Source organism: Bidens hawaiensis, unplaced genomic scaffold, assembly GCF_021521415.1.
Source record: "Bidens hawaiensis isolate Kalapana, Puna unplaced genomic scaffold, B.hawaiensis_p1.1 tig00009343_1, whole genome shotgun sequence".
NCBI lineage: Eukaryota > Viridiplantae > Streptophyta > Magnoliopsida > Asterales > Asteraceae > Bidens > Bidens hawaiensis.
The window spans coordinates 680,276-752,364 of NW_027491689.1; the positions used below are offsets into that span (position 1 = coordinate 680,276).

Below are 72,089 nucleotides of genomic sequence, written 5' to 3' on the forward strand. Positions count from 1 at the left end.
TCATTAATCTAATAAACAAAAACTTACTTGTGCAAAGTGACACCTATTTGGTTATATTGCGCCACTTGGCACTATTATTGTTCAAGTTTAAAAATGTTGATATATATGTAACCAGTTTGAGGCCCATGTATTACACAGTTAATTGAGTAAAATTTTAAACTTTAGTCATGAAATGAAATACAATCAACAAATGATCATATATTGTTAATATAATTATAATTCACATTAAAATTACATTAATTACATAATAAATATTACACAAATATGTTATAAATAAGTAAAACTTTCATTGTACACTACATTTGTGACTGTATTGGTCAGTATACATTGTTTATCAAAAATCAAAATCTTTAGTCCATGTTTACTTGTTACTCTAGATAAATAAAATATACAGGTCTGCTTATAACTCTTCCATGTGACAATAAGGTTCTTCATGTATATACCAACTCTAGATAAATAATAATGTATTCATGAAACTAACAAAAAAAAATATACATGTACATAAAAGTATATTAAAAAGTCAAAAAAAATTTTCAAAATAAGCCAAAACTTATTATAGAATCTTGGCGCAAAACAGAAATTAACCAACAAATACGAATGTCGTGTTCAGTTCATGTGTACGATATAATTTGGTTTCAGGTTGTGTTTGGGTTAGCTGGACCTACCAACCCAAGAACGCGAGTACACGAACCGTGAAACAATTTAAAAAAACATTCAAAACAATATTTTGTCGGCTATTGAATCTGAAAATATAATAAGGGTCTGGGTCGTCTTTGGGTTAGCTGGACCTCCAGGAACACGATTACACGAACCATGCTGCAATATTTTTTAAAAATCAAAAGAAAATAAAGAAAACAAAAGAAATCCAAGTGATATCTTGGTGCCGGTTGTGCTTTAGTTTTGAAATGTTGATATAGTAAAGTTGCATCAATTACCACCATCTGGTGTTATTTGGTCATCTTTTCGGAACCGTAATACATCTTACGCGGCTACTAAATCTGAAAAATATAAAAAAATCAAAACTTTTGTTCAAAAGAAGCCAAAACTTGTTATAGAATCTTGGTGCAAAACAGAAAAATAACCAACAAATACGAATGTCGTGTTCAGTTCATGTGTACGATATAATTTGGTTTCGGGTCGTGTTCGGGTTAGCTGGACCTACCAACCCAAGAACACAAGAAACAATTTTAAACAAAAAAAACATTCAAAACAATAATTTGTCGACTATTGAATCTGAATATATTAATAAGGTTTCACGTCGTCTTTGGGTTAGCTGGACCTACCAACCCAAGAACACGAGTACACGAACCGTGCTGCAATATTTTTTAATCACAAAAAAATAAAGAAAACAAAAGAAATCCAAGTGATACCTTGGTGCCGGTTGTGCTTTAGTTTTGAAAGGTTGATATAGTAAAGTTGCATCAATTACCACCATATGGTGTTATTTGGTCATAATTTTGGAATCGTAATACATCTTACGCAGCTATTGAATCTGAAAATATATTAAAAAGTCAAAACTTTTGTTCAAAAGAAGCCAAAACTTGTTATAGAATCTTGGTGCAAAACAGAAAATAACCAACAAATACGAATGTCGTGCTCAGTTCATGTGTACGATATAATTTGGTTTTGGGTCGTGTTCGGGTTAGCTGGACCTACCAACCCAAGAACACGAGTACACGAACCATGAAACAATTAAAAAAAACATTCAAAACAATAATTTGTCGGCTATTGAATCTGAATATATATTGAGGTTTCGGGTCGTCTTTGGGTTAGCGAAGTAATGGCAGATTGGCAGCGAATGGGAGAGGCGCCTAATTGAGTGTCTGCAACGTATGGTTTTTTTATTTGGAAGGGGGAACCAAATGGATTGAATAATATACGGATCTAGATAACATTAGTTTGGGCGGGTAGATCCGAAATAATAACATTTTAATGAATATGAGTTAAAAAGGGTGAGGAATGATGAGAGGTTGACAAGTGGCAATATACAGTAGTCTTTTATTAAGGTAGTAAGATTAATTAATTAATTAATATAATCATAAAATTTATAGCATCCTTAATATATAGTAACCTACCATAATATCCCAAACATTTCCATTGTAGTGGTAACCTACAAATTCAAAGAATCATTGCAAGAATTTGAGAACTTTGTAAGGCAATAATTTGTGACTTATGATTTCAAAATGCGAAACTAGTAATATATTTATGGTCAAGTTAATAATTTAACTGAGCGGGAAATCCGAATACAAGACAAGAGTTTCGGTGCACGAGTTTAGCTTTAATGACGAGTAGATCTTCTAGAATGTCTGGTGTTTGACTATAGATAGAGACTTGTTGTCTTTGTTTATGTGTGTGTTCTTATGGTGTAAATCACCCACTCAAGGGAAGCGTGGGATCGGTTCGTTTAATATGATAAAATTTTTATCCGATAACGAGATTGTTTATCATTATATTATTCATTTATTATGTATTCGATCGTTTGATTTCACCGCACCCGTCTCATCGTTTATCAAGAACAAAATCTGTTCGGTGTCGAATCCAGTTTCGGGACCTACAAACTTTATATTTGATTGTCCCCTATTTATGTTATGTTGTTTAGAAATCTTTACATGGTATATAGGCAATTGTTGTAGGGTTTGCATATATATTCGACTTTTGTGGTTTATTTTTACTCCCAACAAACCTACCATAAGATCCTTTAGTTATACTTCGTGTGCAATTGTATATGTTATTTAGGTGTAACATCCTACTTTTGATAACTGATGATAATAAATAAAAGAATTTTGTTTACTTAATGGTGTTATTATTTAGTTAATTGAAATAAAAATAATAGAGTGTGGGCTTAGACATAAAAGATGAAATAAGGGATGGTGATGGGCCTTAGGTTCATGGGCTTAGGGGTATATAAACACCCTAAAACCCCAAAACCTTCATTTCTTACATCTTGCCTCCATAACACACTAAAACACACACAAACACTCCTCTTTCATTCCGGCTCAGATCCGAATCCGAACCAAGAAGAGTTTGTGTTAGATCTTCGTCATACAAGCAATAAACACGTCTAGATTCACGTGTTGAATCAAACCCGAAGCTAGAAGTAAATCAAAAAGGTACGTTTTGGGTTAAGGTAAAGTTTTTGAGGTCGGTTTGCCATAGAATTTGATACTAAGGCAAATTGGGGCCTTATTAGGTAAAAAAAAATGTAAACATGAACGTAAACTAGATGTTTGGAAGGAAATGGGACGAACGAGTGACGTTTGAACCGTGTTAGAATGAGTAAATGAAGACGTTATGGCTAGAAACACGTTTTATCATTAAATCGGGCATATTGGGATCTAAGGATATGATTAGAAAGAAAAGACACGAAAAACCATGTTTGAATCGAGTTCTATAGAAACTCGATTCGTTTGGAGATAAAACGAATCAAATCAAATGGAAACGAATCGGATCGAACTGAAACTCGGTCCGATTGGAATTCAGACTCGATTCGATTGGAATTGACTTTACTCAGAATCTTGGAAAGTCAGTTTTCTGATGAACTTTAAGTAAATGACTATTAATGAAAATTAAAATTTTCTAAGCTGATGTGACAACTTAACACCTGCTAGGATTTGATACTAAGGCAAATCGGGGCCTTATTAGGTAAAAAAAATATAAACCTGAACGTAAACTAGATGTTTGGAAGGAAACGGGACGAACGAGTGACGTTTGGACCGTGTTAAAATAAGTAAATGAAGACATTATGGCCAGAAACACGTTTTATCATTAAATCGGGCATATTGGGATGTAAGGATATGATTAGAAAGAAAAGACACGAAAAACCATGTTTGAATCGAGTTCTAGAGAAACTCGATTCGTTTGGAGATAAAATGAATCAAATCAAATGGAAACGAATCGGATCGAATTGAAACTCGGTTCGATTGGAATTCAGACTCGATTCGATTGGAATAGACTTGACTCAGAATCTTGGAAAGTCAGTTTTCTGATGAACTTTTAGTAAATGACTATTAATGAAAATTAATTTTTTCTAAGCTGATATGACAACTTAACACCTGCTAGGGGCTCTGCCCCTGGACCCTGCTATGCAACCCTTCAATTAGGCGTATAGTGATCGTGCATGGCCGTTCTTCTTTGAGTAATCATGAGGGCCATTGGGACCCTCTAGGCTTTAATACATTTGTTGTTTACACCATTAAGACGGACACTTAGCGTGAGATTGCTTCTCGGCATGTTACTTAAATTGGTTATCCAAAATCATGTTAATGTCTTTTCAATGGCGTAATGTATTGGGCGTTAAATTGTATCCTCCGATTGGTGAAGAATGTCATTATTATTATTATATATTGGCATTCGATTTGAGCTCTAAGGTTTTCTCTACGATTGAGGTGCCATAGCCAAGTTGGGAAACCAGTCAAGTGGCAATCGTCAATGGTTATTTAGCTGCTGTGATTTTGTCTAAACATGATGACGTTTGTTGGATTTGGGTGAGGGGGATAAATGACACTAACACTTGGTCTGATGCTTTTAAATTGAGAATTATGCAAAATTATATCTATACCTTCATAACAAAGGAAACAATCACGAAGACGACGGCGATGACACGACATTGGTTTTTTTAATTGTGTGTTTTTGGTTGTGGAAATAGAAGGGAGGATGGTGGATGTATATATATGTATATATATTTCATGTTAATGGATGTAATAAATGTTGTATTCATAGTGCTAATTCAAGCATATTAATTGAAATTGATTTCTTATTATAATTAAGATTTTCTTTTATTTCGTTTCCAACAACATTTAATTTAATATACTGTGAATTTTTCTGAAATGATATGTCAATCGTTTATACTGATATTGACGATTTTGAACCGACTCACTCAGAAAGTTATTATTGAGAAAACTCATCACTATGTGAAAACGATCATTCAGGTTAGATTTTGAACATAAAACCATAAGATAATAAGGCTCAACTATCACTGTCATTTACCAATTACTAGTTAGTAATGACATTGAAATTTTCTTCTGGTTTATCAGTTTATGTATATTGCAAGTTTGGTCTCGAATTTTGTAAAATGACATAGATGGTTCAAATAATTTGTTTTTATAACACTCGTGGGTTCTAAACATAAATGGTTGTTAACTTTTCTAGTTAAGTGGACCAATTTTATTTAATTATTATTTATTTGTTTATTTTAAAAGACTAAATATATTTAAAAAAGAAGAGTAGAAGAAGAGAAAGAAGCGGTAATCTTCTAGCCGATAGCACTACGGACCACTAGACCACTTGGTTGTAAACATATAATGCATTATTGGGGACATTAATCACCTGGTCTTCGTCTAAACGGGTAAGATATTTGTCATTAAGAGGTGCTTATCGAATCAATTGATTTTCGGTTATTCAGATTATTTGAATCTTGTTTCTTGAATTTTGAATTTTTTAAAGTGAATTCAAATTAGATGGAATTCAAGTTTGAACTAGAGTTAAAATTGGCGAACTTAAGAGTTAAATATACGTTCAACTCGAAACAAAGTAAATAAAGAGAAAAATGACAACAATTCTAGTTGTATGTTAAGGGAAATCCGACCTTATATATAATATTGTTATTATGTAACAACAACCTTAAATCTAATAAAAAAAATTTAGTTATTCCAAGTGGCACCTATTTGATTATACTTGTGCCACTTGACCCTATTATAATTCAAATTTTAAAATGTTAATTATTTATGCAATTAATTAATATAATTGTAAAAATTTATAGCATCCTTAATATATAATAACCTACCATAATATCCCTAACATTTCTATTCTATATATGGTAACCTACAAAGTCAAAGAACCCTTGCAAGAATTTGAGAACTTTGTAATAACACTAATTATGACTTGTGATCAAAATGCGAAACTCATAATATATTTATGGTCAAGTTTATAATTTAAGTGAGCGGAAAATCCGAATACGATACGAGAGTTTCGGTGCACAAGTTTAGCTTTAACGGGGTAGTAGATTTTCTAGGATGTTTATTGTTTGACTACAAACAGAGACTTGTTGTCTTTGTTTATGTGTGTGTTCTTATGGTGTAAATCACCCACTTAATGGGAGCTCGCCTTGGGTGGGATCGGTTTGTTGAATGTATTAATCTTTTGACCGATTATGGAGTCGTTCACTATACTTATTATCTTTATTTTGTTGTTCGATCGTTTGATTTCCGCACCCGTCTCAAATTTTTATCAACAACAAAATCCGTTCGTGGCTGAATCCGGTTTCGATACCTACAATTGGTATCATAACGGGTTTGAATCAACTGATTCAACTTTGTTCTTGAAATTGGGTTCTATTTCCCGTGATTACCTGAACCGAGACGTTAATTTCTTGAAGACCCGTTGAAGTTTTGAAAATAAAGTTTGAAGATCTTGGAAATAAAGTTGTAAATAGTCGAGCTAGAAGTTCTCCGTCGTAATGAACATCAAGAAAACTGACCGAACGTCGATTTTGTTTTTTTTTAATGTTTTAGTTCCGGTACCGTAACGAATGTGTTGGAAACTTACCTAATTTGCTTAGACTCATCTCCCGGTATTGACAACGATTGAGTTTACCAACTGACACTACCTCGTTGGTCCACCTCACTTTTTATAATTTTTTTGTTTTATTTTTGTTTTTAGTTCTGGTACAATAATGTATGTAATCGACACTGACCGAATTCGCATCGACTTACCATACTAACACTTAGGTCCGACAACATTTGAGTTTGGCCACTGTATGTATTTTACCAACATGTCCCGGGTAAAACTCTAGTTTAAGATAAGATAAATCTTTTTAATTTAGTTAATAAAATAATATAATTAAAAAAGAAAACTTATGTTAGGTATATATTTAAGTATAAATATAAATCGTAACAGGCTGGCAGGATACCTAGCTAGAAGAACCTTAATTTCTTTCTGTCGTCTTCTTCTTCTTCGCCAACGTTTTCTTAATTACTTGTGGTGAGTTATTTTCTTTCTATTAATCGTTTTCTTATTGAACTCTTAATTCCATGCATGTTTGTATTATATTTACTTGTGGTTAGTTATTGTTTATTTAGTTAGATTATTTGTTTCGAGGCCTAGGTTTGATTTGGAGTTGTATATATTATATATATATGTTTATTAATCGTTGGTTGATTTTTAATTTTCCTTATGTTATTCGTTTAGGATTAATTAAATACCATAACAATCATGTCCTCCTCGCATGATGATCTATGTGAAGAGCTGATTGAGGAAATCTTGACAAGACTGCCAACGAAATCGCTTTTGCGTTTTCGAACGGTCTCCAAATCCCTATGTGCATGTATTAGCAGCCCCGGTTTCATCCGACTCCATACTCTTCGGTCTTCTGAAAAACTCATGCTCGTACACGACATTTTTAAATACCAAGGAAGAGAAAGACCAAGCGAGCTAAACAATATATACACATTACATTCACGAAGCCAGCTATCATATGATGATACCACCTGCATGGGCTCGATGACATCAGTCGAGTATCCTTTCCGAGGTTTCTTTGTCGTTGGTTCATGCGATGGAATTGTTTGCCTTTACAAATACAGAACCGGTATTAATCTGTGGAACCCTTCAATTAGGCGCATAGTGACGGTGCATGATCGTCCTTCTTTGAGTGATCATGAAAGGCATTGGGACGCTCTAGGCTTTGGTTTCGACCCAGTCGTTGATGATTATAAGATTCTGATGAGAGCTAGATGCAATACCGAAGAAAATACATTTCTTGTTTACACCCTTAAGACGGACACTTGGCGTGAGATTGCTTCTCGGCCTGTTACTCCGATTAATCATATAAAATCATGTCAATGTCTTTTCAACGGCGTACTTTATTGGGCATTAAAATGGTATCCTCCAATTGATGAAGAATTTCGTTTTTATTATTATATATTGACATTCGATTTGAGCTCTGAGGTTTTCTCTACGATTGAGGTGCCAGAGCCAAGCTGGGAAACCAATCAACTGGCAATCATCAATGGTTCTCTGGCTGCTGCCATTTCGTCTAAGCATGATGATGTCTGTCGGGTTTGGGTGAGGAGGAACGACACTAACACTTGGTCCGTTGCTTTTAAGTTGAATAATAATAAGCATGAGTTAGGTGATTTCCTCTTGAACCATTTCCCGATTGGGGCTGTAGTTTATAAACCTGGGACAAGAAGATTTGCGGGTTTGTGTGGCTCTTGTGGCGTGTTTATCATGATTCCATGTGTCGAAAGCCTCCAACTCTTAGATATCGGGACTTCATGTGTTAGGAAAAGAATTATCCCTTTCAAGCTTCAAACACTTCTCGATTTCAAGTTACTTATTTCATAAACTATGGACTTGACAGATTTGTTATTGATAATACACACACACATATATATATAGAGGATGGATCATGCGAGAAGTAATGTTATAATGAGAAGTGCGAGAAGTGGATCTCAACCATTGATTATCTCCTAGTTGTTCAAAACATTAATTACCCTAATTACTCCTAAATTATTTTTCATATTAAATCTTGTAAAAAGTTACAAATTTTAGAAAAGATATCGACTTTTATATAAAAAATCCTCTATAATAACTTTAATGAAATATAATCAAGAGAAAACTTTTTATATTCATGGTTTCATAAGATTTATTTGAATTTTCTTTTACGTGCCTACATATGAAAATAAATGTATATGTAGGTGAATTGTAATTAATTGATCACGTACACAAGTAACACAATAATCTACATATAGCTCATGTTTAATTATGAAAATTGTTAGTTATTTTTATTTTTATCAAAATATAACTCGTATTACAAACACGACTTATTTTCATCTACACAAATTTTGTTTCTTTTGTTTTCGATCTTTCATCAACACATAACTAATAGTCACCAACACATAACTCGTATTCACCTACACAGATTGTTAATTCATTTTATTTTCACCTACTTATAAATAATATTCACCTACACATAATTCTTATTGCCTACATATAAAAGATAGATTATAGAATAATTAAAATAAAAATAAAAAAACATGATGTGTTCCTACGTTGTGAATATTTTACAAGTTTAGGTTAATACTATTAATTGTATGTGATATCATGAACAAGTTTTGCTTGTGTACGTTACTTTTGTGATCTGTGTAGGTAAATACAAATTGGTAGGCTATAACATGAAGTAATTAAATTTGTATATATAGGTTAATATTATGATTTGTATGGGTTACAATAACTAGTTATGTGCATGTATATTAATATTGTGACATGCATAAATGATAACATGAACTAGTTTTTTTATACATTACTTAATTACTTGATAATGCATAATCTAGCTTATTGTGGTTGTCATGACATTAAAGTTGATATTAGTAGCTTCACCTGTGTGTTTTATTTGATACAAGTTACCTATATCTTATATTATTCCATTAGCTTTTGAACCCGTGTATTATACGGGATTCGTCAAATGATAAAAAATAAATAAATAAAATCCGGTATTCAGTTGTGATTCTCAAAATACTTATTAATTAAATTAATGTAGACCTAATGAAAAATAAACTGTAAATAAAAAGTACTAAAATAGCATATTTAGAAACTTCAGGTATTGATATGCAAGAAATTATAAAAAATGTACTAAAGTTGTGTGGTTGATTTATAACTTAATTATGTATGAAAATAACATTTAATTCAATAATGTACAATATCCACACTATGTTATAACCCACATGACAAAATATTTTGACTCATGACCCATGGATAGCTTAAATGAATAAAATAAGAGATTAGGATAATATGAGAAATGTACACCTAAGTTTTAATATTTTCTTTTTAGTTTAAATATTTTCTTTTATTAATATAGTAAGATAAGATTTATAGCTATTAAAGTTCTAAGCCTAGGCGGCTTGTTTCATATATCTATATTCTATCATAACCATATATGCTAAAACTTTTGGTGGTATTAATGCATTTGTAGATAAAAGTTTTAAGCAAACAAAAAAATATTATAATATTATTATGTTCTAAAAATCAAAAGAATAAAAAACCATTTCAAAATTATTTTGAATACCAAACAAAGAGTGTATTTATGTAGCTCAAAAAAAATAGACAAAAATATAATCATCAGTCAGCAAGCATACTATTACTATAGTCAAAAAAACTATACACATACACCATGTTGATACCAACAACAAGCCAAACACTATCAGTATTACAATCACTATCACTATCACTATCTACGAGCTCCACAAAGTGACCTCGCCACTAGTTGATGCAACTAAACCCGGAGAACATGCAAATGAGTTTACAAGCGTCGGATTTTGCATAGAAAATACTCTACTCGCCGTGCGATGAGCAAAGTCCCAAAAATGTATAACCTGCAACACATTTACACACCTAAGTAAATAATAATCTTTAAACAAACCAATATTATATTATTTTAATGTCTATCTATAATATACATACAACGACAGAACCAATTATCAGGAGTTGCGGGTGTGTCGGATGAAAGATGCAAGCCTCAAACGGGCGGCTGCCCGTCGGCATTTCGCCACTCAGCAACTCGTAATATGATGTCTTCTTGTTGTGTGCCAAGTCCCATACCCGAGCACGGTCACGGCTCACCGAAGCAAGTGGGGCCCCAGTTGGGTCCCAACAAACAGATTTCACATCCATATTATGTCCCTTAATTAACAAACAAACAAATAAGTAATAATAATAATAATAATAAATGCATAATAATACATACATACATAATAAGTATTAATAATACCAAGTACCAAGTACTAGTAAGTAATAATAACTACATACATACATAACATAACATAACATAACATAACATAACAAAACAAGTAATAACAATACTAAGTACTAGTAAGTAATAATAACAACTACATACATACATAACATAACATAACAAGTAATATAATACTAAGTACTAGTAAGTGATAATAATAACAACATACATACATACATAACATAACATAACAAGTAATAATAATACTAAGTACTAGTAAGTAATAATAACAACTACATACATACATACATAACATAACGTAACGTAACAAAACAAGTAATAATAATACTAAGTACTAGTAAGTAATAATAACAACTACATACATACATAACATAACATAACATAACATAACAAGTAATAATAATACTAAGTACTAGTAAGTAATAATACATACATACATACATACATAACATAACATAGCATAGCATAACAAGTAATAACAATACTAAGTACTAATAAAATAGCATAACAAACATTAACATTAACATTACCATTACCATTACCATTAAACATTAACATTATTAACATTAACCATTAACCTTAACATTAACATTAACAATTAAACATTAACATTAACTATTAACCTTAACGTTAACATTAACCATTAACCTTAACATTAAACATTAAACATTAAACTTAACCTTAACATTAACAATTAGCAATTAAAAAAAAACAAGTAACATTAACATTAACGTTAACGTTAGCGTTAACGCTAACATTAACAATAACATAACATAACACATAACACATAACATAACATAACAACATAACATAACATAAGATACATAGGGTAAAGATCCTAAGAGAACCATTTGATAATTGAGAACTTTGAGAACTAATTTGGACCACTAAAACACCTTTAAAAAATATTTAAAAAAATCATAAAACAAAAAAATTTTAAAAAGTTAAAAAAAAAAATTCTTATATTTCATTCTGTTTCATAAAAAAACACTTCGTATTATACACATATGTATAATTTCATTTAATATATAGTTACGTAATGTACGCATATGTACATTATCATTTACCTTAAATTGTACATATGTGTATAAAAACATGTATAAAATTAAAAAAATAAGTATTATACATATGTATATAATTTGGTTAAACCGATATTTTTTCAGTTTTTTTATTCTTTTTATAAAACCGGAACGAAAAAAAAATTTGGTTTTTTTACTTTTTTTATTTTCGAGTTTTTTTGTTTTATAATTTTTTTTTATTTTTTTGTTAAAAAAAGTGTTTTTTTGTTTAAAATGGTTCTCAAAGTTCTCAATTTCAAAATAATTCTCACATTTGATATATATATATATATATATATATATATATATCAAATGGGCTGCCAAAAATTTAAAAATCGTTAACTTTAAATACCTCTAAAGTGGATACATGGTTGGCTTCAATCTCATTCCCTTTTCTTTGAACAAGCATAACCATTGCACATTTACCAAAAGCAACAGCTAGCAAGTTGCTGTTGTTGTTGGGTTGAAACCGGACTTGCTTTATGCGAACTTCAGCCACCTATTTCCAAACATCAGAAAGTAAGTCAGTCATACAATCTAATAAAACAAAATGATCGACTAAACTAAAATAACCTTGATATGGTGAATGAGCAAACATCGTTTCGCGTCCCAAAAGCAAACCTCTCCCTTCGAGTCGCCCGTGCAGAGAATATTGGTGAAGAAACACTAAGTTACCCCGGGCAGATTACGGATAATCTAGGGGTTAAATAGATGTTTCCCACGAGGGGTTAGATCCGGCAAAGATGGTTCTTCAGATGACCTGCAAAACAGACACCGTGAGCTCGTCACTGAGAAGGGGGAAGGGGGGTACCTCCTTGTGACCACCCTCCGGCGTGAGAATCAGACTAGATTGCTCTTGAATATAAGTGTATATTAAGAGAAATGACTAGAGCAGATATGATGGTATGAGATGAGATGATGATACCGTTCCAATGTGTTGGAGTATTTATAGCCGAAGGTAGGTTTCCAAGAAGGTACAGCCGGATGAATAGTATTCCTGTTCTGCCAACTGTGGGCTACGCACGTGCCATGCTGGTGGTTGGTGGGTAGGCAGCGGCTGATAGTGACCAGGCCGGCTGTGTACTATTCCTGTTCCACCAACTGCAGGCTATGCACGTCCTCCGTCAGGTTGGTGAGTAGGCGGCGGCTGATAGTGACATACAGTACAAGAGCGTGCTGCTCGTCATACTGTTGTCAGTGAGCTGTCGTATCTTTGGTCAGATCTTTTGTCCATACCTCGTCAGGTACAGTACAAAAGATCCTCCAGTATCGTACGGACTGGCTCATTTGGGCGGGAGTTTTCCTGGCTTTGTGCGGGAGTGTTCCCGGCTTGCTCACTCCTTCTTCAGGTGACATTACTGAATTATTTAAGAGTTAAGTGCCTTGTGCGTGTAGCCTTGCTGCGCGGGTAGCCTTCCCTGATGGCTAGTATCCGTTGCTACGGGAACAGGCGGAGTACGTCGACCATTGGAAGGCTTTTCCTGCGGGAACAGCTTGCGTACTGCGCGTAAGGACGTCACGTCTCTGAGCATGGTGGGTCCTGCGGATCCAGTTGGTTTCTGGGCAGACGTCTCTCTTCAAGGTGAGTCTTGCGAGTTTAGCCTTTGCGCAGACGTCCCTGTTAAAGGTGAGTCATGCGGGTTCAACTGCGCAGACGTCCCTCTTTGAGGTGAGTCTTGCGGGTCCAACTGGGCTCTGCTGGGACCTACCTCTTCAAGTCCCCCCAGTCCAATGTTTATCTCGTGAATTGTTAATAAGTGAGGTGAACTTTTTGTTGGTGCATAGATGTCAGTAGTTCATATGTCTAATGTCTGTAATCGAGTCTGTAATATTGTTTGTGTATTTGTTTGTAAAAGCGAAGTTGTTGACAAGTTCGCTTAGGCGAACTTGTTAACCAAGCGAAGTTGTTGACAAGTTCGCCTAGGCGAACTTGTTGAACGAGCGAAGTTATGGACAACTTCGCCTAAGGCAAAGTTGTCGTGTATTTATATACATTACGGACTGCGAGTTACGAGTTGATCGAGGAGGTTAATTTACGTGTAATTCAGTGAGTCGAGTGACGTGAGGTCGAGAGTCTGTAAGTAATCACGGTTCGAGTTATTAATATAACGTGTGTTTGTTCGTATCGTGTTCGTGTGTTTGTGAGCTTGTATTCTACGTCCGTAACGATCTACACAGGGATTCCGCACCTGTGTATATCGGGATATCTCGTGTGATCCGTCCGGGGAACCTACAATTGGTATCAGAGCATTTGCTCGATTGTGTGGTTCGGGATATTCATGCGGGTGTAGAATTTGTCTCATTTCGGGTATTTTCGGGACGAGTTTTTGGTGTTTTTGCTCATTCTAGCCTCCTACCAGTGTGTTCAAGCCTTTAAACCGTCAAAATCGTCGTTAAAATCCGATTTTCAGATCTGCAGAAAGTTTAAGTTCGTCAGGCGAAGTTGCTGTTCATCAGGCGAAGTTGCCGTCAGGATACGTAGGGTTTCAGCGAAGATATAAGGAGAAGCGAAGTTATTTACAACTTCGCCTACCTCCTCAACTTCGCCTAACTCAGCGAAGTTCTCCTCAAGTTCGCCTAGCTCAGCGAAGTTCTCATCAAGTTCGCCTACTTTCTAAGTTCGCTTACCCTAAGCGAAGTTATTCTCAACTTCGCCCAGTCACGCGAATTTAAGAAAGATCCAGCGAAGTTATTACTTAAGCGAAGTTATCCTTAACTTCGCCTACAGTACTGTTCAGAAGAAAATTTTTTTTAACTTCGCCCTTTTCAGAATTTCTCGGGTTTCGTAGTCTTCAAGAAGGATGTCGTCGATCAACATTTCGGAGCTTGTAAAGATGGAAGTTGAAGCGGGGTCAGCTACAAAGGCCCCAAGGTTGCTGAAGGGAACCGATTTTGTAGCGTGGAAGGATCGGTTCATACAATACGTTAAGTACCAGGATGCGAAAATGTGGGTATGCATCCAAGATGGATATATTCCACTAATCATGGAGTATGAGGGTCGAGACCAAATCAAGAAATACAGTAAAATGGAAGAGGAGGAGAAAAAGATGTATGAAGCCGAGAGCAAGGCTCATGCTGCAATCACAATGGCTCTTCCACAGGAGATCCTCCATACGTTCAGAAAGTATACATCAGCTAGAGAGCTTTGGGAAGCTCTTGAGAGCAGATTTGAAGGAAATGTAGGTATTCGGGCTTCAAAGATAAAGTTGCTCAAAACTCAATTTTCAGTCTTTAAGTACTTAAAGAACGAATCTCTGGATGACATTATCACTCGATATTATCATCTAATGACTGAATTGAGTAACTACTCCATTTCATACCGAGAAGAAGAGATTGTGGAAAAACTTCTCGATGCTCTCCCACCAAAATGGGAGATGTATACTGTGCTGATGAGGGAAGACAAGGACTTCCCTACTTATGATCTTGAAACCACTGTCAACAAGCTCAGAACTTTTGAGCTTAATATGGTAAGAAAAGAAACATCTATGGATCAGGTTCAAGATCCAGGCATGTACGGTGCTAAAGTAAACTCCAATTCAAGTTCAAAGACTGATTCTGCCGCCTACTACTCGAAGGGTGAGTCGGGTGCCAATTCTTCACAGGAGGGGCAAGTGTCAGTAAACTCAAATGGGGATGTTTGCTTTGTTGCCGGTGGATCAAGTGGTACTCAACAGACAGCAAGCAAGAGTAGTGGATCTTCAAGTTCCTCAAGAAATAATTACTCTAAGATGCCAATGAGCGTCAAATCTGCTGAAGAGCAGTTTGGCCTCTATGCTTCATTTATTGCTTCATATGAAAACTATATTCAAGGAAAGGTGGTTGATCCAGCAATGCTAGATGAAGACTATGACCAGATCGATGCTGATGATCTGGAGGAGATGGATTTACAATGGCAGATGGCCATGATAGTGAGGAGAGTAAAGAAGTTTATGAGAAAGACGGGGAGAAAGTTTGTTGGTGGCAGACCAGGGTTCGACAAGTCTAAGGTGAGGTGCTATAACTGTCAACAAAAAGGGCACTTTGCCAAAGAGTGCAGAAACGAGAGAGTTGAACGTGGTCAAGGCAGGTCTGCACAGTACACTGGGAATAATATGGAAATCAATGCCATGTTGTCCAGAGAAGCAGGTGAATACAACTGGAACCTGCATTCGAATGAAACTAGAGAACAGGCAAATATGGCTAAGGTTGAGAATGAAGAACGTGAGAAGATTACCGGAGAAGAGAAAGCTACTGGTAAAGAAAAAGCTTTCATGACAGATAACAAAGATCAACTCTCCGAGGTAAGTTCTAAATCTATTTGTACTAAATGTGAGAATTTGTCTGAGCAACTTGCTACCATAACTGATCAGTATGTTCGTTTAGATGCTGAATTTAAAACTCTTAAAGAAGATCATCACTTTATGAAAGCAAGAGAAAACAGTTACAAAGTTAAAATAAAAGCGTGTGAAAAAGATGTTAAAAGCTTAAAAACAAAACTTGCTGAAAAAATTGAAGTAATTGATCTAAGTTATGAGGTTTTAGAAGAAAAGACTAAACTGATTGCTGAACGAGAAAAGCAGATTGCTGACCACCAGGTGAAAGTGGTGGAACTGAACCGAAAACTTGAGCAGTTCCGAAATTCCTCAGCTATTCTTGATCACCTTGTTAGTGATCAAGGTACCTCTACGAAGAGGGGAGGAATTGGTTATCACGAGGTTCCACCACCATATAACCACAATTACACTTTTAACCCTAGTGTTCAGAAATCTGTTGATTTTGAAGTTCCTCAGACAGTTCCAATCAAGGTTACGAGTAAAGAACCAAGTGTTAGTAGTGGCGAAACGAGTTCGCCTGTTTCAAGTGAGAAAATTTCTGTTACGAGTCCAGTCTCATCAGATTCGGATAAGTTGTCCGAATCGGGTAAGACAAAAGAGAAGATAGTGTTACCCACTGGTGGAGAAAAAGATAAAACTTTTATAAAGAGTACTCCACTCAACCCGTACGTCCCACCTTATGTGAGACGAACGGCCGGTAACACAGCCTCTACATCCAAAACAACATTTGAAAAGAAAATGGAGCATAGGTGTTGTTTTAGGTGTAATAAGTTAGGACATCTTGTTGCAGATTGCCCTCTGACGCCGAAATTCAGAGGTGTGAGGCCTATTAAAACTGAGCATAAGCCTAACGGTAATTTTAATACTGCTAAAAATGAAAACCCTTCAAAGTTCCGAAATGTAACTAATTCAGGTTTTCACAGAAACAAACCTCAGTTTAACAATACTAATAACCAAACCACAAGATATAATACTTTCAATACACATAGGTTTGGAAGGCCTCACACTCAATTTCCAAGGAGATTTCCTAATAGGACTGACAGGAATTATCCAGATGCTAACTTTGGAAAGCAGAAGTACGGGATGTATAGATCCAAGACCAATTGGTCTTGGGTCCCTAGATTCTAATCCTTTGCTTTATTGTGCAGGAACAGTTGAACAGGGCTGCCCACAGTCTTTGGATTGTAGATAGCGGCTGTTCCCGGCACATGACGGGTAACAAATATTTGTTGCACGACTTAAAACCTGTTCAAGGAGCGAGAGTTAGCTTTGCTGGTGAAAGTGGAGGAAGAATTACTGGAAGAGGAACGGTGTCCAATGGGAAAATAACTCTTGAGAATGTAAACTTTGTAAAACAGTTGAAGCACAATCTGCTGAGTGTGTCGCAGATTTGTGATAAGGAGTACACTGTTCATTTCACGAAGAATGAGGCGATCGTGTTGAAGCCTGGTTTTCAGATACCAGACGAGTGGATAGTGATGAAAGCTCCACGTGATACAAATACTTATGTGATGGATATGAGGTCTACTGAAATAACCACGGGAGAATCATGTTTAATGACGAAAGCAAGCGAATCGGAATCCGAACTATGGCACAGGAGGATGGGGCACATTCATCTTCGGAAGATGAACCACATTGTCAGGAATGGGCTTGTGATGGGAGTTCCCTTGAAAAGTTTTAACTTTGAAGACAAATGTATAGCATGCAAGAAGGGAAAGCAACACAAGAAATCCCATCTCACCAAGAAGGTCAACTCTATTGCTAGTACTCTAGAACTGCTTCACATGGATCTCTTCGATCCCGTGAATGTAAAAAGTCTAGGAGGTACTTCTTACTGCTTGGTGATCACTGATGACTACTCGCGATATTCGTGGGTATATTTTCTGAAATCGAAAGATGAGACGGCTCAAATGGTGAAGAATTTGATTACCAAAGTTGAGAACGTCATGAGTAAAACAGTTAAGTTCATCAGAAGTGACAATGGGACGGAGTTCAAGAATTTTGAGATGGAGATCTTCTGTCTTCATAAAGGAATTGAACATCAATACAGCGCTCCGTATACTCCGCAACAGAATGGAGTGGCTGAAAGGAAGAACCGAACTTTAATTGAAGGAGCCAGGACTATGCTGGCAGATTCGAAGCTTCCTGTGATGTTCTGGGCTGAAGCGGTTGCTACAGCCTGCTATGTTCTGAATAGAGTGTTAACGGTTAAGAGACTTGGTAAAACATGTTACGAGCTTATGCATGGAAGGAAGCCCAACTTGAGTGGTCTTGAACCATTCGGGTCCCCTTGTTCGATCTTGAAGACAAACTCTAAGTTTGGCGAAGTAGCCGATGAAGGAATCTTAATCGGTTATGTTGTTGGTACTCCCAACAGACGTGTCTTCAATACTTCGACCTGCAAGGTGGAGGTGGTGTGTAACACTGACATCACAAGTTACCAACCGCCAAAACCAAGCAATGGACCTGCTGAGATTTTCGACTATGTTAAGCTTTTTAAGTCATTTAACGTACCGGACTTGGAAATTTATGAAGAAGAAGAAAGAGCTGCGACGAAGATGATACTCGATGAGGAAGAAAATCTATTGCAAAGACAGCTGATTGATAAATGTCAACCTTCCTCATCAAACACTATCGGTACCCCTGCTGCCTCAACTGAAGAAGAATTTATCAATCCTTTTCACTCTCAGCCAGAAACAACCATTGACGAGATCTCTTCTAATTTGGAAGATAATTTGCATGTCGGTTCTGTTCCGACAACGAGAATTCATAAAGATCACCCTTTGGATAATGTGATTGGTGATGTGTCCTCAGGTGTACAAACGAGAAGTAGCTTGAATGAACACACCTGTGTTTATACAAGCATTAAGGAGACAGGAATAATCAATGAATGCCTGTATACCTGCTTTATAAGCCAGATTGAACCGAAGAATTATCAAATGGCTTTAAAGGACAGCTCGTGGGTCGAAGCCATGCAAGAAGAGTTGGCTCAATTCGAGAAGATGGAAGTTTGGACTTTGGTTGAAAAACCAAAGAATGTGCATACGATAGGCACAAAATGGGTGTTTAAGTGCAAAAGAGATGATAAGGGGATTATTATAAGAAACAAGGCGAGGCTAGTCGTTAAAGGTTTTAATCAACAAGAGGGGATTGATTATAACGAAGTGTTCGCTCCTGTCGCCAGGTTGGAAGCCATAAGATTGTTTTTAGCGTTTGCTGCTTATGAAAAAATGAAGGTGTTTTAGCTAGATGTGAAGAGTGCGTTTTTGAACGGGAAAGTTGATGAGGTTGTGTATGTTGAGCAACCTCCGGGTTTTCCTGACCCAGACTTTCTAGATCACGTGTACAGGTTGAGCAAGGCGTTGTATGGATTACATCAGGCACCTCGTGCATGGTATTCAACTTTATCGGATTACTTGCTCGAGAATGGTTTTGAAAGAGGGAAAATTGATAGCACGTTGTTCTTCAAAAGAGATGGAAGCGACTTCCTGCTGGTACAAGTCTACGTGGATGACATTATATTTGCTGCGTCAAAAGTCTCCATGTGTCAGGAGTTTGAAGCCGTCATGAAGAAAAGGTTTGAAATGAGTGCTATGGGTGAACTAACTTTCTTTCTAGGATTGCAGGTTGATCAGAAGAAGGACGGGATGTTCATTCATCAGACGAAGTATGTTCATGATGTGCTCAAGCGCTTCAAGATGGAGGACAGTTCTCCATATGATACTCCAATCTGCGTCAATCACAAATTGGGTGCTGAAGTAGACGGTGATGCAGATGTGGACCCAACTCAATATCGGGCAATAATAGGTTCTTTAATGTACTTAACTGCATCTAGGCCTGATATAATGTTTGCTGTTTGTCTTTGTGCACGTTTTCAGGCAAATCCAAAAGAATCTCAGTTGAAAGGTGCAAAGAGGATACTGCGGTATCTCAAGGGCAAGCCGAAGCTGGGGTTGTGGTACCCGAGAGGAGGAGACTTGGAGCTGGTCGCTTACATAGATTCTGATTATGGAGGGTGCAATCAGAGTCGGAAGTCAACAACTGGAGGATGTCAGTTTCTTGGTGGCAGATTGGTGTCGTGGCAATGCAAGAAGCAGACTTCAGTCGCAATTTCAACCTGTGAGGCAGAATACATGGCAGCATCCAACTGCTGCTCTCAGGTTCTTTGGATACAACAACAGTTGCGCGACTATGGTCTGAATTTCTTACTTACTCCTATTTGCATTGATAACACAGCTGCTATCTCAGTAACTAACAATCCCGTGAAACATAGTAAAACTAAACACATTGACATACGTCATCATTTCATACGGGATTGTGCTGAGAAGAAACTGATAATTCTTGAAAAGATGGATACGCTTGATAATTTCGCTGATTTATACACTAAAGCGTTTGACAAATCCAGATTTCAAAACCTTATTGAACTGAATGGGATGATCAATCCCGAGTAACCATGCTATTCTTGTGATATTTAAAAAAAAAAAAAAAAAAAAAAACGTCACTAATCGTTTAAAAATATGTCGGTTACATCAGTTTGAAGGACTTGTCTTCGGATATGTTTTGGTCCTCATTTTCTACTTGTAGATTTTGAGGATAGCCATTAACCAGATTACTGATAGTGACCGGGGCGATTTATGATGGGTTTTTTCATTCTTTCGCTTATAATTAGTCGATCATACTTAGTCAGAAGGACACATACTAGTATGTGGTCGGTCCAGCTGATCCATTGGATCTTCGGGATAGCCGTTTACCTGAAGACTTTGTTTTGGTCGTGGCGATTAATGTTACAATTTTGAAAGAAAAAGGGAAATGAAATTATTTTTCAAGTCTGTTACTTCGTAAGAAGTTCGTTAGCTATGTTAAACGGAAAATTGATCCAACCTTGGAAAATGATAGATATACTAATTCTGTGTGCTTAACTAGTGAAGTTATTAGGCTTAAAAGGCTTTAGGACAGTCATTGTATGTCATGGTAACTTTTTATGGTGCGTAAAAGTAGACGTGATACAAACTAAATCTACTTGATTTTACGTGGAAACTCCTTAAGAGTTTTGCATGTCTTCATATATATCTTTCCGAATGATAGGCAGAAAAGCGATTACCCAGTCATACACGAGCCCATGTGTGTTCTGATTCCCGTGAAGATAGCATCTCAAGATACTGCAGTGATCCAGATTCGGGACTTGCAGTTAATTTCTACTTTGAAGTCTATGTTTATTATTAAAAAAATAAATAAATAAAAATAAAAATAAAAATAAAAATTTGGAGTTATTGAAACATTTTAGAGATGACAAAATATCAAGACTTCTCAATCTTAGAGTAAGAAGAAGAACGGGAACCAGAAGAAGAGTACTTACATGTTTAATCAGACACTATGGGTCGAAGTCAATTCGGGGTGACTTGGGGAAAGCCAAATACGCTTTGAGAATAGATAGGAGGCATCAATATTTCTGAGTTGTTGCCCACTTATATTTTGAGGCTTAATCGAACCTAACTCGTATCACAGAAACGATGAAAACCACTTTAAGTTATACCTGCCTACAACCTGTCTCTATATGTCATAATACAGCTAAAAACGGATCTATGTGACAGTCACGTAGTTAGTATGATTCCTGTTCGGATCTTTTCTAACACGTAGCAGTCCCTATCGAGACTGAAATTTGATCCCTTATACTTTAAATTTTTTAAGTTTTTGTACTTAGATAGTTTTATGATTTTTTAACTGGTTACTTAGACTTGATCGTGTCGTTTAGTTCTTCAAGGAAAGTTTTATAACTTAATTGAAAAATGTTCAAATTATAAGGTTAAATTTTGTAAATATATAGGCGATGTTGTTGAACAGGCGAAGTTGTGAATAACTTCGCCTAGGCGAAGTTATCCGTAACTTCGCCTGTATAACAGATCCCCTATATAAAGAATTCTTAGAGTCAAACTGTTCATTATATCAGCGAACTTATATCCACAGCGGACATCTTTTCCTGCGAACTTGATATTTACACCGATTACGTGTTATTTATTTCCGATTTTCACACCAATTCAAGGTTCGAAATACCATTATATCACATACTCAATGTTCATTCAAGCGTCTAAATGTTTGTTTCAACCGGTTTCGAACCCTCGGACCATCGGTTTGAAACCGAGTTTCATAACTTGTGTTTTTACGTGTTGATAAACATTCTGATCGTCCACATGTCCTTAAAACTTGTGTTTAAGAGTACTTAATCGTCTAAACTAGCCGAATCATCAACTGCACGTTGTTCCATAATCCTTACTGTCGCCGATTCAGATTCAGGCGAAGTTAGGGTTTAGGCGAAGTTATCCGTAACTTCGCCTGAAGCTTAAGTTCGCCTGAGGCGAAGTTATCCGTAACTTCGCCCGAAGCTTAAGTTCGCCTGAGGCGAAGTTATCCGTAACTTCGCCTGAAACTTAAATTCGCCTGAGGCGATGTTGTGATGAGGCGAAGTTAACATTAACTTCGCCTAAGATCATTTTTACTTAATATTAATTAGACGAACTTAAAGCTGAAGCGAAGTTGTTCCCAACTTCGCCTCAACTTTAACTTCGCCTATACAGAGTTTATCACAACTTCGCTCATGGTAACCAGCGAACTTGTGTTATTCATTAACGTTTATCTAATTTGGTTAGTTTGTTGCAGATATGGCTGCAGTAGCCGGTGCTGGAGGTGCAGGAGGAGATGATGGTGACAATCAGAGACAATTTTTCCCGGGTCACGATATGTACATTACACTTGACCCGGAGGCGAGCGGTGTGGACGATTACCGTGAGATCATAACTTTCCTCCTACGCTCGAGGATTTTTCATGCCATCACAAACACTCTGCCGATATCCTTGCCGAATATCGAAGACTTCTGGCAGACGGTCGAATACGACTGTCGTGTTGAGCCCCCGGTCATGCGCGCGACTGTGAATAATCAACATGTTCAGTTCAACTCTGAACAGATACGGGTGGCATTACGGTTTGGAGAAGAGACAAGGGACGACCCAACTGAGTTCGTAGCTCCGTTCCGTGATGGAGCGTTTCTCCGAATGGGCTACTCTGGTCCATTAGGAGATACCCATAGGAGGAAGGGTTTCCTTCTAGATCAGTGGCGCTTCCTCATGCACGTTATGATAGTTTGCATGTCTGGGAGGAAGGCGGGCACTGACGGTATGGGTGCGACCATGCAGTCTGCAATGACTGCACTGACTTACAATAAACGCTTCAGTTTCAGTCAGATGGTTTTTAAGAGATTGACAGGCAAAGAAGGGCGATGTCTCGGGAGCGGTTCATTATGTACCCACGGTTCATCCAGATGATATTGAACCATGTGGCTCCGAATCTACCACAGAGACGACCGATCAGATACGTGGAATCTGTGAGCAAGCGTATCTTTGCTCAATGCCGCACTTCGAGTGCGAGGAGCAACCCTGAACGTCGTCCCAGGCATACTCCACTGTTTGGGTTTTTAATCAACCCAGAGTATGTTCCTGCTGGTGGGGACGAGTTCAGAGATCCTCAACCGCGACAGGCAAGAGCAACTCAAGCTGTTCCTGCTCCTGCTGTGCCTGTTGTGTCGGCTGCAGAGGATATAGATCTTGACGCTGTTTTTGGAGGTCAAGGTTATTTTGATATGGATCATGTTGAAGAGGTGCAGGTCTCGGCTGCACAAGGTACGGGTGTGAGTGTTACTAGAGCAGCAACGTCGATTGCTGACTCAGATTTGGATGAGATTATGGATGAGGGGAGACGGTTGATGGTGTCTCGAGAGAGAACGTTTGGGAAAAGAAAGAGAACGGAGGATGATGAAGAGTCAGAAGAGGAAGAAGACATACATAAGCTGATAAGAAGATCAAGACGGGAAAGGACAGGTGCTGGCATGGGAGCTGGAGAGACTTCAAGGATTGTACGTTTTGCTCCGGCCGCACTGTCTGGTATGTCTATTGTTCCTTCTTCTGTACAGGTGACAAGTACAAGCGCTGCGGATGTTCCCGTGGTGGCTACATCATCTGCTGGCATTCCATCCATCACTGCTATCCAGACGTCGACTCCGGAGATCGTGTCTCTACCACCTCCAACGCTTACTCAGTCGGTGGTAGCTGCACGATTTGTAGAGTCAACGGTCGTTACTGCTGCAGGGTTATCAGGTATGGTACCACCTGCGGTTACGCCTGCTTCTGGAGTCTCGCCTTCGCCTATGTCAGACTCAGAGAGAATAGCTTCACTAGAGCGGATTGTGGCAGAGCAGTCGAAGACTATTCAAAGCCTAGTGGAAGCAAATCAACTACAGTCATCCCTCCTGGTTGAGCATGGGAAAATTATAGATGCCTTGAAGGAGTTCTTGGCATCTCAGGGGGAGATGAGCTGTAAAGGCGACGAGCTCAGAACGAAGAAGAGAAACGACAGAGACGATGATCCCAATGCATTGAAAGATGCAGGTGGTGAGCTGCCAAGAACTTCTGAAGCTCTTGGTACTTCCACAGCTGAGGGGGAGTCTACCGACGCGGCTGGTGGTGATGATGTGGTGTTGGTGGAGGATGACGTGATTGATGCGTTGAAGGAACTGGACGATGATATGTTCAGTGATGATGTGTTATTTGATGAAGATGTGCTGCCGAGTGATGTGATTGAGAAGATCGGTGAGAAGATTGTGATTGAAGATGGGATAGAAGAAGGAGAGATAGTAGAAGAAGACGTTGAACACGAGATCCCTGATGTTGAGAAAGCCGACATGGGTGCTGAGATGGATGAGACTGAGTGGGAGGAGCAGCCTAGGTGGAAGGAAGGCTGTGCTCATTGGTTCATTAAGACCAAGAAGCCTGCTGTTCCAGCCATGTTCAAAAAGAGTTATAACATCAAAGGCTATGCTGAGTCGAAGAAGGGAATTATCTGTTGGATATATGATGAACAGATAAAGTTGTTTGTGGTGAAGCGTTATGATGGTATTCAATACTTCAAAAGAATGTTGAGATCTCTCAATACGTTGCCAGAATGTGAGGTGAAGGATTTGGCCAGGTTGGGCCTGATAAATAGAAGTGACAACAACATGGCAAGAGTGATTGAGAAGATCGTGTGGAAAGAAAGCATAAAAGAAAAGAAGTTTGAATTATTAAAGCCACAGAAGGGAAAGCTCGTGGAGGATACAGAAAGGGGATTGAGAGCAGATGGCAAGCCATGGATGGTGATGAAGTACAAACCGATCCGATGCATCAAGGAGGTTCCAATGAAAACTATGCCTCAAGATGTGTTGAAGAATCTAAAATGGTGGTACGTTGATTGCCAGACTGCTGAAGCCGTGATGGAAGACGAAGATGAACAAGAAGTGCTGAGGGTGTATGATCCGATGCATCTTGTTAACTTATCGAAAGCTGATCTGCAAGTGTTGAATGAAAAGAAGATATTCTATATTCCTGCTTGGAAGGATGAAGCAAGGAAATATCAGCGAGTAGTCACGGTGTGTGTTAGAGAAGGAGTGCACGCTTGAAGATACAGGATTACGAGACAAGAGCTGAAAGATCAAGATATGAAGCTACTGCCAAGGGGGAGTCTGTTGGTGCATAGATGTCAGTAGTTCATATGTCTAATGTCTGTAATCGAGTCTGTAATATTGTTTGCGTATTTGTTTGTAAAAGCGAAGTTGTTGACAAGTTCGCTTAGGCGAACTTGTTAACCAAGCGAAGTTGTTGACAAGTTCGCCTAGGCGAACTTGTTGAACGAGCGAAGTTATGGACAACTTCGCCTAAGGCGAAGTTGTCGTGTATTTATATACATTACGGACTACGAGTTACGAGTTGATCGAGGAGGTTAATTTACGTGTAATTCAGTGAGTCGAGTGACGTGAGGTCGAGAGTCTGTAAGTAATCACGGTTCGAGTTATTAATATAACGTGTGTTTGTTCGTATCGTGTTCGTGTGTTTGTGAGCTTGTATTCTACGTCCGTAACGATCTACACAGGGATTCCACACCTGTGTATATCGGGATATCTCGTGTGATCCGTCCGGGGAACCTACACTTTTGGACTTAAGCAAAGGGTTTTGAAAAGGGTTTAGTTTTAAGGTTTTCCATGGGGATTCTTCCCGCGGAAGTCCTAATGTCACGTGCAGAAATTCCCGACTTTTCTGCTTGATCTTTGGGTATGATGCGGGTAGGTCTGTAACCTCCTCGCAAGTCAGGAGCGTTGAGTTCCACTTGTATAGATTCTCCATGAGGTTTTGGTAGTTTTAAACATAGTGATCAATTATGTTAAACAACCAATTCCATCTTGGAGCTTCAAACAATCCAATTCTCGACGTTCCCGCTATGCGGGGATGTTATTCCCGTTTCCGCAAGCATGGCCCAGAAGATCCTTCTTGGTTTCAATTCCCTGCGGAGTGCTAGGTATGTGAAGGGTTTTGCCTTGACACTGTACCCGCACTCGTCTTATAGTTACTTTACTTCCAAGGTATTCCTGGCTTCAATTCCCTGCAGGTGCTAAGTATGTGAAGGGTTTTGCCTTAACACTGTACTCGCACCTGTCTTATAGTTACTTGGTTGCCAAGGTAAGGGGTATAGTCCCGCTTACTTTTGAATCTTTTTGACTTGCGTTGTAAACGTTGTATGACTTGCTCACGCATACTTTAGTTTAATTTAGCAATTTTCCAATTGTTTTGAATAAGTTAACCGTTCGACGCGCGGTTGTCAATAGGTTAGTGCAGTTTCCTCTATCATGATTGTGCGGGTAGGACCGTCACTTTCATTTAGTGGGATGACCAATCTTCACCTATAACTGACCTGCGTGAAGGTTTGCCATTTTTTGTGTTTACGCGGGTTTTGCCGCCGTCCACACGCAACGACTTCTTTCCATATTTATGCGGTGAATACCGGCATACCGTCCGGAAAGTTTATAAGTATAAATGTAAAGCGATCAACACAATGTGATAAAGGAGAATCATTTCCATTAGAAGTGGCCCCAGGCCGTTTCTTTATAAGTTTGGAATTGATCTACATGTAACATTTGCGTAATTGAGCTCCATTCCATGTTCTTGGGATGGGAGTGCCATCGAGCCTTTCGAGCCGGTATGCGCCCTTTCCCAAAACTTCTTTGATAATGTATGGTCCTTCCCAGACCGGGGCCAGCTTTCCTGGGTGCTCTTGGTTTGAAGCCTCGTTGTTACGCAATATGTAGTCTCCTACATTGAAGTTGCAGAGTTTTACCCGCGTGTTATAGTACTTTTGCATTTGTCGTTTGTAGTTCTCTTCACGCGCTGCAGCTAAGTCTCTACGTTCCTCGGTTAGCATAAGGTCTAACCGTCTTTCCGCATCATTGTCCTCTGGTTGAATCAAGATCCTTGGTGAGGGTAAACCAATTTCAACCGGGACCATGGCTTCAGTGCCATAAGTGAGGCTGAACGGGGTTTCTCCCGTACTTACCTTTTTCATCGTTCTGTGTGCCCAAAGGACGTGTGGAAGTTCGTCCACCCAGCCAGATCTGTGTTCCAATAGTCTTTTCTTTATGCCATCGACGATGCTCCTATTCGCTCTTTCCACCTCACCATTACCCTGCGGGTGCGCTACTGAGGTAAAGGTATGGGTGATTTGAAGTTCTTTCAGCCACTGTTGTAGCTTCTTGTCAGCAAAGTTGGTGCCGTTATCGCTCACCAAATTCTGTGGAAGCCCAAAACGACAAATAATAAATTCCCAAATAAATTTCTTGATATGTTTTGCGGTTGTTTGGGCTAAGGGTTTTGCTTCTATCCACTTGGTGAAGTAGTCGATGGCGACCACTAGATATTGAATGTTCCCTGCTGCTGTGGGAAATGGGTCTGTCACATCGATGGCCCACTTCTGAAATGGCCATGAAGAGGTGACTGGAACAAGTTCGTTCTTCAGACGATGCGTGTTAGGTGCGTAGAGTTGGCAAGACCTACACTTTCTGATGTATGCCAGTGCATCCGTATGCATCCCCGGCCAAAAGTATCCTGCGTTGTTTAGCTTAAATACAACTGCGCGTGGACCTGCGTGTATCCCACAGATGCCTTCGTGTACTTCCCTTAGGAGGTAGTCGGCATCTTGGTCGTCAACACATCTGAGGAGTGGTCCAAGAAAGTTACGTCTGTAAAGGATGTCATCGATGAGTTGATAGTTCAGTGCTTTACAGCGTAGTTTTCTTGCCTGTGTTTTCGACTCTGGTAGTATACCCGCCGCAAGGTAATTTATTATTGGTGTCATTCACGTTTCCGTGCCGGTTTGGATAACACAGACTTCTTTGTGTGGGACTGATGGTGCTCCAAGGAGTTCAATGCGGATGTCCTTTCCCAAGTGGGTGAAAGCCAATGACGCAAGCTTGACGTGTATGACCTTACAATCGTTAAAATCGCGCATGAGGGTTTTCGCTTGAGCGAGGTACAAGGCCATTGTGTCGTTCACGGCCGTGTACGTCCCATTTATCTGATTGGCTACTAACATGGCATCCACATGGGCTTCCAAGTTCTTTACTCCCATCTTACGCGCAATCCTTAACCCGGCCAAGAATGCTTCATACTCAGCCTCGTTATTCGTACTTGGAAAATCTAGTCGAATAGCGTAAGTGTATTCTTGGCCTGCTGGGTTGGTTAGTTTTAACCCTGCGCCTGAGCCCTCGTTGCTGGCTGCTCCATCAGTGTAAAGTCGCCAGACATCATCGATGTTCTGTGCTGGAGAGGGTTGAGCCTCGTCCTGGCACTCTTTCTCCCGCGAGGCGGGGACTTCGGCAATAAAGTCGGCTAAGACCTGGCCTTTTATGGCTGGCCTTGGCTTGTACTTTACGCGTATTCTCCCAATTCTATTGCCCATTTGGCTAGGCGTCCCGACAGTTCGGGTTTGCCTAAAACGTTTGCAAGTTTGAAGTTGGTGAGAATGGTGATTGGGTGACCTTGGAAATATCGTCTTAGCCTGCGTGAAGCCTGTACAAGTGCTAAGACCAATTTTTCCAGGGTAGAATACTGGGTTTCAACGTCTGTTAGGAGACGGCTAACATAGTAGATTGGCATCTGGATGCCTTTTCGCTCGACTAGCAGGACGGCCCCGGTTGCTCTATCTGTGGCGGAGAGGTATAGGATTAATTCCTCTCCCGCTTCTGGTGCTGTGAGTGTTGGGAGTTCGATCAAGCGTGACCGAATTTCCTGAAAAGCTGCTTCCGCTTCTGGTGTCCAGCGGAAGTGCGTTTTCTTTAAACAGTTTCTCAGCGTCGACACGAATGGGAACGACCTATCCGCATGATTTGCCAAGAAGCGGTTGAGTGCAACTAGGCGTCCATTCAGTGTCTGAGCTTGCTTAATGGTAGTAGGTGATTCCATCTTGATAATGGCTTCGACCTTTTCAGGGTTCGCTCTGAAGCCATCTTTTGTAACAATGACTCCTAAGAACTTCCCTTCTTCCATCCCAAAGGAACACTTACTCGGGTTGAGCTTCATGTTTATTCTTCTGAGTGTGTTGAATGTTTCTTCAATGTCTTTCAACATCGCTTCTGGGTCAAGGCTTTTGATGACCAGGTCATCCATGTAGACTTCCAAGTTCCTCCCAATTTGGGCATGAAACTCTTTGTCCATTAGGCGTTGGTATGTGGACCCGGCATTCTTAAGTCCGAATGGCATCATTTGATAACAAAATGTGCCATCGGGCGTCCGAAATGCGGTTTTGTCCTGATCGTCAACGGCCATGTGGATTTGATGGTACCCTTTATACGCATCAAGGAAGCATTTAAGGCGAAACGGTGCTAACGAATCTACCTTAAGATCAATTTCGGGTAACGGGTAACAATCTTTGGGGCATGCTTTGTTCAAGTCTTTGAAATCTATGCACATGCGCCATTGCTTGTTAGACTTCGGTACCATAACGGGATTTGCAACCCAAGTTTGATATCTGCTAACGCGTACGATGCCCGCGTCAAGGAGTTCCTTGACTTGGGTTCTACACGCGCTAGCTTGTTCCGCCCCCATTACTCTACGCTTTTGTATGACCGGCGTAAAAGCCGGGTCACACTTGAGCTTATGCTCTGCCTTACTTCGAGGTACACCAGTCATGTCAGCTGGTTTCCATGCGAAGATGTCAGCGTTTTTCTGTAGTAAGCGTTTGAGTAAGGTGCGCGTAGGATCAGTGATTGTTGGGCCAATGGTAACCGCCTGGTCTGGGTATTTGCCATTGAAAGCCCATTCTTCTGGTTCGGTGATGGTTGGTTTAGCCATCTTTGGTTTGGGTGTTGATGAGACAGATGCGATGCATACCTGGGGGATACCGGTGACCATCGCCACGCCCTCAGCTGTTGGCCATCCCATCATGCCGTGGACTGAAGATACCACGGCATTGAATCTTGCCATCCCGTCTCTCCCGAAGAGAATGTCGTATGTGTGGTGTGGCTTCCTCATTACGACAAAGTCCACGTCTTCTGTGCGGGAGTGTTTCCCGTCTGTGAGAGTGACGGGGAAGGATAGGATACCCAGGGGGGTGTTTGTGCTGCCGTCAAACCCTTCCATCGAGGCGTATACCGTATCCAGGCGTTCTTTATCTTCGCCGTCTAGCTTGTCGAAGAACTGCCTGTACATAACCGTTGACGAGGCGCCGTTGTCAACAAGAGTGCGGGAAGTGATGTAGTGTCCCAACTGGCTTTTTATGACGTTAGGGCCTTCTTTGTTGGGTCCTCCCGGTACTCGCGGGAAGCGCACCTCAGCTTCTTTCCATGCGCATGGTTCTGTCATCCGTCTTTTTCTTCCTCTGATGTTACTATGAACCATGTGGATGCTGATGTTAACGGGCTTTCGTCCGTTGCTTCTGAATCGGTTGTCATTCTTCCTTCCATTCTTGATTGATGCCACAAGGTGTGTAAGTTTTCCATCATTGACGAATGTTTCAATAATATCCCTCAAGGATGAACACTTCTCAGTGGTGTGACCCTTTGTCCCGTGGAAGTCACAGTATTTGCTCTGATCCGCGTCAGGCCGGTGCCGGACCGTTGGAGCTTTTGGCCATGGGAGTTTCTCAGTGTCAAATATCTCCGTGACGCTTTTGGTGAGCGGCGTCCACCGAGGGTGTCGGCTTGATGGGTGCGTGTCATCCCTTCCGCCTACTGAAGAGCGAGAGCTGGATGAGGTGTCAAAGTTTACCCTTGACTGCCAAATGCTTAGCTTCCTCTTTTTGTTTTGCCGGGCGGTCCGGACGTTGTGTTCTCTAGTCCTCTGTGTGTAGAGGCTTGTACCCTGGGGCAGATCCCCACCCAGCTGCTTCTCTGTTTCGGCAAAGCGCTTAGCCGCCGTCATGATGGCATCCCATGTGGATGGCATGCCGTCTTTACTCGTCAACGTGCGGATCAGCTCTTGGTATTCGGCGCCCTGGATGAAAGCGGCGCGAACAAGATCTTCGCTTATAACGCCCAGACTCAGCTTTTTTGAGTTGAAGCGAGTGATGAAGTCTAGTAAAGATTCATCCTCCTCTCTAACGCAATTGAGGATCGTCCACTGCTCTTCAGTATATTTCCTCTGTTGGCTGAACTTGTGTTGGAAGTCCGCCCAATCGTAGATGTGGTGGACCGGTAGACGGTCAAACCACGCTCTAGCCGCTCCAACCAGCGTCATCTGGAACATATAACACCACGTGGGTTCCGTCCAGTTGCTGACGGTTGCCCCCGCTATGAATCTGTTCAGGTGATCATCTGGGTCGGATATACCATCATAAGTGCCGATGCTGGGCATCTGCATAGCACTTTTCGGGGCGATTGCTTCCGCAATGTCCCTTGCAAACTTGGATGTTCCCGCGTTTGCAGCAGCTGGTCTGAAGGTTTTGGAGAAATCACGTGGGTTTCCCCCCGCGTTCCTTTGTTTGAAGGTTTCTCCAAAATTCCTTCTCGGTTGGAAGTCCGTTTCGTTACGCATCCCTTTCGCCCTATGGCGAGGGTTTGCGTCACTGTCGGACTCTCGATCATCGTCCGAGGACTCGCACTCATTGCTCATGTTGAGCTGTTGTCGAGTGTTTCCGAACTCGTCAGCCTGTTGGAGTGAACGTAAGCGTTCGTCCAACTCAGCTTGGAATTCCTTCTGACGTGCTTCCGTCCACGCTTTAACTTGATCAAGTGTTTGGCGGGGGAGCCACGTCTGTCGTCTTTCCGCCTGGGTATCAATAAATCCCAGGGGATGATTATTTACTGCACTTGCCCCGGCTTGGGTAACCGGGGTAGTGTTCAGTAAAATTTACTGCACTTTCCCCTGCTTGGATAACCGGGGTAGTGTTCGTAAATATTGTGTACTCGCCGGTATTCCCCCCAGTGGCTGGGGTTGTGGTTACCGGGGTTTCTTGGTCACTCGTTGGTCTTGGCAACGGAGTAACCTTAACCATCTTTCCAGAAGTTTGAAAAAACTGAAAATTAGTTCTAGCTTTTATGCATGGATGGCGCCAATGAAGAAACACTAAGTTACCCCGGGCAGATTACGGATAATCTAGGGGTTAAATAGATGTTTCCCACGAGGGGTTAGATCCGGCAAAGATGGTTCTTCAGATGACCTGCAAAACAGACACCGTGAGCTCGTCACTGAGAAGGGGGGGTACCTTCTTGTGACCACCCTCCGGCGTGAGAATCAGACTAGATTGCTCTTGAATATAAGTGTATATTAAGAGAAATGACTAGAGCAGATATGATGGTATGAGATGAGATGATGATACCGTTCCAAGGTGTTGGAGTATTTATAGCCGAAGGTAGGTTTCCAAGAAGGTACAGCCGGCTGAATAGTATTCCTGTTCTGCCAATTGTGGGCTACGCACGTGCCATGCTGGTGGTTGGTGGGTAGGCAGCGGCTGATAGTGACCAGGCCGGCTGTGTACTATTCCTGTTCCACCAACTGCAGGCTATGCACGTCCTCCGACAGGTTGGTGAGTAGGCGGCGGCTGATAGTGACATACAGTACAAGAGCGTGCTGCTCGTTATACTGTTGTCAGTGAGCTGTCGTATCTTTGGTCAGATCTTTTGTCCATACCTCGTCAGGTACAGTACAAAAGATCCTCCAGTATCGTACGGACTGGCTCATTTGGGCGGGAGTTTTCCCGGCTTTGTGCGGGAGTGTTCCCGGCTTGCTCACTCCTTCTTCAGGTGACATTACTGAATTATTTAAGAGTTAAGTGCCTTGTGCGTGTAGCCTTGCTGCGCGGGTAGCCTTCCCTGATGGCTAGTATCCGTTGCTGCGGGAACAGGCGGAGTACGTCGACCATTGGGAGGCTTTTCCTGCGGGAACAGCTTGCGTACTGCGCGTAAGGACGTCACGTCTCTGAGCATGGTGGGTCCTGCGGATCCAGTTGGTTTCTGCGCAGACGTCTCTCTTCAAGGTGAGTCTTGCGAGTTTAGCCTTTGCGCAGACGTCCCTCTTTGAGGTGAGTTGCGGGTCCAACTGGGCTCTGCTGGGACCTACCTCTTCAATTGGGATCATTTGGGCAAAAATCGACCGTGGTTATAAAACCGGAACGGCCTAAAAAATCGACAGTAGTCTTACCCTGCAACATATTATATATAGCAAGTTAAACGATATGAAACCAGGAAAAAAAAAGTAAAACGTAGTGTGACTTACATCCCAAATGCGAATGGTGTTGTCACAAGAGGCAACTGCAATTTATGAGTCCCGAACTGAAAACGAATGTCATTAATAATACCAGACAGTTCTAAAGTGTTGGGACATCGCTCTTTATTATCAAGATCCCAAAGTAAAACCTGCAATAGAAAATGGTTTGTAAATAAAGTATTATTATTATTATAATTAAAACAAAAACATATTTTTGTTTTGACTAACCACTCTTTTAGTCCCTCCATATGCTAAAAACTTTCCATCTGAAGAGAAATGACATGCAAGAAACCTGGATAAGTCTCGATCATTTTGTTTATGCACGGTCATCAATGTTTTAAACGAAAAATCTGCATATTATCATTTGATGGTGTTAAAAACAATTTAGAATAAATCCAAGAGATGATTAATTTTAGTTAGCAAAACTACCTGCATTGTCAAGCAAGGAAGGAGCACTCTTGTCAACAACTTGGAGAGTTGGTATACCCGAACTCAGACGTGACTGACTTGTACTAGATTCTGGCTGACTGGTTGAGCATATCAAGTTTGTACCACCCAAACTCACATGTGGCTGACTGGCTCACGTTAGTAATTTTGATGAAAAATAAATCAAATCAATAATGGGCTTCAACAAAAATCTAGTGGGCTTGACAAACTGTACGAATCAAAATCAAGAAATAGACCAACAGATGGACCAATTCGTCAAGTATCGAGGCAAATCCGCATGCTAAGATTATAATCTACACTTTTGTCATTGCAATCCGCATGCTAATGATTCGCATGAAATAGACAAAAGTGCGGATTATAATCTACAATTTTGTCATTGCAATCCGCATGCTAAGATTCGAATGGCGTGAACTTAGAATAGCGGGTTGGTTTTAATCAACTGACAATGATTAGTTAAACACTAAATGGAGTGGATGCCTAAAAATCGCGACATCTAGTATCGAGGCAAATCGTTTAAATAAAGAATCGTTGTATCATAATTGTTAATGATCATTAACCAAATCGAATCAAGAAATGGCCTAAATGTTAAAATTAGTTTTTAAAGTATCTAACTTCATCCTATAATATATTTTAACGCTTTTAATTTTATTTTCGTTAAAAAATTTACATATACCCTTTTTTATATAAAAAAAAGACGAATAAATTCGATGTATTTATTTCTATCTATTTGATATAAATATTATTAAAACCCCGTATTAAAATATTTATATAAAAAATCATTATATCTGATATGACTTATTATTATAAAATTTAAATTAACAAATAACTAAACACAAACACACAAAATCATATTCATATTCATATTCATATTCATTTTCCTAGTTATTAAATATAAAAAATAGATGAAACAAAAGAAAAATAAAGATAATTCATTTGTCGTTTAAATAGTTAAACCATTTAAGAATCAAATTAATTTCTCTATTGATCACATCATATACAAGGGAATATATATAAATACATCCTTCATATATAATCAACTACATCAATTCATTCTATAGGTTTGAAAAATGGCTTTCAACAAGAATGATGAAGCATCCTTTTGCAAAATATTACTTAGTGACTCAGAAGAATACCTTGTAATTATATTGTATGCTTCTTGTTTCTAAAACATTTGTTTGTTTAATTATATATATGCATGCATGCATGTTTAATTTGCAGCCAGTGCCATTAGCTTTTGCCAACATTTGATAAGAGACAACAACAAGAACAAGAAACAAACCATTGTACTCGAATAAGATCGGCTGCGACTAACTGGACCGTGACATTCTTACAGCTCGAAGACAGATGCTACTTCCTCGATGGATGGCTGCGGTTTTTTAAAGACAATCGGCTTCAAGTTGGCGACGTTCTTGTCTTTTGGCTTCATTCTTCTTCGTCTTCGTATACTTCTTCAAATCCGAAGTTTCAAGTCTTTATCTATGCACCCGATGGCTGTCTCAAACACCCGACTCAAAGTGATAAATGTTGGAATATGTTCGATAAAACAAGCGAAAGCGATGATGTATTTTTATAGTTGGTTAATTTCATAGGATGTTCTTGCTAAACGGTTATGATTTTGGATTTTGGGTGAAATATGTTACAATCTAAGCTTTTTTTGTGGTAATGTTTGTTTTTAATAGTTATGGTTTATATATTTTTTACTGCGTTTGAGACTACACATAATACCCGACGGGATGTCAACCGTCCATATTGATTTTAACGTTGCACGCGTGACTCACCCAGTAACACCGTCAAGAAAAAATCCACCACCATGGGTCAACTTGAACCCATAAAGATCCCAAGTCTTGACAATCATCCCAACTATTAATAAAATACTTGAAGCAGTTTATATATTGGTATAACTAGGGAGACGCTTAACCCTTGTTTCGCTACTGAAAACGTGTTTTATTTACGTTCTTTATACTTCAAATTTAGGCCATTACAACTAGGGTTATTCACGAGCCGAGCCAAACCGAGAGGATGCTTGCTCTTTGCTTGGCTCGTTTACAACCGAACGACTGAAATTCGAACTGAGCGAAAATCGAATCGAACATTTTTCAATCGATCATTATTTATTTCCTTTTCACTATAAAGATTTCAATCAAACGTGTAATATGTTGTAAATTTTAGAATAAAGAAGTTTAAAGTGAGAGATAATGAATATGTAAACAAACTTCTAATATTTGAAAACTTGAGTGGAATATATGAAACTATAAAAATTTAAAAGAGTTTAAAAATTGTATACTGTGTGTAGTTTATATATTTATATATTTGTTCATATATAATTATATATAAAATAAATTATATATATTCGAGCCAAACCGAACCGAGCAGACCTTTGCTCGTTGTTTGGCTCGTTTACAAACCAAACTGAGCAAAGCGGCTCGTTTACAATCGAACGAGCATTTTCCGAGCAATTCCTGTGCGAGTTCGAGTGGCAAGCGGTTTGGACGGCCCTAATTACAACATTAGTATATCAATAGCTATTATGAATTTCATTAGCAAAATAAACATTTAAAACTTATCGGTTTTGATGCACTCGCTACATTATTTGAAAAGAGAGACTAAATTAGCAAAATAAACTTCTAATAGGTTATCAATTTCAATACAATTGCCACAGGAAGCGAAAACGAAAACGAAACCCAAATATATAGTCGTAATATAACCATAATAGTAGCGAAATATGTTTTTGATTCGTTGTCTTTTTACCATTGAACGTTAACACTTGCTACCGGACTCGCACGATGGCAAGAATACCAAGCGAAAAATAACCAGATTTATATATTTGACTTATGAACTAACTACTAAATCATGTAGCTAACTTTTGTAACTGTACAAGAGTTTGATTATAACATATCTTTAAAACAAATAGAAACTACAAACATATAATATGGGGCTAGTCCACTTCGTAGAAGCACATGTCTTTTAAAAGGATGTCACATGTTTAAACTCAAGTATATGAGTAGTTTAGAATTATGGTATAAAGTAGAGTCCCAAAACAGCTGACTTTTGTAATTAACTAACAATCTTACATAAATACAATAAAGGTTTAGGAATTAAAGAAGTTATAGTTTACTTATGATACTTTTCCTCATGCTTAACTTATGTCTTATCGTTTATTTGTTTATCTTAATTATTTGTTCTACTTTTAGCTCTATCTCATGTCTAGTTTGATAGGGATTATGATTTGTTTTCTGAATATCTACCGAATTCTCTATTGAAACAATCAAACATTTTTGATATCATAATCTTTGAAAGGGAATTATGTGTTCAGTAAATGTTATTTTATATTTCAATTCTTTAACAAAAAGAAATTATCTCTACTTTATAGGATTTTTATATCAAATATCTAATAAGATTAATTTTTAATTTAATGAGATGTTATAAGCCGTAAATTCGGGTCTAATTAATGCAGGAGAAATCTACATCTACATTTACAAATAAAACAATCCTTTTAAAGATTTTGTTTATATATATTTAAGATTTAAAATTAAGATTTAAGATAAATCTTTTTAATTTAGTTAATAAAATAATATAACTAAAAAAGAAAACTTATGTTGGGTATATATATCATAGCAGGCAGGCAGGCAGGATACGTAGCTAGATCTAGAAGAACCTTAATTTATGTCTTCTTCTTCGCCAATGTTTTCTTAATTACTTGTGGTGACTTATTTCCTTTTTATTAATCGTTTGTTATTGGAAGGAATCTTAAATATTGCATGCATGTTTGTATAATAATTACGTTATTAGTTATTGTTTATAGGTTTAAATACGTACAAAAGCAATCATGTCCTCCTCGTATGATGATCTATGTGAAGAGCTGATTGAGGAAATCTTGGTAAGACTGCCAACGAAATCGCTTTTGCGTATTCGAACGGTCTCCAAATCACTATGTGCATGTATTAGCAGCCCCGGTTTCATCCGGCTCCATACTCTTCGGTCTCCTGAAAAACTCATGCTCGTACACGACGTTTATAATGACCAAGGAAGAGAAAGACCAAGCGAGCACAACAAAATATACACATTACATTCGCGAAGCCAGTTATCATGTGATGATAGTGATACCACTTGTATGAGCTCAATGACATCAGTCGAGTATCCTTTCCAAGATTTCTCTGTCGTTGGTTCATGCGATGGAATTGTTTGTCTTTACAAATACAATACCGGTATTAATCTATGGAACCCTTCAATTAGGCGCATAGTGACGGTGCGTGGTCGTCCTTCTTTGAGTGATCATGAAAGGCATTGGGACCCTCTAGGCTTTGGTTTCGACCCAGTCGTTGATGATTACAAGCATCTGGTGAGAGCCAGATGCAATACTGAAGAAAATAAATTTCTTGTTTACCCCCTTAAAACGGACACTTGGCGTGAGATTGCTTCTCGGCCTGTTACTCCGATTGATCATAGAAAATCATGTCAATGTCTTTTCAACGGCGTACTTTATTGGACATTACAATGGTATCCTCCAATTGGTGAAGAATTTCGTCATTATTATTATTATATATTGGCATTCGATTTGAGCTCTGAGGTTTTCTCTACGATTGAGGTGCCAGAGCCAAGTTGGGAAACCAATCAACCGACAATTATCAATGGTATTCTGGCTGTTGCCATTTCGTCTAAACATGATGACGTCTGTAAGATTTGGGTGAGGAGTAACGACACTAACACTTGGTCCATTGCATTTCAGTTGAATAATAATAAGCATGAGTTAGGTGATTTCCTCTTGAACCATTTCCCGATTGGGGCTGTAGTTCATTGGCCTGGGACAAGAAGATTTGCGGGTTTGTGTGGCTCTTGTGGCGTGTTTATCATGATTCCATGTGTCGAAAGCCTCCAACTCTTAGATATCAGGACTTCATGTGTTAGTAAGAGAATTATCCCTTTCAAACTTCAAACCCTTCTCGATTTCAAGGTACTTATTTCATAAACTATGGACTTGACAGAATTGTTATTGATAATACACCCCCCCTCCCCCCACACACACACTCTATATATATATATATATATATGACCGGTTGTATGGTTAGTTGAGGCTGGTACTATCAAATACAATAATGCATAGTCTAGCTTATTGTGGTTGGCATGACATTAAAGTTGATATTAGTAGCTTAGCTTACATCATTCTATTGATATCTAATAAAGTTCTGAGCCTAAGCGGCTTGTTTCATATATCTATCATAACCATATATACTAAAACTTTTGGTGGTATTAATGCATTGTAGATAAAGTTTTAAGCAAACAAAAAAAATTACAATAATCAAAAGAATAAAAAAACATTTCAAAATTATTTTGAATACCAAACAAAGAGTGTGTATTTATTTAACTCAAAAAATAAATCGAGCCACTATCCATTCTTGCCAAGATAACTAACAAAATAGCCATGGTTTTTTTTTAAATTACTAATGCACAAGATTGTTATATGTGTCACTAAGTTATTTCACTCATTTGTCACAGCATATGTCAACCTATATAGATTTCTACATATACAGAGATCAAGTATACACCTGATACCAGTGGCGAAGCTTGGGCTTCGTTACGGTAGCGACCGAAGTCACATACCCAAAATTTTCGGGTCGACGATTTGGTTCGAGTCGGATCAAACAATATGACGTCTATATATCTATTTTTTTTTCATTCATTCCGACGATTGTTCTTGCAAATAAAAAAAACTAGATAATTTTTTTAGCTAACAAGACTTAAAAGATTCATAATGATGCGAAAGCCGAGAGGGAGAGTGAGTACCTTAGAAATAGAATTACAAAACAGCCGAACAGGTTACAAGGGCGCTGGTGAGTTTTATAAAAATCCAAACCCTAATCAGTAATCAATCCTCGTCCTTTTTTTATGTTTTGTTTAAACAAGTTTATATTTTTACAAATAGCACCCCTCAATTTTGAGTTTTATAAAAATACCAAACGATGGGTATTATATTTAAAAACCAAAATCAGTGGTGACCGGTAGCATTTACAAAAATACATCGGGGTGAGCTTGTTTAATACTTATAAAAATATTTGGAAAAAATCGCGAAATTTACCATACTAACGGAGACAACGGCAGTGACCGGGGCCACCCGGGTCCCCAAAGAGCTTCGCCCATGCCCGATACTCCATAGTAATCGGTTTAAAAATGTAGAAGATGATGTGGTGGTGGAAGAGGCATTGCAAGGTAGGTGGGGTTGGTGTCTCCGTCATGATGATACAAATTTGTGGCTCCGTTTCAGGTGACATACATGTAGATGAAGATGGTTTCCTACCATACGACATTATTATGTGTCCGTTTATTTTGTTTCCAACGATCACTTGTTTGTTGTTAACCAATTCTTAGTTCGTTATACAACGATCCCTTTACAATAAACATATCTCTCGTTGAATTAAAAATCATATATGTAACTTCGTAACGATAAGTATATAAAAAAAACCCTAATTTTATATAACATACAAAATTAACTAAACATTAAAAATTTCAACATTAATTAACAATTAACAAACCCTATAACAAAAAAATAATAAAATTTCCCGCCATATATTCTATTTAAAACACCACCTCATCTTGGACCGGATAGTTCTATTGCTTGTCCAAGTAAAGAAGAGTCAGTAAGATCGGAATATCGCTCCGACGACGACAACTCAGGCGTACGATACTTCGTACTTGACTCAACTCCTTGTGAAGCTTCCCATTTCTCGGCTAACCCGTCACCTTCTAGCATTCGTACAACTTCGGACATCTTTGGTCGGTGTCCGGGAAGATATTGTGTGCATAATAATGCCACTTTCACAATTTCCTCTAACTCGATCCTATCGTAATTGTTCTTCAAGTCTTTGTCGATTAATATTTCGAGTTTCTTCTCTTGATGAATCTTTTTCACCTGTGAATCAAAGTTTGTAGATTATTACATAGTGCACAAAAAAATGGAACCTTTTTTTTTGTTTTTATTATGTAGAGATGTGTGATGTGAGGAAAATACAGACGCCGGTAATTACGTACATGTTATTTGTTTTTATTGAAAAATTTATAGAAGTACCTTACTAAAATTAAAGAAAATAAAATGCTCATTTATATGGTGTAATTTTCTTTAAAATAAAATATTAACATAATTAAAATGTGAAGGTCGTTTAAAAATCGTAGGATAAGCTGGTTTAAACGTCAGCACTATGTTTAGAAGGATTGTACCACATGATTTAAAAGTTGTAAATTAAACTTTTAAAATTATGTAAAATTACATTTTTGTGCTCTAATCTGTATTATAATACAGTGTATATATAATTTTCTCTAAAATAAAATATTAACATGATAAAAATGTTATGGTCGTTTAAAAATCGCAAAAAATGTTGGTTTAAACGTCAGCAATCCAGCATTATGTTAGAAGGATTGTACCACATGATTTAAAAGTTGTAATTAATTAAACTTTTAAAATTATTTAAAATCACATTTTTGTGCTCTACTCTTTATTATAATACAGTATATATAATTATATATGTTTTTCTTAAATATATTTAATATAAATAATATTTTTATTGAATTAATTTTAATAAATTTTTTGACACTTTATTTTCCTGTGATATTGCATAGCCGGAATATTTATTTTCCGGCAACGTTCAATCGCCGGAATCTTTATTTTCAGGCGACGTAGCGTGGCGCGAAAAAAATGAAGAATTGGGTTTACCCAATCAAGCATTGCTCCTTTCTGGTTAGCGGCTTTGCCGAAATCTAAAGCTCGTTGACCGGTGATGAGTTCAAGAAGAAGGATTCCAAAGCCGAAAACATCTGTCTTTTCGGATGATTGGCCCGTGCAGAGATACTCAGGTGCTATATGGCCCACGGTACCACGAACCGCGGTGGTTACATGTGAGTCTTGATGGTCTAGAAGTTTGGCTAAACCGAAGTCTCCAACGACTGCTTCACAGCAATCATCAAGAAGTATGTTTGCAGCCTTCACATCTCTGTGAATTATTTTTGGGTCACATTGTTCATGAAGATACAGTAAACCTCTTCCGGCCCCTAATGCGATTTTCTTCCGTGTGGCCCAATCTAACACTGGTTTTTCTGTCAAACACCGGGTAGAATAAGTTAGTTACAAAGCCCAAAGCAGCTCATGGGTGCGACTTGACAATAGTCGTTTTGGCCCAATGGTTGGGCCCAAACTTTAGTAGAAGATCAAGCCATATAATAATAATTAGGCCATACTATGTGCACATAACTCACATATTATATGGGTCGTATAAATAATATTTTCCACCTAGCATACCACCCGTATAAAGTTATACAACACGTATGATAGAAAATGTCATACCTTGCCGTAAAAAAGTTATACATAACGTATGATAGAAAATGTTATACTGGCCAATATGAAAATAATAAAGCTTTTATACTAGTTGATATGCGAATCATTTAAGGTGGCCTGTAAAGTTATGCAACATGTACAACTTTATTAAAAATTACATATGTGACAATTGTGTTTCCTTAGAAGTTATACAGATCGTATAACCTTATATAGCCCGTATAACAACATCCTAGTAATCTAGTAAAAATGGTACCTTTAAGACGGGAAGCCACACTACCATTGGACATATAAGGGTACACCAACAATTTTTCGGTTGGAGTCATGCAAAACCCGTATAATCTAAGTAGATTCCGATGTACAGCTAGACTAATCATCTCAACCTCCGTCTGAAACTGCCTCTCTCCACCGGCGGCACCACCATCTTTGAGGCGTTTCACTGCCACACAACTACCATCTTGTAGTTGTCCTTTATAAACATGCCCAAAACCACCTTTACCTAATATGTTCTTGTTGCTAAAGTTGTGTGTTGCAATTTGAAGCTCCCTAAATTGAAATTTCCTTAGATTTCTAGTGACACTTCCTCGCGATATTTATCTGCGTTAATTCAATCAAGAATCGTAATAAAGTTAATAATACTCATTCTCATTGCAAACCAAATATTATTTACATTTTACACAGGGCCGTCTGGGATGGGGAGGTAGGGAGGTCGACCGTCTTAGGCCCAATCATCCAGAGGCCAAAAAATTTAAAATGTATTTATTTATAAAAAAACTGTATTTGCCCAAACAAAAGTTTTTTTTTTTAAATATTCAGTAAGTCAGGCCCAAATCCAAATCATATACAATACTCGGTTACTTTTTATATATGACTTATTGAAATTATATATTACTTAAGGCCCAGATTTATACTCACATTTGTCCCAAAAAATTTTAGCAATTCTAGGAGACGGCCCTGATTTTACATACCTTTGACATCAAAGAATGGTTCTTGATTATGCCTTCGCCTCCACCAAAGTAAAGCGAGCCCAAAAATGAGCAACGAGATGCACCCGAGGCTTGTACTAATGGCAAGAGCAAGTTTGTGACCTTTTGATCTAGGCATAGTGCTACCACCTTCAAAAAGAAAAAATATTAATGAAGTTTAAATCACTAAATCAAGAAAATGTGCATAATATTATTTTACCTTGAGTAGTGTTTAAAGACATTGACATGGGCATAAGTGTCATTCCATAGCATTGTTGCTCAGATCCCGTTCGACATATTAAAGGGTTCCTAACAATGCTGCCACATATAGATTCATTAGATATGTATTTGATCGTGTGCACACGTTAAGAATGCGAGAGTGATGTAGAGCTTACTTGAAGGTCTTAGAAGGAAACCGAGGAATTGGGCCGCTTAAGTTATTGAATGATAAGTCCCTGCATTTAATGCAAAACATTAATATGTACTATGTTTAAGTAGTGTTAAATGTTAATCAAGACTTAAAAATAAGACATGAAATCTTACACAAAAGCAAGTTGAGTCATATTTGCTACTAATTGGGGGATTCGACCAGAAAGACTATTGTCGTTAAGCCTCCTGTTAAAGTCAAAGTTAGTCAAAGATCATTAAAAGTTTAACTTTTAATGTGAATATGTGATATGATGAAAACAAGCTTACATGTATTGAAGACTTGTTAGTTGACCTAAAGATGATGGGATTTCATTGGTGAAATGGTTATCAGAAAGATCAATTGTTTGAAGCTTCTTTAGTTTTCCGATTTCCTTAGGGATCGGTCCGGTAATTCGATTATTTTGCAACAATCTGCACCAATATCACTCATTAAACACAAATAAAAGATGCCCATTTGATCATTTTTGTAAAGGTTGAATCTTTTTATTGATACTTATTACTTACACTATTTGAAGATTGGTTAAGTTGCCAATGCTTGGTGAAAGTGTGCCTGATAAATTCTGGCTTGGTGTTCCCCTAATGATCAGTTGAAAAAAAAAATTAGTTAAACAAACTTTTCGATTATCATTCAAATGATTACAACAGAATGACAGGTAAAACGGGCAACAAGTTGCGTAAATTCTGGGTAGGTGTTCCCCTAATGATCATTTGAAACAAGAAATTTTCAAATATTAAACAAACTTTTTTATAACCATTCAAATGATCACAACAGAGTGGCAGGTTAACGGGCAACAAGTTGCAAAAATCCTGTCTAGGTGTTCCCCTAATGATCATTTGAAACAAGAAATTTTCAAATATTAAAGAAAGTTTTCGATGACCATTCAAACGATCGCAACAAAGTGGCAGGTAAAACAGGCAACAAGTTGCAGCGCAACCCTCTGTTGAACAACAAAACCGATCCTACTTAAGAAAATTAATGGTTGATGAAAATAGACTTACAAACCAATGACAAGAGATTCAGAAGAGCAAGTAACCATGGTCCAACTACAAGGGTCAACAGCATCAGCATCCCAATTCTCAAGAACACCATGAGGGTCCAACAATGAATCTTTTATACCCAGTAAAGCTTGAACTATAAAGATTTCAAAAACCCACATCAAAAATCACATTTTTAAGCTTATGAGATCAAGATTTCACAAAAAAGATTCAAACCCACCTTCAAAGTTTACACCTTTAGGAGAAAGCAAGCCATTTGAACAACCAAAAAGCATCAAGAAACATAACAAGAACCATAAAGCACCAATCTTTATTTGAACCCTCATGTCAAAAGAATCTAAAAACTTGAACTAACTCAATGCAAGTTATATGCATGTGCAATGTTTAAGATTACATATTACATAATAGTCTGATAGACCCAAGAAAAAGCAGTGTGTGTTGTTTTATGTAGTATAAAGAGAAGTAGCATGCCTGGCACTGGGACAGGAGTAACAAAAAAAATATATGAAAATTATAAAAATAATATAACTTTTTCTCATACTTCCTGACAATTTGAGTAAACTTTAAACTAGAATAAAGCAACTAACAAAAAAAGGTAAAATTATTGAGGAGTGAGAAATGAATAAATGATGATTGATGGTTTCCCTTAATTCTTTGTTGCTTAAATTATGCATTTGCCATATAAAGAAGGGTAGCATATGGAGATAATGGTGTTTATTTTATATAATCACTCCAAGAATTTTAGCTTTTTTGTTTTAATAAAATTAATAAAAGATAAATTAATTAAAAATTGTGACCCACATGATCAAACATATAAATCTTTAATGGGTTTTTTGGATTTTCATGTGTAGTTGAATTTGTAGTTTCTTGGTGGATTTTTGTATCCAATGTTTCATTTTCAAGACAGGGACAATTAGGTGTGAAACATTCCATTTAATATTAAATATTCTCACATATGCTATTTACCCAATTAGGTGTGAAACATTCCATTTAATATTAAATATTCTCACATATGCTATTTACTTAAGTGAAAAATGGTTGATAAAAATAATATTATCATATTGGATATAAGGAATTAAAAGTTAAAATGTGACACCTATGTAATTGTTTGAATGAATAAGATATTTACTTTTTTTATAGGTAATAACATATTTCGTTTTTAAGTACAGAAAACTACATTAAACATCTTTATGTTTATCGTTTGTCAGTTATTTGGTTCTTTCCAAGTGAAAATCTAAGAAGGTTAGTGAAAACGAAATGTGCAACGATAAACATATTACATAATTGTTTCAATGAATAAGATTTAACCTTTTTTAAATATTAACACATTTGTTATTCAGTAAAGAAAACTACACTAAACGTCTTTTATGTTAATTAATTGTTTGTCAGTCATTTGGTTCCTTCCAACTGAAAATCTAACGTGGTTAGTGCAAACGAAATGTACAACAATAAACCTAGTATAGAATTATTTGAATGAATACGATTTTACCTTTTTTAGATATTAACACATTTCGTTATTAAGTAAAGAAAACTACACTAAACATTTTTTATGTTTATTACTTGTCAGTCGTTTGGTTCTTTCCAACTGAAAATCTAAGGTATTTAGTGAAAAAAAACATAAATGATATTGAATGAAAATTTTTAAATTAACTTAAAAACAAAAGGTTTAATTACCTATTTTCATAAAGAAAGAAAAGTGTAATTTAATGTTTAAAAGTTTAAATTAATTTGTAGGGCGGACGGGGCGGTGCGTGGTGGCCTCCCCGTCACGCGTGACGAGCAAACCAACACCCGCCGCCACCCCCTTGTCACGCAAAAATGATATGTTTGCGTGATGGCTGTCACGCTTGATGAGGGTTGCATTCCAAGAAAAGAGCCGTTAGGGGAGGAGGAATGTAGCCGTTGCGAGATGGAAGTAGCTGTTGGGAGGGGGGGGGGTCACCGGAAAAAAAAAACAAGGAAGAAGACAGGGAAGAAGAAGGAGTGTATTATTATTATTTATATTTTAAATACAATTTACACATTTAACCCCTTAACTTTCACATTTTTTTAAACAGAATTTAGAATGATTTACAAATTAAACCTTGAACTTTTGAATGCTATAAAAATTATATAAAAGTCGGCTAAGTTGGCGGAAACGTGACGAGGCCTATATCAACCATTTTTTTGTCGGTTTTTATTTATGTATTTATCTTTGTAACATTTAATCTTGCAAAAAAAAACAAAAACAAAAAAATTCCATCACATACCACCAGCCCTAGTAAAAAACTATCACATGTGATGGAATTTGAGTTGATGATGTGACACAATATAATTGGGTGGAGAGTGTGATGAGTGATCACACCACATCCACCACCCCTCCCCCCTGTACTTGGGAGGGTGTTTGTTTTGAAAGTTGCTTTATTGAATGGTGATTCAATACTCCACTCATAGAATTCACTTTTTTCACACGCTTCATTGGGAAGAATGGTCCCTTTTTATACGCGCAAGGCACCCGATGCAATTAAAGAAAAGTGAAAGTGAAAAAAAAAGACAATAACAATATAACTTTTTAATGGTGGTTAATAAGTTTATTAGTTTTATATATTTGATAGAAGATAGTAATTTTCCTATAAAAAATATTAGATAAGATGGGTTTTTATTTAATATTTATCAATAATGTTAATATACATTCTTGTTGTCTCAAATGATATAACTTATAAATATTTATCTCAAGGTCAATAAAAGAAAGTTTTTCTCTTTATTTTAAGTCATTTGGTAAACTAAATCCCTAGCCAGCAGGTTAAATGTTGAATTGTCATACGGTTTGTTTGCTATAGGATGATGAAATGTATGAGTAAATGAAATGGAGCAGCATTATCTTATTGTTATTGTTATGTTTGGTTAATATGTGGAAATAGAATGAGTGATTATTATGTGTTGTTTGATAGATAAAAAGACGAAAGATAGGAATACAATTATAAAAAATAGCCATACCTCAAAATAAATTAAGTTTATTAAAATAAAAATGCTAACATAGGCGGTGTTGACGCGGATGTCAGTGGTTCGAGTTCACTTATCTCCAACTCGTAAACTTAGCCGACACAAAGCTATATGATAGCACCCAAATTTTCTGATTCAGCAGTTCGATCTATGATTTATCATTCATGGATATTGATAAGATCCATCATCTATGATTTATCATTTTAAAGCTCATTATGCAAGAAGTGGTGGTGGTCAGTCGTGTGACGACGGTAGTGACGGTGGCAATGGTTATTTGCATATCCATTTTTTATAGATACTGAAATTCAAGATACTAGAACATATTTGGATAGGGATCGCGTGGCTGTTCACGATCATGATGTTGTAGATTATTTCGTCAAAGGTTTTATGGTCCCGACATATTTAAAGTTTATTCATGCATTTTTTTGTTTCGAGGTTTCAAGAACGACGTCAATGTTTTCAGTCAACCATCATTAAAAAAAACAATGTGTTCAACGGAACTACGCTTGATACTTAATTTCTGGTTAACAGAACACAATATAATATGAATATTTATGGCGTGCAGGATATACCCTAGCCAGGCTTGTTTTATAAAAGCATATTAATTTCCAAACTTTAATAAGCAAAAAAAAGAAAAGAACACAAATGGTGACTTGAAAGGGCGCGAAATGGGCATTTGGTATCCTCAAAGCTCATTAGACTATTATTCAAGCCCGGCATGGCATGTACATCACACTAAAACTAGAATAATAATGTATGTGTGCATCATATTATATTATATAATTCTACAGGATGATGGTCTTGTGTTATACACATTTCATGAAAACGAGCTCCCACCCATTCAATATGGTCTTGGAGTAATTGACAAAAGCGTTTGAAACTTGTATTATGAACAAATTTTTCACAACATATGCAGCGATCTTGTTGAGTAAGCGTCCACATATCTACATTTAACGAATAATTTGTTGTTATTTTATGTGTTTATTTCTTGTGTAGTCTTGTTATATTTTGTCATTTTTATTATATTTATGAAATGCAATTCTATCAAATAAATGTTTTTTAAATGTAATATAACTTTATTATATCATACAAATGAGTTAATAATATTTAACTAATTAAAAAAGTTTGAGATCACACCATGAGCATTCTCATTTCAACCCCCTCTGTTCTCATTCTAAAAAAAATAAGGAAATCAATTAAAAACACAACTTCATCCCATCCCATCCCATCCCATCCCAAAATTCACATGATCCAATTAAATATTGACATATAAACATAATATTTAAATTATATTCTAAAAAATACCTAAAAAAATAATGTGGATGAGAATGAGGAATGAGATGTAGGGGATTTTTTGAAAATAATGACTGTTTTTTAGTTAAATCACGATGATGAGTATATTGAACGGGGTGTGAATGCTTATGAAAGGGGAAAAAGATATATCGAAGTAGGTGATGCTGCACTGGTATGAAAGAATTATATAGATAACGAACGAAGTGTGAGAAGTTTTGGACTACACCAAAACAATCATAATTATTCAAAGAAACAGGAGTACTTAATGCGTTATTTTGATAAAAAGAGTTATTACAGTTGGTATGAAATTGATTAACTAATACTTTATAATTGTACAAATTTGTGAATAGTTCACTATACTTATAACTTTTACAAGAACAACCTTAAAAGGGATGTTACTTGTTACCATAACCTCGTACATTAGTACTTTCCAACATGTCCTAAATACTATAAATATGATTAGTAAAATTCTAACATGAAAACATAATCACATATCAAGATAAACAATAAATGATAACTAGAATAAAAAATATATATATTTTAAATATAATAAGTAATAACGGATAGAAAAGGAGAAGGTTGTGATTACATGGTGGCAGGTGAGAGAGTAACAAAGCACAATCATCCAAATAAACAGGAGGCTTGAGTTGAGAGTAGTGGTTTGGAACAACAAAACACACACTTGTCTGAAAATCTGGATGCTTTGTGGTTTGTACATTTGTGCTGCACGAGTGGTACTGTAGATCAAACAGTTGCACCAACTCTTGTAAATCTGGATGCCTTGTGGTTTGTACATTTATGAGTATTAACTTCCTTTTTAATATTATTTGAATTGAACATTTGAACTATATATGGAAAGACAATTTGAAGCTCCAAACCAGTTAACCAGTGGCGTAGACAGAATTTTTTTCTACGGGTTTAGAAATTTTCAATGAATGAACGTTCGATTGTCTATCACTTAAAGTTATGTTTTCTACGGGTTTGATGTCAAAATTTTTACGGATATAATGAGAAAATATATGAATATATAACACTATAAAGAAATTTGTGCGGATTTGAGCGAACCTGTTCCTCAAAAACCACCTACGGCCGTATGGCAAACACAAGTGATTGTGTTACATATTGTTGATATGCTTCTAACACAACCAACACGAATTATTTTAACTACTAAATTGATACTATTGTATATAATAGAAGTTAAAAGTTCTCTTTTAACTTATTAAACTTTAAAACATATATTTCAATGTATTGGGTTATCTTATAGACTTATACAAGGTAACCAGTAATATGTTTTAACTTTTAGTTATGGTTATATTAAATTTGATACATAATCAACATCAACGTGAGTTTGTATTAAAAAATTTCACCGTAACAAACAAAATGGCTAGCAAACGTAAAGATATCCTTTAATCTTACGTTAGCACTTCAACAAATCATCATAATATTAAATAAGCTATAAGCATAAGAGCTATACACCTTTTAAAAATAATTCATAAAATAAAAGAAGCACATAAGTAGTTGTTTTTTTTTTGAAGGCCAGATATATTAAAACAAAAAGAGAGACAACTAGCAAGCTGCAAGAAACCTAAAGAATAAAGAAAATACAATTATCCGCTTAACGAACAAACCAACACCCAATCTACAAAGGAAAATAAACAAAGTTAAACATGCACCAATCTTCCCAATCCCAACGCTCGTGGCTCATATTTGTAATCCAAACGAATAAAGTCGTCTTTATATCTATCACCATCTTATCTGTCAAAAACGGTTTATTCTTAAATATTTGGACATTCCGAATTTTCCATATTAACCAACAAGCCACATGTGTCATTGCTCGTATCATCTTTATCTCCTCTTTATTGCACCTGCATTTGCTCGGATAGTCCAACAACGCCTTGACTGAATCAAAGTGGGATAACACCGATAGTTTGACCCAAGAATGATGATAGACCTAATCCATTTGGCTACCCTGCACTCCACCATAAGATGGTCCACAATTTATGTAAACAATCCACATAACACACAACCACTGTCATCAACATTAACACGCCTTAAAACACAAAGTCGCTTCCACTAGTACAAAAACAAGAGCTAATAAGGCGTTTTTTTAATTAAATAAGGCGATATGCTTACCGTCTTAATAAGCCAACGTAGTATTTGATCATTTGCGTAGAAATTGATCATTTACCGACTTTTTATGTACTAAAATATTTTAAGACGGTTACTAAAATCTCATATATGACGGTTCTCATCAAAATCGTCTTAAAAAGTTTTCACAAACCGCGTTATTTAGTGTTTTTTTTTTTGTAAGAAGCGAACTTCCTGGTTAAAAGCTTGAGATGGGAGATTGATAATCTGAGACACCCGATAGTGGGGATGGTAACTTTGGTTGAAGTGGATTCCTATTAAAGTTAATTATTTTACGTATCCTCAAAATCTATTAAAAGTCATATGTCCGAGCCCGTTTTCATCTTTTAACCAGAAAGTTTGCATTTGCCGTATTTATATTATTTAAAATAAAATCACATTAACATTCTATCATACTTGTTCTTGTAAAACATCGTTTTTATAGCTTGGTTGTATCAAGTCGTGTACACAATAATATTATTTTCTATGTAATAAATGGTCGTGTTTTCAAGATAAACGAATGTATAAATGGTAGTTGATTTGTCAATGCCATGTGAACTGACAGTCAAAGCAATCTAATTTTAGTGCCTGTGATGGATGATTATCATATCATTGGTTAGAGGATTTATGTATAAAAAATAAATAAATTAATTAATTAAAATACCCGTTTGGTTTTTTATTTACTTTTTCTTTTTTTTACAGCAACATACGATTATATATTTAAGAATTTATAATGAATGAATAGTATTTTATTTCCTCAATAGTTTTTCTACATATATTATATGCTATATATATCTTTCCATGGCAATAAATAAAATCAGCTATATTCTTTTAGGATTAAACCAGTTTAGCTGGTTTCATATTTTTTTCGTCCTAGTTGAGACATGAGCGTGTGACCCAAATCCCATTTTAGACGACCTTGTTTAAAACCAAGTTAGAATTGGTTTGTTTTTTGAAAATTTGAATTTATTTGCGGTTTGGTTTTCCAATTAGGTTGCAAAGATTTTAAAATCAACAAACCGATCGATATGAATACGCCGAGGGATTAAGTGTTTACCAACAACTCTTTTGATATCAAACAGATACCGTAAGCATAAAACAAGTAAAATTTATAACTTAATACCCCTAGTCTATATAATATCAAATTATTATGTAGAGAAACTATTTTTAATAAATATCAAAATGTGTAATTCATAAATAAATTAATAGTCACTCAATTTATTATTTTGATATTATTTAAAAAATCAAACTTTTATAATTTTATCAAACTATTTCTATAAACAATATCGAATTATCATTACAAATACAAATATTATTTTTGGTTTTCTAATTGATATAAATGTACAGTTACTTATTGAAACCTTTGTAAAGAACACTATTATAACCTTCAAAATCGTTAAAAGGGAATAGTAGTTATATATAGAACCCTCCTAGTAAAAAAATTAACCTTTCTACTAACTAGGATTATACAATTTAAATAACCTAATTTTTCTACTAACTCCCAAATAGCATCTAACAAAATTAATCTTTAATATCTTGGGGTTGCAAAAGAGGCTATTTTGTATAAAGTTGGAACATAGATCAAATTAGTTGAATAACAAAAGGCAATGTTACTAAATTTCATGTTATGTTTATTTAAATCTCCATGTTTGTATAGTCTAATTGTTTTTTAAATTATTATTATAATTAACAAATAAAAAAGTAATTCGGTGTCCATATATGCATGCATCCAGTATTGTTATCCACATGTAATAATGTTGTATTAAGCATGTTACATGTATGTGCATCTGAAAAACTATAGTGAACCCCATGTTGCTGTGAACTTCCTTATAAAAAAATGACATGAGGAAATTAGGTCTCTCACAATATGTGTATGTGATTGTGTATATATTTATATTTATGTGCCTTTTGGATGTGTTTGAAAATAAAATAGAACTAGAAAAAAAAGTAAGTTTAAATTAAGAATTTTAGCAACATACTTGTGACTGATAATATGTTGCAATTAAGAAAAATGGAAAAAACATTGCTAGATTTATGTTGCCGATCCCTAGTTGAAACTTGAAACTATAATCCATGTTTAGTTTCCTCACGAATTACTGACATATCGACTTTCATCAGTGGATTTTCTTTGACTGAAAGTTCCTCTAATTTGTAATGAAGTCGAGACATAGCAGCATCATAAAAAAATATGGAGTTATAATCGTCTGTAATTGTATATAAAAGAAAATTTGTTACCATATTGTTGTTATAGTACAATTATAAAAGACATTTGTTATAACCATTACAAATTGTCATCCAACTCATAAAAAAACTGAAGGATAATAATAATAATAATAATAATAATAATAATAATAATAATAACCATTACAAATTGCCATCTAACTCATAAAAAAACTGAAGAATGTTGTTAATAATAATAATAATAATAATAATAATAATAATAATAATAATAATAATAATAATAATAAAAGCCGGATGTTAGATTGTTAGGTGTAGAATGATACTACATCATTCCAACAGAATGTAGTTGGTAAACATATTAACATGGACCTTGATTATGTATTTTTTTAAATATATTAGATATAATTTATATAAGATGTAAGTAATTAGGTTGTTTATAATCACATAAATAGCGATTAATATAATAATATATATCATAATACGCTTGCTTTATTATTTTATACGTTTTAAGAGAAAGTTACGTAATTATTGAAAATTTTAACGTTGTTCTCTTAATTATGAAGACGTCTTTTAGAGTTGGTGGCAAGTCGAATTCCATTTCCTTCTTTAACAACTTGGATCTGATTTAATGTGTACTAAAAGTCTAAAACATGATCAAGATAACGAAAATGATTAACTTGTTCCCCTCGTAGGCCATTAGTAGTTACACGAGTAATCAAGTGCTTGAACCATTCATCTTAGGTTGTACTTTATCTTAGCATGTGATGTGATATATTATGTCATAATAGTAATTTATCACACTTATAGGGGTTAACTTTTAGAGATTATTAAATAATTTGTTGTGTTGTTTTTATTTTCTTTTATGGATTCTGATTCTTGCTTTTTTTTATATAATTTCCAAATATTCTGAAAGAATGCAAAAACTAGTAAAAGGATAAAAGTACTAAAACAAAACTAAATAGACCTAACATGAGGGACAAAACAAGGACTAGAAAATGACAAAAATGCCCCAAGGATCAGGGCTATCAAGTGACAAGATAGGCATGGTAAAATTGTCTTTTACCACTTCAAATTAAGGGTTTCAGAAAACCGAATTAACTGATGAAACCGAATCGATATAACCGAGTCATAAGGAAAAACCGGTGGGTCGTAAATGATTCTAAAAACCGACAAAAGTGAGTTGGTTATGGTTAACAAGGTTTTCATATCATCAAAATTGAACCGAACCGGTTATACATATGTATTTATTTTAATGCTATGTGGTATACATATGTGTAATAACAATTTATTCAACGGAATAAAAAATTGCAAGCCCAAAATCGTTTTAAGTTAATTTTAGGTAGATCTAAATTCACAGTAAATCGGCTGATAAACGACCAGCTATAACCTTCAAAACCGACAGTTATCCGATAACTGAAATCTCGGTTTTGGTTATGGTTTTAAGACAAAGTCGACCCATACACACCCCTACCTCAAATTAAATGACTAAGCTGGCTTGAGGTTGGAACAATTGTGAAGGTGATGGTGAATCCTAGCCATGGTGAAGAAGTGATTAGCCTTTTTCTCTTTGAACATGCCTAAAACCATAGAGGGTAAATTTGTCTTTACCAAAGGATATTTATAATTTTGCATCTTAGACTTTGAATTAAATAATAAATATTAAATACCCATTCTTTATGGAAAAGCTCCTACTCCGCTAGAACAAACTTCACATGCTTCTCATTTTTCTTTTGTAAAAAGAAAACATCTTTTGATCTTCTTTTCTTTTTTTGTTTTGTTAGGGTCCATTTGTGTCATCTAATTTGCTACAAGCCTACAATCATGTGGTTCTTTAGATGGGATCCAAACTTGTAAATTATCATGATTTTGTGTCCAAAAAGATGTGCAAAATGCTAATTAGTTCTCTATATTTCTTTTGAAAATTTGAAGCTTTGTATGTTGATGTTATAAAGTAGTCCAACATACTCAAATGATATGTTTTAACTTTCTTTCCTTGCTGTAAGACATGTAAGAAACCAACGGTCCGTACTACACTATATGTGGACCAAAACAATTATATTTAGTAGGTTAGTTTAGAGGTGAAAAAAAAACCTGAATCCGGAACCGGACCTGAAAAAAAAAATTTGTGGTGGTTTTTTTATACCCAGGTTTTTAATACCCGTACCCGACACTACCCGTAGGGTACGAATAGGGTATGCATTTCAGTACTAAAACACGAACTGGACCCGATTTGTACCCGGTAATACCTAAAAACCCGAACCGGTCCCATACCCGGAACCGGGTTTTTCCAATACCTGAAACCGGGTATTTCAAATACCCGATTTGTACCCGAAAAATACCCCTAAAGTGTAACATCTTAAAAAATCCAATCTATACCTGGAAAAAACTCGAAAATAAGGTTTTTTAAATACCCAAAAATAGGGTGTTCAAATACGCGGTTTTAGAGTACCCGGTTCTATATCTGATCCGAACCCGATGCATAGGTATGGTTTTTAGAGACAATACCCGGACCCGAACCTGACCTGGGTATTAGCAATACCCGATTTTCCAGTACCCGGTTCCATACCCAGAACCAGGTATTTGAAAAACCCGATTTATGAACCTGTAGGTTAGTTTGTGTCTTTAAATTTACTTTTGGGTCAAATTGGGCTGTGTGGGCCTCTGGTTCAGTGATCAGAGGCTTTTCCCTTATGAGTTTCCTCAGGCGAAGATCTCGAGTTCAATACCCAAGGACGTCAAAAAATTGTGACGGTTGAAATCCCGTCACAGGATTCGAATTTAGGTAATGGTAATTGGTGAGTCAAAGGCTTAATGCGGATCCAAAAGCCGTTCAAGAAAATAAAAAAGAAAATGGCTATTGGTTTGTGACGGGAAATCATCATTTTGGTTTAGCTAAATTCTATGATTTAATCACATACTATAACTTAATAATAAATGTTGGCATGTATTTGGGTCAAAAGTGGCATTTGATGTATAAGATATGGTTAAAAACATTACAAAACGTTAATCTTGACCTCAAGTTAATGTTAGGCTGAGGGGTGTGGGGCTTCAACGGGGGCGCTAGAGCCCCTCCGCTCGCGCCCCCAGGCGCTAACACCACACCACCGGGGCGCTAACCGGGGCGCTAGCGCGGAAAAACATGCAGGCGCAAGCTGGTTAGCGGGAGAAGAGAGAGAAAAGCACGGGATTTGATGGTTTTTTGACCGTTGGGAGCCGACCAAACCCAAAAAAAAAATATTTTTCCTATATAATTATACCCCATTAAAGCCCCCATTAAAGCCCCCATACCAGGGCCAGGGGCTCCAACGGGGGCTCCAACACCCCCCTTATCCAGTTTCTCTCTCTGCCACACGTCATAATATTATTGGTTGGAGCCCCCATTAGAGCCCCCCACACCCCTCAGCCTTACATTAAAATTTAAAGAAATTGTACCATTTTTTTGTATTGATATAATGAATTAATGATCACAAGTTGATTGAAATGTAGTCCTGTCAAATGTTACAACATTTGTTGTCTTGTTGTTTCTTGTCCATATTCCAACAAACCTAATCAAATTCCTCTTGATATGAAGTTTTTAATTGCAAGATAAGTTACACATGTTTGGTCGTATTCGTTGTGGTTTGCTTACCGATACATCATTTTCAACCCATCCGTCGATCCACCAGAATGTTACACCATTGACTTGTCATTTTCTATGCTCACTAACATTTATAGATTATTCGAGACGTATAAAGCAAGATATAAGATATATAAATGCATAGAAATAATTGCATGAGGGGCGTCAAACGAACAGCTCAACGCCCCACTGCTGCTTTTTAAATTTATTAGAACAAATTTAAGAGCTCGAGTACATCAAGATTCTCGATTTTGTTCGAGTACATATAAAATAAATAAATAAATAAATAGAATAAAATAAAATACAAAAACTTGTTAAAATTAATTAAATAGATAGTTATGATGGTTGATGAAATGGTCCCTAGAGGTTCATTTGTTCATTCCAGTGGCATCTTTGGCTGCATCTACTGCTCCTTGTGCACCTGCCTTCATCTGCTGTCCAGCCTGATATATAAATTTGTATATAGTTTAGTCAAATATTATATTTTCTTCTAACATCAAAATACATATAAATCATTTTTATTAAATCAATATTATTTGGAAGTGAATTTAAATAATATTGAGACCTGTTGTGCTGAGTCCTGAGCTGATTGAGCAGCTTGGCCAGCCTTGTCCATCAGCTGGTTGCCCTTCTCCTGAAAACAACATAAATACGAAAACGTTACATGCATAAATACGAGAAAACTGCAACTCACGAAGTTACATATATGTCGTTACTTGTACGCTACATATATGTAACTGAGCTACATATAATGTTTTTACATGTCTAACCTTATAATTATTTTTTTTTATTTTTTTTAATTTATTTATTTGGTTAGTGGTAAATTTTTCGGTTTTCTTGTTATGGTTTTCTCAAGAACCCTCATACGCACATGCATGCATGCATATATATATACATACATTATACATATATAGGGTGATGTTACTTTACAATAATTGCTTAACGTACAATAGGTACGCGAGATGCTCAAAGGCAAAAACATGAACGCTCAAAGGCAAAAAATTCTAAAACGCTCAAAAACAGTTTTCGTGAAAAAAAAAGTAAAAAATTGATCGATTAACGATCCAAAACTGTTTTTTCAGTGAACCAATGATTAATTGGATATGTATTGACGATTCCGAGATGTTGGGATGTGATTTCATGGATCGATTTCGTGAATATAGAGTATTCACGTACCTATTATACGTTAAGGTATTATTGTATTCTATCTTTTCTCTACATATCTAATTGTTAATTTAATATGAGTTTCATTTCTAAATACTTTTCAAGATTAGCCTTTTTAATTTTTTATAAAAGATATCTAAAAAACAATGAATATGAAGGTAGAGATCGAGATACTAACCTCGGCTTGGCCCTTGGCTTGGCCGGCTTGAAACCCTGCGCTTTGATCGTTGTTCATGGTTCTTGTTTTGAGATTCGAAATATGTGAATGAATATAAATGGATTGTTTGATGAAAATGTAAGGAGGTAGATTGGACTATATATAACATGTAAGTGCTTGTATTTCCATGAATTTTTGCATGTTATTTGGAACGTTTGAATAGGAAGACTTTTATGTTTGAGGTAGAGAAGTTTACACTTGGTATCATCTTATATGGTTTCTATCTTGATTTCATGTTAACCACTAATTGAACCATAATTAGAATATCCGAACCAATTTAGAAACTGGAGGACTAATTATCGGTTTAGAATTTGGTTATGGTTATTCGTGTATATATAGATAACTGAACTAACCAAACCGAAACATCAATACAGTTTATATATTTTGTATACGTTATATATATTATATATAGTAATTAGTAAAGATTTGGTTACACATTTTTATATGTAACATATTAGTTGCCCGGGTTGATTGAACCATCTTTTTATATGACCAAACAAACTGAATCATGCACACCCGTACTTTAAACGAATGTTTTAAGTCGAACTGAAATATATAGGTCGTGATGCAAAGAATCGATTTTTTAAGTGGATAACTTCGAGAACCTATTAACACATGTTACGCGTACTTATTACTTTAAATGTGACAGATGATTTGGCAGGTTAACCCTAAGATCGACTCTTTTTTCTCTCTCTCTAATTCTATTTATATGGTTATAGTGGTTCTCTGATTCAAGTTTGTTTATTATCAAATGCACCACAATTTTTATATTAAAACAAAGTACTGGATCTAAAAAATGTTTTAAGCAATGGGCTTTGGCCCAAGTAAAAACAGGCTGAACAATGGAAAAATCTGGGCTTAGGCGTTAGGCCTTGGTATATGGATACCCAATCAGCGGGAGAAAAGAAAAGCCCGAGTATAAAAGTAGCTTGGGCCTTTGGATAATGCTTTAAGTTTAATTTTTGTAGAGATTTTTGTATGTTAACAAATCTATTGAGCTAGTGGTTAAATAGTGAAGTAATGTTTGCTTCTGTATTTACAATACTAGATTTCTTTTTATCATTTTGAATTCAAGCGCGCGAATCAAATGAAAATGATACGTGGTAAATTTCGTTGTAGCGACTATTATAACACTGTAACAATTACCCAAGAGTAATAATCATTTCGCTACTTAAAAAAATGTAACGTAATAATTACTCTAGTGCTTTGCATACCAAGCGTACTTCAGACATTAAAATCAATATGTTTCGAATTTCACCCCTAACTCACTACGTGACTTAACACATTTCTGTTCAATAGGGCCAAATATTTTTAGACCACTTGATTCGTATCGAAGGACTCTAGTGGAACATGACTGGTTCTATCAAATAAATGTGCCTTCAATGTAACCACTAAATTCATGACGACATATAACATAATCAAATATTATCTAAGAGGAATCCTGCTTGAAGAAGACATTGGTTTTATCTGCATTTTAGTTGTTTTGTTCCTCGGCCCTTCGTAGGTGTTGATCGGGCCAACATTGCTAACGAAACCGCTCTCCTTTCCACTAGACGAGGTAAGTTTCTCAATCCACTTTGCGTTTTAACTTTTAAGTGGCTCACTGTGTGTGAAATCATATGGATCGTAATGAACTTGTGTGTTTTTAGGTGGTGAATGTGTGAAGGGAATATATAAATAATGGAACAAATTTTGGGATTGTGAATAAATGAACTTAAGCAAGAAAATTGGGCCTCTATATATGATGGGCCTCCTTGTTACTTACCACTTACCAGACTCTTAGTTGTAAGTTGTAGCTTGATAATTATGGTTGAGACTTGAGAGTATATTTGTCATTTGCAAAATTTGGTTTTTATATTTTTATCTTTCTTTTTAGGTGAAACTTTATATTTTTGTTGAAAACTTATTACTACTTATTTTCAAATTTATTGTTTTTTAAGGTGAAACTTCATATTTTGTTGAACAATTACTATTTATTTTGCCGTTATTATTATTATTATTATTATTATTATTATTATTATTATTATTATTATTATTATTATTATTATTATAAATTGTTAGTAACTTTACCATGAGTGGAGTGTACACAAATGAATTGAAGTGTTTGACAGCTATTTTTGGACCCATATTACAAAATTGAAAAGTGAAATTTAGGAAAAAAGAGACAAATTCCAAGTTGGTGTTAGAAATAAAAAAAATAATAAGTTTATCTGATTATTTAATGTTATTCTAGTTTTAAAACTACTTTCAAACAACCCATATACTAAAACACTTGTACGTGCACGGAAACTTCAAGATTTACTGTTCAGGTATAATTCTACATAACATGATATTAAAGAATCAAGGCTAATCCTTTTGTGAGTTTTCGGAGTTCTTGCAGAATGAATGATTCGGAGTTCTTGTAGAGTGAAACCGTGGAGTACCACACATAAGGTAGATCTTTCAACGAAAACAAGTTTGAGGCGACAAGTGAATTAGAAGAAGTTAGAAATAAGCAAAAAAAAAATGTTAATCAATAGCAAAGACACCACCAAAATACGCACAACAATCTTAGAGTGGATTTGGTGGAACATATCGTCACACTTAATCCCAATAATCATGTCTGGTTTTTATTGCATTTTTAATTGTTATTGTATTTTTATTTATGTGTTTTAGTTATTATTATAGTTTTTTTAATTATTTTGAAACCAGAAACATAATTTACCACTTTGTTATACATTAGTTATAGTTTTTCTATGCATTTAACAGAAATTTATAATCCACTAACAAACATTCACACAAAAACATGAAATATACATAATAGTGAATATATATATATATATATATATATAATTTTTTTTACTAACACTTTTAACGGTTATTGGAAATCAAGCTCAAAAACATAAATATTTGATTTCAACTAAGATCAAATTTTTTCTGTTTATTATAATTATAGATGCACCAATTACATAACCTAACCATCTATTTATACTAATTAACTAAATATGTTGCAACTCAAACTCGTACTTTCTAGAATTTCAAACTAAAGATAAACATGTAAATATATAAACGTATGAACCGATAAACCAAACTACTAATTAAATACTAACTGATTAAATTTTTTCATTCTCGTCCTTCAACATTTTTTAAATGTGTTTGAAGATTAAAACATCAGTGTGCTTGTCTATATGTCAGTAATATTTTAACTTGATTTATTAAAATACTTTTCTGCCGATGATGTCCAGTGCAGCTGGTTGGAGGTGTGAGGGTTTTACTCCTTAGGGGGTTTCCCGCACGAAGAGGTGTCGGGTTCGATCCCGGCCTGTGACGCTTGTCAGCATTATCTAGGTAGGGTGCCATTTATGGCCTCTGGCGTTCGCCAGCTCTGCCTTGGTGGTGTGTCGGATCGAACTGGGGTGGCTAGTCTCCCGCAAACCGGTTGGAGTATGCCATTGAGGAGTTGACCATCTAATCCACACTATTCGAAAAAAAAACTAACATAAAAGTTAATATATTTCTCGTCAACTAGGATATCACACTCTTATCTCTTATTATAAAGCTTTCAATCTCTCATATAATGTAAAAGCGATATAAATTGTCGCTATATATAAAAGCTTTCCTACCACCAACTTTATTATCATACATATATCTTCTTGTTACTTCACTATCCACTTTCCATATTCATTACCAACAAGCTCACTATCATGGTTTTTAAAAGTGTATATAATAATTTATTTTAATAATTAATTAATATCATTAGCTAAAAAAATGTTAAAAATATTAACTCAAGCTAATTTGGCCATGACAATTGTTCGATATAAGCTTTTAATCCGAGTTTGATTCGATAAGAGCTCACTCGTTAGCTCGTTTGTGTGAAAGGCGTATAGCCTAGTAAAGAATATGCAATCAATGTTTGACGTACATCTATGAGGCGCTCTAGTGCCGACGTGGCGGTTGAACATTCTCAAAGACGGTCTAGAATGCATGAGATTACTGACTGTCACAAACAGGACGCATAAACGGACGTCAAAACATATATACAGACGTCAAAACGCATAAAGGAGGTCAAAATGCATAAACAAATGTCAAAACGCATAAACAGAGTTCAAACGCATAAAGGAGTTCAAAACGCATAAACAAACATCAAAACGGATAAACAGACGTCAAAACGCATAAACGGAGGTCAAAACGCATAAACAGACATCAAAACGCATAAACGGACGTCAAAATACATAAACAGATGCGGAATCTCAAAGAGGAGGTCAAAACGCCTAAGCAGAGTTTAAAACGCATAAAGTGTAGTCAAAACGCTTAAACGGAGGTCAACCCCCATAAAGGAGGTCATAACTCATAAACGGAGGTCAAAACGCATAAACAAATTATATCTAACTGACTACAATTTAGTGTTAAGTTCTATAAGCAGACTTCAAGCTAAGTCGAACTTACTCATTAGGGGGGAGGGGTGGTGGATGTGGTGGCATCACTCATCACACACCCCACCCAATCAAATGGTGCCACATCACCAACCCCAAATCCATCACATGTGATGGTTTTTTACTAGGGGTGGTGGTGTGGTGTGATGGTTTTTTTAATAAATACTAAATTAAATAAAAAGAAAACAATATTTTACATTAACTAAAAAATAAAACAAGATTACATTAAACAAAGACAACTAAATTAAAAAACCGACAAAAAAAACCTACGGCCCTTCCCAACCCCACTTGTCGCATATCTCGCGTTTGCGTTGAAGTAGGAGCGATTTAAAGGGTTCGTCAAGATGTTCGTGCGGTTGTATGAGGAAAGTTAGATCGGCGTTTTTTTGTTTTTCATTCAAATGGTTGATATACGTCTCCCCACGCTTCATTTTTAAAATATGATCCTCTTTCCTTCGCTCCTTCGTCTCGGCCATTTCCTCCATCTTAGCCGACTAGTATTCGGCGAAGTTTTCGGCCATTGCTTCCTTTCCAAGTCTTGATGGTTCCCCACTTTTCTTGCGATTCGGCAGTGTGGGTGTGGGTATGTCTTCGTTGGGATTGCCTCCGGGTTCTTCGTTCAAGTTCATGTTCGACATGTTGCATGACAAGCCGCCGGTAGACGTCGTGTAGTCCCCGGACTCGGAAGTTTTTGATCTTTTTTAACAAAATCCTTTCTTCCCTGGAGCCGTTGGTCCGTTCAAATCGACCAACGGAATCGGTACCCATTTCGCGTGACGTCTCGCAATCTGCCACGCATCCAAGTGGGGAAAATCCTTACATTTGTAAACTTAGACATATTCGCGCAAATCGTCCGTTATCATAGTCGCCTCGCTCGATCCGCTTTGTGGAGTTCGGGACTACAAAACATTTAGAAAAAATATATTTATAACAAATTGTAAAAATAAAGTACTAGATTATAAAATAAATAAACTAAAATAGTTACCTCTTGGACGTAACAAGCATTAAATTTGGCATTTTTCGATTCAAATCTCCCCACTTGCCAATCATTTGATCCTTGTTTCGTTCGGTTGCGCCGAGAAGTTGCGAGAAATGTTCTTTAATACGTTTCCATAATGCGTCTATTTTTTGTTGGTTTGAGCGTTTTTTTTATTCGGAGCAATGTAAATGAGCCTTGGTCAAGGCGACCTCCTCATCGGCCAACCAACGCCGAGCACCTCTTTGATGCGGCTCCTCATCCCCGGATTCATCTTCATCCAAAGTTTGCACATCATGACGAAAAGCCCTTGCAAATTGATGTATAACATCGTTATTGTCTAGGGGATCGACGGACATTTGAGACGGTTGAGAGCCAAACATTTGAGACGGTTGAGATCCAAAAGTTTGAAAAGCATTATTTGGGTAATTTTGGGTAGAAAAAGGGGGATTAAAAGGCCGGTTTTGATACGATTGGTTTTGGGACGGTTGATAATAATGTTGTTGTTGAGAAGGTTGTTGTTGGTTTTGGGACGGTTGAAAAGGTTGGGAAGGTCGGTTTGTGTTTGGTTCGTCTTGTAAGCGAAATCTTGTAGGTTCGCCTAGATTTTTTCGAACCTTTGGTTGGGTTTGGGTTTTCTTTGAACCCGACCCACGCTTCTTAGAACCCTCCATTTGATATGTTAAAAATGGTGTGTGTAATAGAAGATTTTGAGTTGGATTTGAGTTGGATTTGTGTATGTTTTGAAGATATATTTATATACGTAAATAATGTTTTTTTTTTCCAAGCATCCCAACGGCTACATCCCCCCCCCCTAACGGCTCTTTTCTTGGAAATGGAACCCTCGTACCGCGTGACACCCATCACGCAACTATGCCATTTTCCGCGTGACAAAGGGGGGCGGCGGTGTTGAAAGGGCCACCACGCGTGATGGATCACCCATCACACACCGCCCCGTCCACCCTTAGAATTTTAAACTTAAGCATGAGTTAAAATAAGTCGGATTCATCTTTGCTCGTTTAACAACTAAAACCATCAATATCACACTTCAAATATATTCAACAAACCTACAAATATAAAAGGTTGATTATTATGTTTAGTGCAATCTTCAATAATTATTAAAACCATTGAAACTATTTTAAATCATTTACACACGTATTAAACACTTATAATAATGTGAAGAGGAAAAAATGACAATTGAGGATCATGCTATCACGTGGAATCTAACAACTTGGTATTTGTTGTTTTGACGATATGTCCCATAATTATTAATTTCAATTCTCGAATAAACAATGTTATCTCTAGAAGAGTATAACATATATCTTATAACTTAATCGTATTTGTATTTTATCATTTACAAAACAGTTATGCACCTGAATATTTTTATTTATTGAAGAGTTTATTTTACATCGATTATTTTCACCTTCTGTTTTGGTTTTATGTTTTTCGATTGATGTAAAATATGTGTAGAACAATTTTTGAACGTATTACGACTTTAATTTTTCAAGTTAATCTTTCATTAGCTATAGGGAGTGTAAGTATCATAATGAACCAAACATTTACCGATTGAAAATTAAATTCTCACCGGATTCCGGTCATATGAAACGCCTTTGCCTTTTTACTCAATAATGCAATGTAAAATTGAATTTTTTTTCTTTAAAAATAAAAAAAAAATAATACTGTAATAAGTTAAAATAGGTAATTAAGGTGGCGGTGAAAACTGAAAAGTGTGCGCAGTCTTCCAGGGACTTCTTTCCCATGTGGGAGCCAACACATTCCTCCAAGTTTCTCGGAACAATTACATTTGTTTATTTTATAAAGTCTTTTTTTTTTTACTTTTAATAAATGTTTATTCTTATAAAGTTTGTTTATTGTTGTATATACTTCAAATGTATTTTTTTTATGATTTTTTAACAAGATATTTATCCTATTTGTTTAGTTGTTTTATTATTATTATTATTTAAATACTTCATTACTTTTTCGAGAGGTTAAATCTTTATTTTTGTAGTTAAGATGATTTAATTTGTTAACCAACTTTTGACAATTTGACCTTAATTTCATCCTCAATCATTCAAAGAAATAGGGTCAAATGGTTTTGCAAAGGACTACCCTAACGAAGATTGCGACCACAATGCGAAGTAGGCACATATATCCTAAAAAGATAATTGTCCTTTGCGGTATGTTTCACGTATCTAATGGTTAAGTGTCGGGTGACGAAACGAATCAGGTATATTATTCATAGTTGGGTCAAATTACCGATATTACATAACTTTGGTTTGATTATCGAACTGTTCGAGTATACCATCATACGAAGGTAACAAGGAGTGTTTGGTAATACAAGTAATTTCATTTATTACATGTCGGTTGATGTGGCATACACGGAACAATATGATTTTCAAGAATAAACAGTTCTCGGTGTGCAAGGTGGTAAATGACGTCAAAACAACCTCTTTCATGTGGGTGAAGTACATGAGTCGAAGTTTAAGCTTGGATTGGTGTAACATCCTAAAATTTATAATGTTGAATAAAGAAAGTTACGTTTAGTGATTTCGCGTTATTAATTAATTAATATCGAGTAAAGAACGGATCATGGACTTAGATTAATTGAGATGGGTTAAATGAGAATGGTCCTTAGGTCTATGGGCTTTAAGAGATATAAATATCCCCTAAACCAAGCTAAAACCCTAAACCCTCATTTCATTTCCATTTTATTCTCTAACACACTCCAAACACACACACACACACCATAAACGAGCAAGACCCGAGAGAGAGTAAACGTTAGTTGGTATTAGATCTTATTACACGAGATCTAGAGTGCATAAACAAGCTAACCAAGATCGAACGAGCGCTAAAAATATGTTCTTGACCTTTAAAGTTTACGTAGTATTGAACGTTTTTACTTAAAGATCCAAGCTTTATAGTATATACGGGATATATATACGACCGAAAATGGTTAGGGAACGTTAGTGGGTGATGTCGAACCATAACAAGGGTATTAAAATCGCCAAAATGCTTGATAAAAACCAAACCCGTAGCTGAACTGGGCAACTTCGCCTGCGAACTGGGCAACTTCGCCTGCAAAAGCTTAACTTCGCCTTCAAAGCTTAACTTCGCCTTCAAAGCTTAACTTGGCCGTAGGCGAAGTTCGCCTAACTGGTAACTTCGCCTAAGGCCAAGTTCGCCTAACTGATAACTTCGCCTAAAGCTAAATTCGCCTAAGGTTTAACTTCGCCTAAAGCTAAGTTCGCCTAAGGTTTAACTTCGCCTAAAGCTAAGTTCGCCTAAGGTTTAACTTCGCCTAAAGTCAAGTTCTATTAGAAAATAAATTAAAAACCTAATGAAAAATGTGTTAATACAGTTAATGGAAATAAAATTTTTCCAAGCTGACCTGGCAGCTCGACCCCAGCCAGGGGCTCTGCCCCTTGGACCCTGCTAGGGGCTGCCGCCCCTAGACTCCGCTGCCAGGGGCGCTGCCCCCGGACCCCCGTTCGTTGTGGGTCATATAAAGATATAAATACAACATGAGTAGTAGTAGTTAATTGATACGTGTAAATATTATACAGTTAGCCGTGCATAGCTCAAGAAGGGAATAACTATTAACGGAGAGCGTAACAGGATTCAGGTGAGTTTCTAGCCCCATTTATGTGTTATGTTATCGGTGCTGTGTGCATACTCGATATGTTTGTTAATACGCTTATCCTAAGAGATAAGTGTATGCCTTATGTGAATAATGTGATATGTATGAATGATGGCTTGACGGTACGTGAACGATCTTCGGATATTGCACGTACTGTCAGGTTGTAACGCTAAGTATAAGGTAAGTATGATATGTATGCTTATGTGTATGAATGTGATAAAGTTAATAAAATAAGGAAAGCATGGTTGTATGGTGTGACAATCGTCAATTTCAGGTTAACTCCGTTAACGCAACTCCGTCAATTCAAACTTTAGATTATTGAATCTAAACGCAAACCTCATTACATTTAAACTAGGGTTTAAATGACGCTTAACACTTACTACATGTGTAGTAGTCTTTCGGGATTTGCACCGAAACGCAAACGATTGATGAATAAACGAAAAACACTAAAACACTAATTATGTGATAATTATGTGTTAGGATTATGTGTTATGTGATAATATTATTGTCATGTTAATTTAATGTGCAAGTTATGATAGAATGTTCTAGAAAAAGTAATACTTAATGTTAACTTAATGTGCAAGTTATGATAGAATGTTCTAGAAAAAGTAATACTTAGGAGTTGAGGGGCCAAAGTGTAACATATTCCTTTATAAATACATGGTAAACCTAAACCCTAACCTCCTACCTATTCCCCTACAAAAATCGGCAGCCATCCCCTCCCTTTATTTCCTTGAGATCGATTAATATACACACACACACAATCAAGATCTTTCAAGTTTGATTGAAGATTAAGGTGCTAGGAAGGTATACACAACTATTCTATGTATCCTCTATGTTTAATTGTTAGTTTTATTGGGTTAATTGTAAACCTTTATGGCTGATTTCTTGGTATTATGATATTCATGTGATTCTTGATTTAATTGATGATGATTGATAACTAGTTTGATAGTATTGCATGTTAATTGTTGTGTCCTTGATTGTGAGTTCAAATAAAACCCTAATCTTGTATGTATGGTGTGATTGATATGCATGGATAGTAGTTATAGTGTCTAGAGGGTTATATGGATGCATGATAGTTCATAGATTGTTATTATGATGAGTTTTGATGTGAACAGATTCTGGACAGAACGTATATACGATGTTTAACTGACTGTAACGAAGTGTAAACGTGAAAATTGATTGAGATTGTGGGTACTGCAGTAAACTAGGTTGAGTCTAGTTTCTATGAAGTATAAATTCGTAATTTTTGGATAAGTGGAAGTATACTTTTATGATTTTACAAAAACGTGATGCAAAGCTGAGCTGTTAGACCTGCTGTTAGGTTATGTTGTAAATGTTATATCTCATGAACTACGAGACCAATTGGGTTGGTTCCACTTCTGGAGGTTGACTCACTGAGTTAGGAACCAAACCCAAGTGGTCTTGCATTTATTGGATTTTTCGTTTAACGGGAATTGTAAATAACATTCTGTTGCGCATGAATCTGACTGATATGAGTTTGCTGTAATGTTTTGGTCATTATAAGAAAAATATGTGGAATAAAAATAAGATGAAATATGTTCTGGAAACCTAAGATATGTATGCTTCTGTGGTGATTTTTGGTGAATTAATTGAGACGTTATGATCGGTGAACTAGTGCAATCTTTCAAATAGAAATTCTGTCATAACGAAACTAGCTGATGAGTTGTATAGGAATGCATGAAATATGATAGTTTTTATAAAATTGTTGTATTTTGACCAAAATACCCTTGCGGGGAATAGTTGTTAGTTGATTGCCATGAATTGACCAAATTGCCCTTATGGGGAATAATGGTTAGTTAGTCTTTGTTTGTTGACCAAAATGCCCTTACGGGAATAATTGCTAGTGATATACATTATTAGTACGTGACACGAAAGTAATTGCTCACTCATGTATCGTATCACAATTTTACTTGTTTAAGTCACACACGATTCACAAACGAAACACGAAACATGTTACGTGCATAGGTATTATGTGCCGAGTCTAGAGACTCGTTAAACATTCCGATACTTAGAAAATCTCTTTGTTATTTTAGAACGCTAGAGAGTTTTCTACGACGCGCATCACTCGGTGATCTAGATCGGATATTCTTCGCAAACAGTGAGTTTCACTTTCCCCTTTTTAAACTGTTTTAAACGCTTTTCTTTTGGGGGAGATAACATACTCCACAACACATTTTTAAGATTTTGTTAGTAAATTGTATATCACTTGTAAAGGCTAAGTGGCAAACGAAACAATTGAAGTCCTACACATCGAACCGGTTAATATCTTGGATAGCGAGTCACTGTTGAGTAGTACTACTGGGTTTGACAAACCCCACCCAACGCTAAACTCGACTGGAGGTCGAGCGGGTGTAATTTTGGCTAACACTTACCATGGTCTGGAGGACCTGGTGACGGGCACTTGATAAACAGTCAGCTTCGGTCGCGAACCACTTAGCGATACTTGTTGTATAGATTAGCTACCTATCGATATATAATTTGACATAACACTATCTGGTAATGCAAAACACTTAAACGCTGTAACGTGGTTACACACTCAAACGCTGTAACGTGGTTACACACTTAAACGCTGTAACGTGGTTACACACTCAAACGCTGTAACGTGGTTACACACTCAAACGCTGTAACGTGGTTACACACTCAAACGCTGTAACGTGGTTACACACTCAAACGCTGTAACGTGGTTACACACTCAAACGCTGTAACGTGGTTACACACTCAAACGCTGTAACGTGGTTACACACTCAAACGTCGTAACGGGGTTACGCAACACTGAAACGCCGTAACGAGGTTACGCAAAACGCTAAACGATTTATCTTATTTAACTTGTGAACTCACCAACCTTGTGTTGACACTTTTAGTATGTTATTCTCAGGTAGCCGAGGCGGGCGCGCGGTTTAGGAGCATGCATTAATGAAAACACTTTTATTCTGCAAACTTAATTTTAACAGTTACATTTGGTTTTAAGTCGTCCTGCGTGACGCAACTTTTGAATTAAGGTTTTACGCTTCCGCACTTACTTTCATTTAAACGTTTTTCTTTGGTTTGATTATAACTAATGATTCCGATCCTGCCAGTTCACACCCTCTGACGGTAAAACTCCGTTAGTGGATTTTGAGGGTGTGACAGATTGGTGTCAGAGCCATTGGTTATAGCGAACTAGAAGCTGCATGCATACTAGACTATAACCGCGACGACCCATTAGTTATAATGATACGCACTGCATAGGTTTGTGTAGTCTTTGTTGTCTTATCTCTTTACCTCTTTCACTCATACGCGCGCATACACGGCATACCTGTAGAGATGTCGACGCCATCCTCATCATCGTCCGATCTGATGACTCATGCTCACGGGAAGGAACCGCAATTACCTACCGCATTGCCACCCCGAGTAGTCCCGGAACTCGAAACACCCGCACCAAAGAGGTACCTCCTATCCGGAGGCATTTACGAAAACGACGTTAGCTGGGATTGGTACCCTAACATGATCAGACGTATGGTCTATCGCGAACAAGTTCCCCCGTTACCTCACCCGAACCACCCTGCTTATCCCAACACCCTACCACCCATAACCGAACCTGTGGAGCGAGTTCTCGCAGCTGTCGTTTCTTGTTGGGAGCGTGATGTGGGTTACATGCGCTACACGAGAGAAAATGTTTCCAGACTGTTTAAAGACGGAACCGAGACTCAGGAGGAGATTGCCCGCATGGCAGCGGAAATGAAAGAAATGCAAGAGACTAGTGAGCAACAAACGAAGGTTATGATGAAGATGCAAGCCGAGATGATAGACTTGCAAGAGCAACTCCAAGAAGCAAGGACCCGAACCGAGATAGCACTCGAGCGTTGCGATGACCTACAAATGCAACTTGCTCAGAACGCAGCCGAACCCGAGGCAGAGCCTGAGGCCGAGCCTGAGGCAGATCCTGAAGAAGATCCTGAAGAGGAACCTGAGGAGGACCCCGAGGAAGATCCCGAAGAGGAGCCTGAAGAAGAACCGGCTGAGGAGGAGGCACACTCAGAGGTGTCCTCAGACGATGTGCAAATGTGCAAATTCTTGGATTGGAACTAGCTAACGCTATGAACTGAGAGGAGTTCAAAGACTTGATGCGAGAAGAGTATTGTCCGAGGGAGGAGATTTCAAAGTTGGAGTCGGAATTTTGGTCATTGAAGATGGTGGGTTCGGAAATCGAAGCCTACACTACCCGTTCTCACGAGTTAGCGGTGATGTGTCCACGGATGGTAGATCCGCCGAGTAAGAGGATTGAAATGTACATTGATGGGTTAGCACCGCAGATTCAGGGCATGGTGACGTCTTCCAGACCAGCCACGATACAACAAGCGATCCGGTTAGCTCACAAACTGACGGATCAAGCAGTGGCCCAAGGTGCGTTACCACATAGGGGTTCAACCACTAAGGCCCGTGACAACCCGAGTAATGACAACAACAGCAACAGCAACCCGAGCAGCGGAAAGAGGAAGTTTGACAACACCAGATCCTCATCCTCGAACCTCCCACCGCAACAACACTACCGTAAGCCCGAATTCACTCGGAGCTTTAACAATCAAAGTCACAACAACAATAACAACGGTAGCGGGCAGGGTTCGAGCGGATATGCTGGGAGATATCCAAAGTGCAATAG

The 72,089-nt window shown here is 36.8% G+C and overlaps 4 protein-coding genes, 1 long non-coding RNA gene and 1 pseudogene across 6 annotated transcripts; 2 read left to right on the forward strand and 4 right to left on the reverse strand.

The window, feature by feature from the left end:
* Window positions 1-7,081: 7,081 nt before the first annotated feature.
* On the forward strand, window positions 7,082-8,365 carry LOC143532057 (F-box/kelch-repeat protein At3g06240-like). Its single transcript, XM_077027206.1, has one exon. The coding sequence runs from the start codon at window positions 7,210-7,212 to the stop codon at window positions 8,338-8,340; it is 1,131 nt and encodes a 376-aa protein (XP_076883321.1). The 5' UTR covers window positions 7,082-7,209; the 3' UTR covers window positions 8,341-8,365.
* Window positions 8,366-10,226: 1,861 nt separating this feature from the next.
* Window positions 10,227-12,455, reverse strand: LOC143532058 (transcriptional corepressor LEUNIG-like). The gene is made up of 4 exons (XM_077027207.1): window positions 12,379-12,455; window positions 12,158-12,304; window positions 10,456-10,674; window positions 10,227-10,367 (listed from the first exon to the last, which is right to left on the reverse strand). Exons 2-4 carry the CDS (start codon window positions 12,218-12,220, stop codon window positions 10,227-10,229), a joined length of 423 nt encoding a protein of 140 aa, XP_076883322.1. The 5' UTR covers window positions 12,221-12,304; window positions 12,379-12,455.
* A 21,072-nt stretch (window positions 12,456-33,527) lies between these two features.
* On the reverse strand, window positions 33,528-34,239 carry LOC143532059 (uncharacterized). The gene is made up of 4 exons (XR_013135114.1): window positions 34,097-34,239; window positions 33,896-34,017; window positions 33,677-33,816; window positions 33,528-33,602 (listed from the first exon to the last, which is right to left on the reverse strand). It is a non-coding gene; the product is annotated as an uncharacterized LOC143532059 (long non-coding RNA).
* A 3,695-nt stretch (window positions 34,240-37,934) lies between these two features.
* LOC143532060 (F-box/kelch-repeat protein At3g06240-like) lies at window positions 37,935-39,080 on the forward strand. Its single transcript, XM_077027208.1, has one exon. The coding sequence runs from the start codon at window positions 37,941-37,943 to the stop codon at window positions 39,078-39,080; it is 1,140 nt and encodes a 379-aa protein (XP_076883323.1). The 5' UTR covers window positions 37,935-37,940.
* A 1,412-nt stretch (window positions 39,081-40,492) lies between these two features.
* On the reverse strand, window positions 40,493-45,232 carry LOC143532091 (protein NSP-INTERACTING KINASE 1-like; annotated as a pseudogene). The gene is made up of 11 exons (XR_013135119.1): window positions 45,042-45,232; window positions 44,825-44,957; window positions 44,330-44,401; window positions 44,093-44,236; window positions 43,940-44,011; window positions 43,792-43,851; window positions 43,617-43,714; window positions 43,400-43,546; window positions 42,688-43,028; window positions 41,817-42,196; window positions 40,493-41,018 (listed from the first exon to the last, which is right to left on the reverse strand). The product of XR_013135119.1 is annotated as a protein NSP-INTERACTING KINASE 1-like (transcript).
* Window positions 45,233-57,021: 11,789 nt separating this feature from the next.
* Window positions 57,022-58,609, reverse strand: LOC143532061 (stress-induced protein KIN2-like). Its single transcript, XM_077027209.1, has 3 exons — window positions 58,363-58,609; window positions 57,586-57,654; window positions 57,022-57,463 (listed from the first exon to the last, which is right to left on the reverse strand). Exons 1-3 carry the CDS (start codon window positions 58,417-58,419, stop codon window positions 57,389-57,391), a joined length of 201 nt encoding a protein of 66 aa, XP_076883324.1. The 5' UTR covers window positions 58,420-58,609; the 3' UTR covers window positions 57,022-57,388.
* Window positions 58,610-72,089: the final 13,480 nt, after the last annotated feature.

Bases quoted from the DNA above. Each gene is read 5' to 3' on its own strand.
- LOC143532061 (XM_077027209.1), bottom strand. From the start codon at position 58,419: ATGAACAACGATCAAAGCGCAGGGTTTCAAGCCGGCCAAGCCAAGGGC. The intron at 57,655-58,362 runs GTTAGTATCTCG...TGTTGTTTTCAG, and splicing joins AAGCCAAGGGCCAAGCCGAG to GAGAAGGGCAACCAGCTGAT. The intron at 57,464-57,585 runs GTCTCAATATTA...TTTATATATCAG, and splicing joins CTCAGGACTCAGCACAACAG to GCTGGACAGCAGATGAAGGC.
- LOC143532057 (XM_077027206.1), top strand. From the start codon at position 7,210: ATGTCCTCCTCGCATGATGATCTATGTGAAGAGCTGATTGAGGAAATC.
- LOC143532058 (XM_077027207.1), bottom strand. From the start codon at position 12,220: ATGGTTATGCTTGTTCAAAGAAAAGGGAATGAGATTGAAGCCAACCAT. The intron at 10,675-12,157 runs GTATTTAAAGTT...TTGTTAATTAAG, and splicing joins ACCATGTATCCACTTTAGAG to GGACATAATATGGATGTGAA. The intron at 10,368-10,455 runs GTATGTATATTA...AATGTGTTGCAG, and splicing joins TGATAATTGGTTCTGTCGTT to GTTATACATTTTTGGGACTT.
- LOC143532060 (XM_077027208.1), top strand. From the start codon at position 37,941: ATGTCCTCCTCGTATGATGATCTATGTGAAGAGCTGATTGAGGAAATC.